Source organism: Sphaerodactylus townsendi, linkage group LG06 (assembly GCF_021028975.2).
Source record: "Sphaerodactylus townsendi isolate TG3544 linkage group LG06, MPM_Stown_v2.3, whole genome shotgun sequence".
Taxonomy (NCBI): Eukaryota; Metazoa; Chordata; class Lepidosauria; order Squamata; family Sphaerodactylidae; genus Sphaerodactylus; species Sphaerodactylus townsendi.
This window is the reverse complement of record NC_059430.1, coordinates 13,367,412-13,439,500: the sequence shown is the minus strand read 5'-3', so window position 1 is coordinate 13,439,500 and position 72,089 is coordinate 13,367,412. Positions and strand designations below refer to the sequence as shown.

At 43.7% G+C, this 72,089-nt stretch overlaps 1 protein-coding gene across 2 annotated transcripts; it reads left to right on the top strand.

Annotated features, from left to right (window-relative positions):
- Positions 1-21,984: 21,984 nt before the first annotated feature.
- On the top strand, positions 21,985-62,700 carry ETNK1 (ethanolamine kinase 1). 2 transcript variants are annotated; one of them, XR_007244765.1, is made up of 9 exons: positions 21,985-22,313; positions 41,709-41,968; positions 43,601-43,741; positions 44,135-44,277; positions 51,957-52,040; positions 53,324-53,484; positions 55,534-55,607; positions 56,867-60,813; positions 60,846-62,700. XR_007244765.1 is itself a non-coding variant. In XM_048499534.1 (8 exons), exons 1-8 carry the CDS (start codon positions 22,140-22,142, stop codon positions 56,937-56,939), a joined length of 1,110 nt encoding a protein of 369 aa, XP_048355491.1. In that variant the 5' UTR covers positions 21,985-22,139; the 3' UTR covers positions 56,940-62,700. The 2 variants fall into 2 exon arrangements, 1 of the variants encoding a protein (XP_048355491.1); XM_048499534.1 differs by having other exon boundaries at positions 56,867-62,700.
- The last annotated feature ends 9,389 nt before the right edge of the window (positions 62,701-72,089 follow it).

The following is a 72,089-nucleotide window of genomic DNA, read 5'->3' as shown; positions in this document are numbered from 1 at the left end:
GGAATCAAACCCGGTTGTCCAGATTACAGTGCACCTGCTCTACTTTTTTCTGTTATATTTTTATTTTGGTATCTGACTGGGGCATGTTCCTGGAGAGGTGGCATTAAATTGTTCTCAGTTAATAAACAATTAAAGGCGAGGGTAATCGGATACCTTCTTAGCTAGAGGCGCTTTGTACCTCTGTGTGGGAGAGAAATAACAAACCCAGGCAGTTTGAACCAAACAGAACTCCCCAGCCACCAAAGGCAGCCTGTCAGGCATTCGACACACTTTTGGCTTTTTGCAGCCTCAAGGGACTAGCAAAAATGGATGCTGATCAGTCAGCTGGTGAGCCACCTGACTTTTGGCAGCTTGTAGTTCAATGAGTGACAAGTTTTGCAGTCTATAAAAGAAAGCAGAAAGAAGCTGACAGGTTGATCCTGGTAATCTCCAGTTCGAAACTCCTTGGTAATGGAAGGTGCGATCAAGTGAATCACAGACAACTTATGGCACCCTAACAGGGTTTTCAAGGCAAGAGAGGGACAGAGGTAGTTTGCCATTGTCTGCCTCTTTATAGCAAGTCTGGACTTCCTTGAAGGTATCCCATCCAAGTACTAACCAGGGCAAAGGTGGGATCCAACCAGTTCTCACCACTTCTCTAGAAGTAGTTACTAATTTTTTCTGAGTGCCGAGAAGGGGTTACTAAAGCAACCGCCCTGCCCAATAGGGACTGGAGGTGCGTGTGTGCGGCTGCGCCACTGTTTGAATCCCACCACCATCGGAACCTGTTATTAAAATGTTTGGATCCCACCACTGAACCAGGGCCGGTCCTGGTTATCTTCAGAGATCTGAAGTCAGGCTAGCCTGGGCTGTCCAGGTCAGGGTAGTGGAATTCCTTGGTTCTGTCTTAAAACTTTCTGATTCTTTTGCTTGCCCTACCCTCACTTACCCACCCAGTCTTTTCTATGCCTTACCCACCTAATTCATATCTATATGCCCTGCCTGCATTTACCCACTGAGTCTTTTCTATGCCTGCCCTCACTTACCCACCTAGTCCTATGTATATTCCCTGCTCTCACTTACACACCCAGTCCTTTCTAAGCCCTGCCCACACTTACCCACCTAGTCCTATCTATATGCCCTGCTCTCACTTACACATCCAGTCGTTTCTATGCCCTGTCCTCACTTACCCACCTAGTCCTTTCTATTCCTTATTCTCACTCACTCACCCAGCCAGTCCTTTCTTTACCGTGACCTCACTAACCCACCCAGTTTCTTAGCCTTTGCCCTGCCTGTTTACCTTTGATTCTACCATGTTATTGCATTGCAGGGAGTTGGACTTGATGGCCCTTGAGGTCTCTTCCAGCTCTATGATTTTATGATTATCTTTTGGCTCTGACACTCCTTTTACATCAAAGACAGTATCTTCTACTTGTCTTTATTGTATGCAAAAAAAAAATGCATCCTCAACACAGAAAGCAAAGCACAGACAAGCAGCAGCTTAAACACCCACAAGGCAATGAAAAACCCTAGAGAAATTAAGTTATTACATGGTTAGAAATTCAAGAAACAAGGTAATAGTGATTGCATAACAATGCATGTCCCGTTCTGGCAGGTCAGACACCATTAGTGTTGGGTGGAGGCCTCTGAGAACTGGTTAGAAACGAGAGTCCAGGAAACAAGAAGTGATGGCTAATGATATACCCTTTTCAAGGAAAAGAACTATGTAGAATTGTAATTTCATCCACCATGTTCTGGACTGTCCTTGTTTTAGAACGCTCCGCATGCAAAGAGGAAGGGAGAGGAGTTTGTAAACCACCTTGAGTCTTCTCGCAGGAGAGAAAGGCGGGGTATAAATCCAAACTCCTCCTCCTCTTCCCCGTTTTCCTTCATTCCCGCAGCAGACTGTTTGATATCCCTTAACACCCAGAACGACTTCTGTGCATTATTCCCATTAAAGCAATCAGCCAATGCAACCCAAAGAATAACCCTGCAACTCCCACAACCCATAATTAACATATCCAGAGCAGTTGCGATCGAGTCCAGCAGCGCCTTAGAGACCTGCAAAATTTTGGAGGCATAACCTTTCAAGAGAAAAAGCTCCCTTGGTCAGAGTGCTGACTCCCATACCCTGATCTCCCCCCACCCCCCAAGCCTTGCTGTTTTCTAAGGTGCTACTGGATTCTAGCTGCGAACCTTTGGCACTCCAGATATTATGGACTACAATTCCCATCAGCCCCTTCCAGCATGGCCAATTGGCCATGCTGGCAGGGACTGATGGGAATTGTAGTCCATAACATCTGGAGTGCCAAAGGTTCGCCACCACATAGTTGTTCTATTGCAGACCAACACAGCTACCGTGTTTCTCCGAAAATAAGAGAGTGTCTTATATTAATTTTTGCTCCCAAAGATGCGCTATTATTTTCAGGGGATGTCTTATTTTTCTGCTCCTCAGCTGCATGCTCTGGTGTTCTGTTCGATGGGCATGCTTCCAAACAAAAACGTTGCTATGTCTTACTTTCGGGGATGTTTTCTGTTTAGCACTTCAGCAAAACCTCTACTACGTCTTATTCTCAGGGGATGTCTTATTTTTGGGGAACCTTCTGAACCTTTCGGAGGGTACCTTCTGAAAACACCTGAAGCAGAATAGGAACTAAGGCTACGGAAGCGTGATAAAAAGAAAGGATGCTAGACTAACAGCCCCAACAAAGGGTGGGGGTAGCAGGGCTGTGTGCTGGCATGGTTGCTCTCCTTGGAGCACCTACCCCAGTGGAGGGAGCAGACACACCTAGGGAGGAGACCACCTAGACACCAGCATGCAGGGAGGGAGGGATTCCTCGCATAGGTGGGATCCAGCAGGTGGGATCCATGCAGGAAGGGAGGGATTCCTCGCAGAGGTGGGATCCAGCAGGTTCTCACAGGTTCCCGAGAGTAGGTTACTAATTATTTGTGTGTGCCGAGAGGGGGTTACTAATTGGTGATTTTGCCACGTGATTTTTGCCTTAGTTCTGCCCCTCCTCTCAGCAATAGCGCACAGAACTTGAAGCAGTCTAGCAGGAGGTGCACCGGCGTGCGTGGCAGCCTGTGCCTGCGTGCGTTTGTTTCCCACCCAAGGACCGGTGCAGCAGCTGCGTCCTTGCCACAGCCCCGCCCAGGAATGCCCTGTCCCCGGAATGCCACGCCACCGTCGTGCCCCGCCCAGCCCCATTGGCGCTGCGCCACAGTTTGAATCCCACCACCATGGGAACCTGTTACTAAAATTTTTGGATCCCCCCCATTGATTCCTAGGCGCAGAGGCAACATTACTGGTCCTTCCCAGGATACAGGGCCGGGATTACAGCGCCATGTCCAATGGACACCCTTTTGGTGGTGTACGTCCTGTTAGCCCTATGGGGCTTTCTGGAGGGGGTCGGTGGGTGGGTTTCAGGCCTTTTCCCATCTCCACATGCCACTGGAAAACCATCTTGGAGGTGGCAGGATGGTGCCATCTGGGAGCCACGGCCCCCCACCTCTGGGTTTGGATGGGGCTGCATGGCTGCAAAATCCGAGGAAATAAGACATACCTCTGAGTACAGTGGATGCAGTCCTAGGCCAGAGTTAATGCAGTTAACTGTAATCAGTTAATTTACACAGGAGTCATTCTACAGAGGATTGCGTGGTCAAAGATGCAACATCAGCAGATAGACACAGAGCTTCAGAAAGCTTTGAAAAGGAGCCGGGAGGGGGGGGGGATGTTATAATATATATAGAAAAATATGTGAATGTAAAAATAAAGATAAACATAGATTTATTTGTAGGAATATTGGATTATACAATAATAGAACAAAGAAAGGCCCTTTCCGCACGGGCGGTATATGGCTCCCTGGGGACGGCAAAAATGCCGTCCCCAGGGAGCCATTCGCGCCACCCTCGCACCGCCCGACCAGCGCGAAGCCGCCATTTTCCAACCTCGCTCGGGAAGGCGCCCTCCCCCCTTCCACCCTTCACTTACCTTGTCTCCGGCCATCCGGCGCGTTGCTGAGGCCTGGGGACACGGCCCCCTGCCCTGCGACGCTGGAGTAGTCGCGCAGGGCCGGGGGTGTGTGTCTCCAGGCCTCGGCGACGTGCCGGATGGCCAGAGACACGCCAGGTCGGCTGGCCGACAGCGCTCTGCGGCGCCGTCTTCCCGGCTGTTTCTGGAACCGTTCATGCAAACGGTCCCGGGGGGGGTTGGGTCGGCGTGGAATGCGCCGACCCAACCCCCATCGACACCATGCGGAAACAGCCAAAGAGAAAGCTATTCAAACTCATGATCAGAGCGGCCCGTGCAGTAATAGCATTGGGGTGGAAGGACAAAAAAATCTGGACAATGCAGAAATGGTTGGAATATATATGGGAGCAAATACAATTAGAAATTTTTGACATGATGTCAAGAAACCAAATATGGCAAGAAAAACAAAAAGACATGAAGTGGATCTGGATGGAATTCAAAGACTGGTTGAACGAAATTGGAATTACAGAAGAAAATTGGATGAGAAGATTAAAAAGAATGGACCTGCTGCTGCACATCAAAAGAAGAAAAGAAGAGGGGGGAGGGACAAAAAAGGGGTAAAAGGATAGGGAGGATGAAATATAAGATGTACAATATAAATCTGTAACAATCCAAAATATCAATAAAAATTGAAAAGAAAAGAAAAGGAGCCAGGCAAACACAAGTAAAATTAGTACCAGGTATGAAGTCTGGCATTAAATGAAGGGCCATCAATGGTTGAAAATTACTCGGAAGCCGGTATTAACTGAACTATGAGTTGACATAAGTTATGCTGCAGGGTTAATCTTTTGCAGTTGAATGGCACATTTTTTTCCACCAGATAATGATCTGCTTTTATTAATCATTTCCTCGAGTCCCTCATTTTTTCCTTTCTCCTTTTTTTTTCTTGCTTGAGGTCAATGACCAGGAACATTCACTGGGACTGAACTGCTAGAAAGGGAGGAAGTTCATTGGAAGCAGGGAAGAAAAAATCAGCAACCATGCAGACTGGTCCTCAGTTTGCAAGACCTGAGCAACGCTGTTGTTTGTTGGTTGGTTGGTTGGTTGGTTGGTTAGGTTTATATACCGCCCTCCCCTGGAGGGCTCAGTTACTGATAGGATATTTTAGAAGAAGAGGAGGAGGAATTTGGATTTATATCCCACCTTTCTCTCCTGTAAGGAGACTCAAGGTGGTTTACATTCTCCTTTCCCTTCCCCTCCCCAAACAACAAACACAGTGGTGGGTTGGGCTGAGAGAGTTCCGAAGAACTGTGACTATCCCAAGGTCACCCAGCAGAATGTAGGAGTATGGAAACACATCTGGTTCACTAGCGAAGTCTCTGCCACTCAGGTGAAGGAGGGGGGAATCAAACCTGGTTCTCCAGATTAGAATCCACCTGCTCTTAACCACTACACCACACTGGGTCTCTCTGAGAACTGATTTGTAGGGTTGCCATTAGTCTGAAGCGATTTGACAGCACTGAATGCACACCCACAAAAGTCTCGTGGAATACAACGGGGCTGAGAGTTTATAAAGGTCTAATTGGAAGTCCAATTGCATTCGATGACGCTTACTTCCAGGAAAGTGTTCTTAGGGCTGCAGCCATCATTCTCAATTAGAATGCATAGGATAAGCACATTTATTAGGATGGCCAGTGTGATGCAGTGTTTGAGAGCATTGGATTGATAAATAGGAAATCCAGGTTCAGATCTCCACTTGTGCCATAGAAGCCTGGTGGGTGACCTTGGGCCAGTCACAGTCTCTCGTCCTAACCTACGCCATCAGGTTATTGTGAGGATAAAATGGAAGAGAGGAGAGAATCTCAGATTTGCAATCTGAGGTTGCAAATGCCTTAACAGTCCAGGTGCTCGGGAGCAGCAGCAGCAGCAGAAGGCCGTTGCTTTCACATCCTGCACGTGAGCTCCCAAAGGCACCTGGTGGGCCACTGCGAGTAGCAGAGTGCTGGACTAGATGGACTCTGGTCTGATCCAGCTGGCTTGTTCTTATGTTCTTATGAGACTAATATAATTGCTTTGGGTTCCCGTAAGGGGAGAAAGGGGGGTATAAATGAATTAAATACTACAAATTATTTATTCCTTGTGGTAGTTTTGATCCAAATCAGTGAGCTACCTTCCTAGGAAGATCATTTAACATTAGTTAAAGGCTCCTTGTGAAAGACAGGAGAGGGGATCTGGGTCATCAAGATAATGGGCCCAGCACATGTTCCCAAATGCCAGATCTCTCCTTCTATCTTGAATCTGTGTGTGGGGGGGATAGAATCTGGTATGTGAGGTGCATTATTCTGAATTTGGAAATACCAATGTTCGGCTTGCTGGATGCAGCAATGTCTAATGTGCCCCCGCCCCCCTATTCCATGGGTCCCTAATATCATCAGGACCCACTGTCTCCCCCCCCTCCTTCTTTCTAGGAGGGTTTAAGTTCAAGTAAGGTCCTTCGTGAGATACCTATCTTGAGAAACAACTGCTGTTTTAATTGTATTTATGGGAACTGTATTTATGATGATTTTATGTATGCTGTTTTATGTTGTACACCTCCCAGAGCCCTCCGGGGATGGGGCGGTTCACTCAATCAATCAATCAATCAATCAATCAATCAATCAATCAATCAATCAATCAATCAATCAAACAAACAAACAACAACAACAACAACAACAATAATAATAATAATAGGAATTGAGAAGAAGACCCAGTGGGGGGCAAGCAAGTGGCCAACTGGAGAGGGCTTTAAAGTTTGTGACCCCGCCGTCCTTCTGTGTTGTGGTGCCCAATATTTCTTTACCAAATATCAAGCCAACAGAAGAGAGTTTTAAGTAGCTTTATTTGCAAAGAAAGGGGAGCCATCCCCACATGGGCAGACTCCGCCGAAACAGTATATCTACAGCATGTTTATTCCCTTCTCCCAAATTCGTCACATCCTCTCTGTTCCCCCATTGGCTAAGGGAACTTAGGGTCACAACTTTCCAGTCCGCCTATTTACACATTCCTCCTTAATATGTGGCCCCTCCTCCCATATTCTTCTTGTATGTTCATTATAATACAGTTTGTCGTACGCACAGGAGAAGTTAATATGTATTAGCCTATTAAGCATGCTCAATACGTGCAATCTGATACAAGCCTTGCCTTTCAGCCTAGTCATCCCACGGTCTTCTCTTGTCCTGCCACAAGCATCCTCTCTTGTGACTCATCTCTTCATTCCTAGTAGAAAACACATTTCTTGTTTCTCAGAGTGTCACCTCTTGTCTGTCCTTAGACTGAGACCCTCGGGTCTAATATCCTGCTTATTCTCGGAGGTTCGTTGCAGAGACTCTTCCTAGCTAGCAAGATAACAGCATGCTATCTCTCTCTTTCTTTCCTATCCTAAAAGTAGTTCCTAACTAACATTTACATTTTGCCTTTTAATCAGCGAGTTAGCTGCATCTCTTTGCGGTAAACTCAACTTCCGAGCCCTGGATGGCCCTGGTTAATATTTGGTTAACTCAGAAGTTAAGCAGGATAGGCCCTGGTTAATATTTGGATGGGAGACCACCAAGGAAGTCCAGGGTTGCTACAAGGCAAACCGCCTCTTTCATCTCTTGCCTCGAACACCCTGCTTCCCTGAGCAGCGTGATGCTTCAAATCTGGGTCTCCAGATCCCAGCTTGACACTAATCCCATGGTGGCGAACCTTTGGCACTCCAGATGTTATGGACTACAATCCCCATCAGCCCCTGCCAGTATGGCCAATTGGTCATGAAGGCTGGGGCTGATGGGAATTGTAGTCCATAACATCTGGAGTGCCAAAGGTTCGCCACCACTGCGACTAATCGCTACACTTTGCGGGCTGTCAAGCTTGCTTCATTGTGTGTTCTGAATTTTGAAACGAGAAGCTTTTGACTATACAGAGGGTGTTTCCCCACTTGCCACGACCCCCCTATGCCGCGCGTTGCTCTCAGTGCGCGTCATTTCTGGCACGCGCCTGGGCTTCCCCACGACCCCGCACTCTGCGCGGGGTCATCAAAAGGCGCAGTTTGGAAGAGCGCCAGGAATGACGCGCGCTGAGGGGGCGCGAGAGCGGCAGAGTCGGGGCGGCTGCGTTGTCGCCGTCCCTGCAGTGGGGAGTGCCGGGGGACCCCGCACTACTTGCCTACAATAGCACGCAGCTACTGGTAAGTGGGAAAACGTCCAGAGTCAACACCCTTCTAAATCCGTTGAAGTCAATGAGCTTACAAGGGTGTGATGCTGCTTAGGAAAGAACTGTTAGTACTTTTGGGTGGATGTTACAAACACAGAATTACAACATAACCTTCAGGCTCCTCTGCTTTGGAGGCCTGCTTTGGAAGCGGTATCTACATATTTTCTGAAAATAAGTCCAACCTGTGAGGTTTGCCGCTTCGACTACAACCTTGTGGGTGGCTGAGAGAGTACAGTGCTTGCTATGAATAATCTTTCAGCCAGGGGTCCCCAATTCTGTGCCAATAGGTACCATGGCGGCCACCAACATATTTCCTGGCGAGCGTGAAGTGTTTTTATAAAGTGGGTGTGGCCTTGTGGGAACTTTGTGCAATGTGGCCTCTGATTGGCTGCTCAAGATTTGATTGGCTGTCCAGACTTTTAAAAAATGTTGCTTTGGCAGCAGCTACCACCACAACGCAAAAAATCTTCACTGTGTGACCGAAGAGAAGCTGGGGCAACCATTTTGCAGCTGGCTCTACCTCCTGTGGCAAACATTTTGCAACTGTGGCCACCACGCTATGTCAGAATTCCAAAGTTGCTCACAGGTTCAAAAAGTTTGGGGGGCCCTGTCTTTACCAATGCATAGAACACACACACACACACACACACAACCTGGTGTGCAGCTTGTATATGAGTCTGGCTCATTAACATACTAGGATTTCAACACTATGCGCAACATACTAGGATTTCAACACTATGCACAACTACTTTGGAATACACAATGTATGTTCACATCTAATCTCTCTAAATGAAGTAAGATTGAAATGCAAGAATCATTCTCTCCCTACGTTATTTATTTCTTTGCATCCATTTTGGGGGGATCGTGGAAAAGTGCTCTTACTTCAGTTGACATGAGTGTTATGAATGGGGTGGACAAAGCGGATAGAGGAAACTTTTTCCTCTTCCATAGAATAGAACCCAGAGGCTAACTACCCGCTCTGGCACAAAAAGTTGCGCCAGAAGTGCTGACGTACACGTGGGGCAAAAAGAAGTGCGTCAGGGCAAGAAATCTCCTCTCTTGGTGCATCGCAAACAGGAAGTGTGCCTAGACAAGATTTCTTGCCTCAACATACTTCCTGTCCCACCATGCGTCAGAGTGCCGGTGGACCAGAGAGTCCAATTAAAGTCCTGGCAAATCGGTTCAGGAGAGAAGAAAATAAATACTGTTTCCTCAATGAGTAATTAAATGGTGGAATTCACCACCAGTACAGGTAGTCATAACCAGTGGTTATAAACATGGACAGCTTTAAAATACCCAATTTAGATATCACATGGTTGACTTGTACATTTTTGAAGATATATCCAGTGTTTAATAGTCTACACAATTATTCTATGTTAAAATAAGAACTTTGCAACTTTCTCAGGGAACATGGAGCACAATCCTATACAGATTTACCCCAGTCGAAGCCCATTGGAAGGAATGGGCTTAGACTGGAGTCATTATCCTTGGGCTTGCATAGCTAATATATTAACACACAATAAAAGGTAACCAGTGTTGCATAAAAAGAGCTTGCATGTTGATCTTTCTACTCTTTTAAATACAGAAGCATGACATAACACATCTTGCATAACCACCGCTCTGCTTCTATCAACAATTGTCCTTTGTAATATTGGGCTAAAGATTATTTGGCTGCAGCAATTAGCTGTCTCAAAAGGTGGCAACACACTTTAGACATCCTTTCTGTGTTATAACCTAGCAGGTATAAATAATAGGTCCATACCCCTCTTAAAATGGGCACCCACCTTTCATGCATTTCCTGGTGGAAAAGCCATCTTGTTCGAAGTCGAGTGACAAAACATGATCCTGTCTAGCTGAATCCTGACAGTGATGCCATCTTAGCTCTTTTGAAAGTCAAAACTCCCTTCGCCAAAGAAACAGAGCTGGAGGGGGACTCAAGGATCATCTAGTCAAACCCCCTGCACAGTACAGGAAATGCACAATTACCTCCACCCCCTGCTCCCACAGTGACCCCTGCCCCATGCCCAGAAGATGGCAAAAAAAACCCTCCAGGATCTCTGGCCAATCTGGCTTGGAGGACAATTCCTTCCTGACCCTAAAGTGATGATCAGAAAGGGCTATGGCTGGCTGTTTCATACCCGACGGCCATCGCTGGGGCTCGGTCGGGCGACATGACGCTTATTCTGACTCCAACCCCCCCGGGACAAGTGCTCCAGTACTTAACGTTCCCAGAAACTACCGGGAAGACGGCGCTGCGCTGCGCCGTTGCCCGATCGACCTATCTTCCCTGCGATCGTCCTTTGTCCCTCCATTCCTGTGGCAGTTTTTTAAATAACGTGTGTGGGGATAGACGGAACATGGCCGTAGAACAGTAACCAATCGGAACGGAGTGGCGAAGAGACACAGGATGATTCCGCCCTCCAATTTGCAAAGTTTTTCGCCTCAGGTGTGACCGTAGCTCAGCGGCAGAGCATCTGAAACACCTGACAAAGGTCCCAGTTTTAATTAATGAGAGTCAGCGTGGTGTAGTGGTTAAGAAGAAGAAGAAGAGTTTGGATTTATATCCCCCCTTTCTCTCCTGCAGGAGACTCAAAGGGGCTGACAATCTCCTCACCCTTCCCCCCTCACAACAAACACCCTGTGAGGTGGGTGGGGCTGAGAGAGCTCCGAGAAGCTGTGACTAGCCCAAGGTCACCCAGCTGGCGTGTGTGGGAGTGCACAGGCTAATCTGAATTCCCCAGATAAGCCTCCACAGCTCAGGCGGCAGAGCTGGGAATCAAACCCGGTTCCTCCAGATTAGATACACGAGCTCTTAACCTCCTACGCCACTGGACTCCTACGCAGTGGACTCTAATCTGGAGAACCAGGTTGGATTCTCCACTCCTCCACATGAGTGGGGGACTCTGATTTGGTGAACTGGGTTTATTTCCGCACTTACATGATGCCTGCTGGGTGATCTTGGGCCAGTCGCACTTCCCTCAAAACTATCTCAGCCCCAGCTACCTCACAAGGTATCCGTTGCGGAAAAAGAAATAGAAGAAGTTTGTAAGCCACTTTGAGATTCCTTATGATTGAGAAAAGCAGGGTATAAATCCAAACTCCTCCTCCTCCTCCTCCTCCTCCTCCTCCTCCTCCTGCTGCTGCTGCTTCTTCTTCTTCTTCTTCTTCTTCTTCTTCTTCTTCTTCTTCTTCTTCTTCTTCTTCTTCTTCTTCTTCTTCTTCTTCTTCTTCTTCTTCTTCTTCTTCTTCTTCTTCTTCTTCTTCTTCTTCTTCTTCTTCTTCTTCTTCTTCTTCTTCTTCTTCCCAGCACCTCTAATTAGTCCTGACTAATCTCATAGGATCTTGAAAGCTAAACAGGATCAGCCCTGGTTAGTATTTGGATGAGAAACCATCACGGCATACCAGCCAGACAATGGCATACCATCAGTGAATGTCTTTTGCGTTGAAAATTCCTGCAGGGTTGCCATAAATCGGATTCCACTTGACAGCAAAAACAAAAGCTAAACAAAAAAAAATGCCACCTCCGATATATCAGGTTGCACATGTCAGGAAGGCCTTTTTCGACTTAAGACTCTGGGAGAGCCACTGCCAGTCACAATACATTTTGGCAGACCAGACTGTCTGACTCAGGCGAAAGCAGGGTCATGTGTTCCAAAACTTAGCCCGAAAGCAATGCAAATATGTTCTGTCACCTTTTCCTCCTCTTGCAGGTGGAAACCGAATGGGGAAAGTCTAGGACCGCCCTGACCTGGATGGCCCAATCTTGTCTGCTCTCAGGAGCTACAGTGAGTCAGCCCCAGTTAGTACTTGGTTGGGAAGAAGAAGAAGAAGAAGAGGAAGAAGAAGAGGAAGAAGAGGAAGAAGAGTTTGGATTTATATCCCCCCTTTCTCTCCTGCAGGAGACTCAAAGGGGCTTACAATCTCCTTGCCCTTCCGCCCTCACAACAAACACCCTGTGAGGTGGGTGGGGCTGAGAGAGCTCCGAGAAGCTGTGACTAGTCCAAGGTCACCCAGCTGGCGTGTGTGGGAGTGTACAGGCTAATCTGAATTCCCCAGATAAGCCTCCACAGCTCAGGCGGCAGAGCTGGGAATCAAACCGGTTCCTCCAGATTAGATACACGAGCTCTTAACCTCCTACGCCACTGCTGCTGGGTCTAGTGATAGGCCTGGGTCTAGCCTGATTGTATCAGCCATCAGAAACTAACCAGGGTGGCCCCTGGTTAGTACTTGGACAGGAAGCCATCTGGCCAGTCCAGGTTTGCAAGCAATTGCAAACGACTTGCATTTCAGAGAGTAGCTCCATAGCTCTGCAGTAGAAGATAAAGATTCTAGTTAAAGTTGTTAGATTCCCTTTTGGCCACTGGCAGGGGATGGAAGGTTAGGGGTGGGAAATTCCTAGAGGTTTTGGGGGGGGAGTGGAGGTGGGAAAGGACAGGGAGCGAAGTAGGGTACCATGTTGTAGAATTCACCCTCCCTAAGCAGTGGTGGGATCCAAACATTTTAGTAACAGGTTCCCTCGCCAGCCCCCGCCCCCCCTCAGCAAAGGGGGCAGAGGTGTACCTAGGCAAACCTGAGCCCTGGGCAAAACCTGAGTTGGATGCCCCCCCCATGGGCAGCCACCCCACCACAACCCCCCCCCCATTTTTTTTGCACCAGGTCATTTCTAAATCATCATCACATTATAGAAAATGCCCCAACTCACAAATCTGAACACAGCCATGGTGAAACACACAGGTTCTTTGATAGAGAGTGGTGAGATAAAAGGTACGAAAGGCTGAGAATCCATGAATTGTGGTACCTGGAAGGTATTAACCCAGTTCAGGGAGTGACACTATTAGTCGCAATTGCTATATGGAACCTTCACGTTCAAAGGCAGGATGCCTCTCGGGGAGGTGAGGGCGTGGAGGCGGAAAAGCGGACCCAATTAGCAACCCCCTCTCGGCACACACAAATAATTAGTAACCCACTCTCGGGAACTGGTGAGAACCTGCTGGATCCCACCTCTGTCCGTAAGTATCCATTTTCTACAGGGGAACTCATCATTATGAACAAGTTATCGGTCATTGAGGTGCCGTGGTATGTGTTGTAATCGTTTTGCTTTAAATGTAAATCTACTGAGCCTGTTTGCGGGAAATGGCAGTGTCAGGGTCCAGCCCAGTGACATGAGGATTCCTTTGAGGAGAAGGAGGACCCCTGTGCGGCTGGACCAAAGCTGGCAGCAGACAACCAATGGGGGATGGGGCTTACCTGGTGTAAGGATCTCAGTCGTTCTTGTTTCCCTTACAGCCTAACCTGGCCTTGACGGAGATTCTTTTGGCTGGGCGTCCGGCCAAAACCTGCACCAACCTTGTGAGAATGCTTATCTCGCTTTTGCATAGTAGAATTCCGTTCTCATGAGAACGGGGCAGGGGGGATGGGTTAGTCAGCGTTATAACCTGTTGTTTAAGCGGGGTTGCTCATTCCTGCCATGTCGTGTGTGTGTGCTTTCCAGGATGTCTGAATAAACGGACTTATAATCAAAAGCCTTTTTATTTCTGCTCTTTGGAATTCCTTACATTATGGCAGGAATCTAACTCATTTTTTCTCTTGACTGTGTTTGGATCTCTGGTGTTCTAACATGCAGAGATTGAGTACTCTTGACCATGTGGAAGGCACGATAGCCCCCATAGAGGGTTTCGAGCCTTCCCTTCCAGACTCCGAGGATCCGGGGGATGATCCGGTTTCGCTGGTGACTCTCTCCCGACCTCGGTCCAGTTCGAGTCTGCCTCTCTTCCCTTAGGACGATCGACATGGTTCAGATCGTGTGGAGATGCATGAGAATTTTGGGGCGCTATCTATGGATCGAGCGCCTGTTGACCGGTTCATTTCCACCCGGCAACGTGTGGATTACAAACCCCAGATGCAGCCAGTCCCTGAGGAGTTTGGATTATCTACCATTCATGCTGACACCCAAGAATCCATTGAAAGGTTCCTGGACAAATACTTCGAGGATATTCCCAAAGATCAGCAGTGGCATAGCACCGGAGCTCGTCCCAAAGTTACAGCGGAAGCAGGGACGATGACGAGGGTTGGATCGATGATCAGAAGAGGGTTCCACACCACCTCGGCAGTACCAAACCCGGGAGCGAACGAGCGAATGGGTGAAATCCGTGGAGCAGTTGGAGGCGTGGAGGAAAAACCATCAGAGGAGGAACTGGATCCCGATCCCGAATCGTTACCCATGCCCTCGAAAGAAAATTGGGACGATGCGGTGGCCATGCTTCGGGACGTAAACTTGCCTGGGAGCGCGAAAGCGAACTGTGGGAAGAGGAGCGAAAATCTGCAACGGGACCGTGAAAGTCTGCAACGGGACCGTGAAAAGCAACGCAAGGAAATCCAAATGGAGTTGGACCGTGAAAGAGAAGCGTTGCGTCAACAGTATCAACAGAATCTAACGATTCATGACAAAGTGCTGGATCAGTCCAAACTGGATTTACAGCCAGCGCGAAAACATCAAAACCATCCAAACCCAGAATGAACTGACTTTAGCCGTTCAGCGAGGCGAAGAGCCAAATTGGATCGAGAGGGCAGCTTTGCACGCCGCTAATTCAAGATGCCTTAACACGCAAGGAAAGGGAATTAGCTGAACGGGAGCAAACTCTACGATGGCAACGTGAGACGTTGGTTAGAGCCCCAGTTGGTGCCTACACCTTCACCCCCGCACCGGCGGCCCTCCCTCCTGCCGGAGGCGCGGCGCCTCGCGGTCCGATTCCAGCTTTTCAACTTGGGGCACCTCCTCAACCCCCTGCTCCTCCAGCGCCTCTACCCTATCCAGTACAACAACCAGGTTACATGCAGCAGCAACCCCAACACGCACCTAGAGCGATTGAAAGAGGGTTCTACAGACCCCCATCCCAGCTTCGCTTTTGATGGTACCGCGTCAAACTTCCTTACTTTATCCTGCAACTGCGATGCTCATATGCAAGAATTTCATGATCTATATCGTTCTGAACGCGAAAAAATACGAGACATTGGGTCGGTAAGTTGGATGGGAGTAGCCGCTGAGTGGTTTGTTACTCTTTATGAATTGCAGGGGGACGATACCCGCATGGTAGCGGGCTTCACTCCAAGCGTTGCGCATTCGGTTCCAAGATCCCAATGCTGAAAACGATGCTATCCGTACAGTAAAAACCATCCAACAGGGCAACCGCTCCTTTGCTGATTTTGCCCGTGAATTCCGAACAGCTGCCAGTAAACTTCCACCGACTGGCCCGAGCGCATGAAATGCAGTATTTTTTGAAGCAATGGATATTAAACTTCGTGAGACAGTGATCCTTATTCGGATCCCGCATAAGCGCTATGCCAGTTGGATCGAGCTTCGGCTCGCAGGTTGCTGCCTGTCTTGCCTATGCCCGGCGCTGGAGGCGCCCACGCCCGAAACCAGCCAACACGCCGGCGCCGGCCGCTAGAAAACCAAGCCCGGCCGTAGCGGCCGAGACCACGTCGGAACGCCATCGCCGTTTGGGATTGTGCCTCTACTGCGGAGGGCCTGGCCACCTGGCTGCCAACTGCCCGAAGAAGCAGAAGCCTCCCCTCCCGGGGGCCCGCACTCCGTCTGCCAAGCCTCCACGCAAATCCAGCCTGCCAACTCAAGGATCGTCCAAAGCTACTTTTGATGAGGATGTCGAAGAGGAAGAAACTGCGCTTAGTCTTTCAGCAGCACCCGTGGATCTTAATCCTTCTCCTGATCCGGTGAGTTAAGGCAGCGCGCCCATTACTATTTTGACTTCCTTAGCCAACCCCAGTAAACATACGCGCATTTTGGCCTCTGCACTTGTGGACTCAGGTTGCTCCCACTGCCTTATGAGACCGCAAGTGGCCGAGGAACTCGGTTTAGACCGAGTTCCCTTGGTGAAGCCCATTCCCTTCACCCAAATGGACGGTAGCCCGCTGGGTGGTGAGGGTCCAGCCCGGTTCAAAACCCAACCGGTACTCCTCCGTTGCAACGATCATTGGGAGAAGATTAGTTTCATTCTTGCTCCAGTTGCAAAGCACTCCATTGTATTAGGTATGCCATGGCTACTTTTACACGAACCAACCTTCGTTTGGAAGGAACGAATCCTTCAATTCTCGGATCCCCCCTGCGGAGATCACATGGATGGGGGGGGGAGATCAATCGGTAGGGGAGGGGGAAGCAACCATCGCTACAGCTTTCAATGTACTGTCGGCTCCCCTTGCTGTAGAAATCCCAAAGGCGTATCAAGACCTATCCAGAGTTTTCCAGGAACAGGAGTGCGATCAGCTTCCCCCCCATAGAGATACCGATTGCAAGATCCTGCTACAACCCGGAGCCCAATTACCTAAGGGTAGGATCTATCGCATGAGTCCCACCGAGGAAAAGGAGCTCCGCGCCTTCTTAGATAAAAATTTAGCCCGCGGATTCATACGGCGAGCCACAAAACACACCCATGCCGCCCCTGTTTTATTTGTTAAGAAAAAAAGACGGTTCGTTAAGACTTTGTACTGATTATCGTGGACTAAATGCTGTTTCCATCTCCAACAAATATCCTTTGCCCTTAATAAAGGACCTCTTGGATGCCCTAGGCAAAGGCCGGATTTTTACCAAATTGGATTTGCGGGGAAGCTTATTATCGTGTCCGCATCGCGAAGGGGTACTGAACATTTAACAGCATTTAATACCAAATTCGGGCAATATGAATATTTAATAATGCCCTTCGGATTAACTGGGGCCCCAGGGGCTTTCATGGCCCTCATAAACGAAGTATTACATGATTTGTTGTACAAGGGAGTAGTTGTATATTTGGATGATGTTTTGATTTACTCACAGACCCTGGAAGAGCATGAGGCTTTAGTCCGGGAAGTTTTACAACGTTTACTTGATAACTCCCTCTTTGCCAAGTTGTCAAAGTGCTGTTTTCACCAATCCTCCATAGACTACCTGGGCTATCGAATATCCTCTGATGGTCTAGAAATGGACCCGGCTAAAGTGGCCGCGAGTGGTTGACTGGCCTGCCCCCACCAATAGAAGGGAATTGCAATCTTTCTTAGGCTTTGCTAACTTCTATCGTGACTTCATTCCCCATTTTGCCAAACTTGCCTTTACCACTCACTGATCTTTTACGCACTAAAGGAAAGGACGCTTGCGGCCAAGCCCGGGGTCCCCCTCCCCTGGTCACAGGAATGCCAATTAAGCGTTCCAGCAGCTGAAAACAGCTTTCACAACGGAGCCAATTCTGCCACATCCCGTCTTTGAGGTTCCTTTCATCGCTCACGTGGATGCTTCGGACAAGGCGCTGGGCGCTGCCATCTTGCAGAAAAATAAAGACAATAAATTGGTACCGTGTGCTTATTTATCCAAAAAATTTTCTGGTTCCGAACTAAACTGGACTGTTGGAGATAAGGAAACCGCTGCCATCAAACTTCGCGTTGAGCACTTGGCGCCATTGGTTAGAAGGAGCCAAGCACCCTTTCAGAGTCTGGTCGGATCATAAAAACTTGGCTGCGCTTTCCACACCCCTCAAAATGTCCGCTAAACAATTACGTTGGGCTGATTTTTTCTCTCGCTTTTCCTTTACGGTCCACTTTTTCCCTGGTAAAAACAATAAGCTGGCTGATGCATTGTCCCGCCTCCCCGGGGAGGGGAGACGCATCCCTACGGGATATTCCACGCACCGTTCTCTCTCCTCCCAGCTAGGATTGGCTGTCACCCGCTCACAATCCTCTACGTCACCCCTACGCCCATCCCAGCCATCGTCCCCCCCTTCCTCCAGGAACTCAAGGAGGCGGGATTACGCGAGCTGCCAACAGAGGAAAAAGATGCACAGCTACGCTTGGAGGATGGTGTCTGGAAAAGGGGGGGGTGTTGGTATGTTCCTCCTCCCCTCCGAAAGCAGGTTCTTCAAGCATGCCATGATGCTTTCGTCAGGCTGGGCACTTCGGGTTTTTGAAAACCCTTCATCGAGCCCGCCAGTTTTGGTGGCGCTCTATGCGCAAGGGCGTTGGAGTCTTACATTAAAGGGTGTTCCATATGTGTGGAGGCCAAAGTCAATACGGGAAAGCCTCATGGATTACTGAAACCTATCCCCGTTGCCTCCCGACCCTGGCAGGTTATTTCAATGGATTTTATCACTGACTTGCCGGACAGTCACGGGAACACTGTTTTGTGGGTGGTGGTGGATCTCTTCCAAACAGGCGCATTTCATTCCTTGCACCACCATACCTTCAGCCCCCAAACTAGCCCGGTTGTTCATTCAACACATCTACCGCCTACATTCCTCTCCTGAGAAGGTGGTATCGGATCGTGGCCCTCAATTCATTTCTCGATTTTGGAAGGCATTCCTGGAGTTGTTGGGAACCACACCAGCAGTCGCCGCCCCCTACCACGTTCAAAGTGACGGCCAAAGTGAACGAACGAACAGAACACTGGAACAATATTTACGTTGTTATACAAACTACCATCAAGACAACTGGTGTGAATTGCTTCCCTTTGCAGAGTATGCTTACAATAATGCAATTCATAGCAGTACGCAGAAAACCCCATTCGAAATAGTCTCTGGCCAATCCTTCCCGCCGTTGCCCCAGCTGCCGGCGGAGGTATTGCAGCCACCAGAATTCAATCAATGGATTTTGTCACTAGCTGAAGGCTGGAAATCAGTTCAGTCTACCTTAAAACAGGCTCAAGAAGCCCAAAAGTTTCAGGCAGATAAACACCGCTCAGAATTCCCCTTACGTGTTGGAGCTTGGGTTTATTTGTCCACTAAAAACCTTCCAGACGTGCATAAATACTCAAAACTTGGCAAGAAATTTGTGGGTCCCTTTCAGATTACAAAAGTGATCAATGATGTTACTGCTCGCTTAGATCTGCCTAAGTAACATTCATCCCGTCTTTCATTCTAGCTTGCTCAAGGAGGCTCCCGCTTCAGATGCCTGGCACGACCCTCCGGAGACACCCCCGCCAGTTATAATTGATGGACATAAGCATTATGAAATAGATGCTATTCTGGACTCTCGCTTCTTTATAACGTTTACAATATCTGGTGTCATGGGTTGGCTATTCTTCTGGCCATAATCAATGGGTGAATAAGGAGAATATCGATGCCCCCTCTTTAATTGCTGCATTTCACCAAGCTTTTCCGGACAAACCGGGGGAGGGGGGAAAAAGAGGAGATTTCTTTTAGGAGAGGCAGAGTGTAAGGATCTCAGTCGTTCTTGTTTCCCTTACAGCCTAACCTGGCCTTGACGGAGATTCTTTTGGCTGGGCGTCCGGCCAAAACCTGCACCAACCTTGTGAGAATGCTTATCTTGCTTTTGCATAGTAGAATTCCGTTCTCATGAGAACGGGGCAGGGGGGATGGGTTAGTCAGCGTTATAACCTGTTGTTTAAGCAGGGTTGCTCATTCCTGCCATGTCGTGTGTGTGTGCTTTCCAGGATGTCTGAATAAACGGACTTATAATCAAAAGCCTTTTTATTTCTGCTCTTTGGAATTCCTTACACCTGGAGGAGCAGCAGCCAGCACCTGAGTAAGGCAGCCTGGGTAGACCAGCCCCACGGCCAGTGGTGGGATTCAGCCAGTTCGCATAAATACCAGAGATGGGATCCAGCAGGTTCTCACAGGTTCCCGAGAGTAGGTTACTAATTATTTGTGTGTGCTGAGAGGGGGTTACTAATTGGTGATTTTGCCATGTGATTTTTGCCTTAGTTACGCCCCTCCTCTCGGCAGTAGCGCGCAGAGCTTGAAGCAGTCTAGCAGGAGGTGCACCGGTGTGCGTGGCAGCCTGCGCCTGTGTGCATTTGTTTCCCGCCCGAGGACCGGCGCAGCAGCTGCGTCCTTGCCACAGCCCCGCCCAGGAATGCCCCGCCCTTGGAATGCCCGGCCATGCCCCCGTCGTGCTCCGCCCAGCCCCATTGGCGCTATGCCACAGTTTGAATCCCACCACCATGGGAACCTGTTACTAAAATTTTTGGATCCCACCACTGATAAATACATACAACTGTACCTAATTTTTTGTTGAATTCAATGAAACGGTTGTTAGGGCCACCTGGCTGCTCTGAGGAGCCAAAAGCCCCATCGCCCCCTCTCTTTCAGGGGAGGGGGAACGAGGGGGCTTTCAGAGCTTCCTCTCCCAGGGGAGCAAAGGGGCTTTCAACCTCCCCACAAGAAGTTCCTAAGCAGCAGGTAAACGGGTGGCGGGGGGCCCCGACATGGCGGAGGGGTGCGGCAAGGGGGGGCGAACTGGTTTTTAAATTATTAGAATCCCACCACTGCCCACGGTCCCCCTGGAGGTCCGTAGAGAGGCTGAGTGCAGAACTGCAGGCGCAAAGACGCAGTGCGCGCTTGACTACTGATGCAAGCCACAGGCTATTTGTGGAGATGAGTCTTCGCAGGATGACTCCTGAAAGGAAGTCTGTATGCTGAGTTTCTCCTGGGTGGCTATGAAGTCTTTTAGAAGGAAGTGCCAGGCATGGACACAATTAGTTCATTAGTTCAACTAACCTTGAAACTGCTGACCCCCTCCTGATTGATTCCTTGAACTTTGACCCTTGGACTGTATTGCTTCTGTAACAAGATCTACCAGACCACGGCCACACAGCCCAGAACGCCCACAACAACCAATAGTGGGTACAGTTTAATAAACACTTAATACTATACAAAGTCTCTACATGTAAGCAACTTTGCTACAAAGTCTCTACATGTAAGCAAAACAGTGGCAACTATAGGCATACATTTATTATAACAAACTATTAATCATATTGCGAAAAACATTCTTTACACTGAGTAGACTCAAACGTAATTGTGAAGTTGTGAAAGGGAAGTCCTTAAATATTTGATAGATGAACTGCCTGGTTTTCCTGCTCGTTTCGTGGATTGCGTCTTAGTTTTGCGTTAGGTTGACACCTTCACAGCAGATTTAAGAATCGCTACTCTTAATATTAGAAGCATGGGATTTTCTAGTATACCAGTACGGAAGGTGGTCCCAAGAAGCGTGCAAGCAAGACACCACAAAGCGATTAAGTGCAAAATGAATTAATCCACAAAATCTGCATGAAAACCAGGCGGCTCATCTATCAAATATTTACAGACTTTGCATTTATGACTTCATAATGATGTTTGTGTCTACTCATGTGTAAAGAATATTTTTCATGATATAATAGTCTGTATATGCATATAGCTGGCACTCTTCAGCTTACATATAGAGACTTTGTAGCCTAGGTATAGTATTATGTGTTATATCATATGTTATTATGTTATACTTGCATTAAAGCCTGGTGTGTGACAACATACAACAGGCTGTAGAAACGTGTGAGTTGTCACCAATATGCCTTGTGCATGCTCACATCAGTGCACCTGCACAGCTCTTCAAAAACCTTGCCTTTTATATACATGGAGCGATGTTTATATGGATACATTGGTTGGAAGCCAATCTGAGTCCAGTAGTGCCTTAGAGCCCCACAAGATCGTTTGAATCAGGTGAGTTTAGTTCTCTATGTGGTTAATTTTGATGTTTTTAGGTAAACTCTCCTGTCTTGCAAACCAGTGACCTGCCAACTGGGATTCACCCAGTCTGGCCAGGAAGGTAGGAATGGGGAGAAAAGGAAGAAAATCCCCGGCTGCTGCGTCACCACTGGAAAAGCCCCGCCTTCCCCTGCCTCCTGTCACTCTCAGAAGCCCCGCCCCTCCAGATCTTCCTCCCGAAGCCGGCTCTGCCGAAGGAGTCCTGTAGAGTGAGGGGGCGGAGCCTCCCGGCGCGGGGGGCGGAGCGGCAGCCGAGGAGCCGCGTCCCCTCCCTCCGGCTGTTCCGGGCACCTCCCTCCTCGGACGCAGAGCGGAGGCCGCGTCTCGCGCGCGCCTCAGTCGCCGGCTACGCCGCTCGCGTGACGACGCCCTCCCGCCCGCCTCGCGCCGCCCGACCGTTAAAGACCGTTAAAGAGACCCCCCCCCCCCACATACCCCGCGTCGCCATGGCCAACTACATCCACGTGCCGCCCGGCTCGCCTGAGGTGCCCAAACTGGACATCGTGGTCAGCGAGAGGGACCCTTCGGGCGGCGGCGGAGGGGCGGGGTACCGCCGGGGGGCCTTGGAGCTGCTCAGCCGGCTGAGGCCTGACTGGAAGCCCGACGACGTCACACTGAAGGTATGGGGGGGGGGGGGGCTGTGTGTGGAAGAACTGAGGGGGGCCCTTCCGCGGCCTACTGGGGGGGCTGAGAGAGCAGTCGTGGGGAGGGGGCGACGCCGACCAGGAGCGGGAGCAGCCATTGTGGCGAAGCGAGGGAGGAGGAGCGCCTGGCTTGTCTCTCCCTCTCAAACCCCCGTTTCCCCCCCCCCTCCCGGCTCTTTCATTATATCCATTTTTGCAACATCTATTTCATTTTGGACGCAAGTCCTGAGTGCAAAAAAGACGATGGGGAGGATTGCTGTGTGTCTGAGAAAAATAAAACTGGGATTGCCGCCTCCCCCCAGCCCTTCCCCATCTCCATTCTCATGTTATATTCATATTTACAAAATATATGTCATTTTGCACGCGCTCCTGAGTACAGAAAAACGATGGGGAGGAGGGGGGTCTGAGATAAAACTGGGATTCCCCCCCCCCGCCTTTCCCCATCTCCATTCTCGTATTCATATTTATAAAATATATTTCTTTTGCACGCATTCAGGGCACCAAAACCATGGGGAGGATGGGTGTGTGTGTGTCTTTCTCTCTGTGTGAAAATAAAACTGGGATTTCCCCTGCCGCCCTTCCCTGCCTCCATTCTCTCTGCTTTTCTCAGAAAAAAGGATGCAAATTGAGCTCCTATCCAGGCACATAGAGGGAGGGGAGGACGGGAAGGGTCCTTTCCCTTCTTTACCAGCCCCTCCCACTTTCTCTTCCTCCCTTCCCCGTATTTTAATTTTAAACTTGGGATTCTCTCCTCCACCACCACCATTTTCAAATGATAAACGTGGAAGGGAGGGGAAAATAATATCAGTGACTAATATTACGCTGTCTTTTTAAAAAAATGAAGTGGAAGCTTTGTGGCTGGAGTTGGGCTGAAGCAAACAGTACAGCCCATGTATGTACACACACACAAGCACCTTCGGGTTTTCACTGTGAGGAATGGAGCGTTTGTTTCTCCATCCCTTTTGCTTCAAGGGGCTATCGCCCCAGCAAGCCCTGTGCGTTGTTGAAGGCTTTCACAGCCAGGAATCGGCTGCTGCAGGTTTTCCTGGAGCAAGAACCACCAAACCATGGCCACGCAAAACCCACAACAACCAACTCCTGCGTAGTTTTAGCCCCAAGTGGTGTGGGAGGAGTCTGGCTATAGTGAAAAATTTTGGACAGTGATTTATATGTCTTATAGTGTTATGGAAGTGAAGCCAGAGGGTAGTAAACTGCCTTTTCTGCCTCATGGTTTGAGAGGACAGTTGTGTTGGTTTCCAGCAGAATGACTACATTGGAGTCCAGTAGCACCCAATAGAGCAAGAGGATTTTCAAGGCATAAGCTTTTGAGACTCAAAGCACTCTTTGTCAGAGACCAAGCTTTGACTTTGGGAAACTTATACTCTACATATATTGTTGGTCTCTAAAATTCGATCAAACTTGAACCTAGCCTTTCCGGCTTGTTCATTGCAACTGACTCCCCTCTTCCCATAGGAAGAATACATCTGAGCAGATGTTTGCTGCCTTCATCCCCAGGGGGCTGTGTATATGAGCTCCTGTACAGATGTGACCTATGGGGCATGAGGCTACATCCTAGTCTGACTGTCAGAAAGAGGGTGGATGTACTATCCTGTTCTTTTTACCTTTATTTCTCCATTCAGGTCGTTCCTCACTATTTGTCTACCACAAAATGGGTGTTGCCAGTTTTACATTCAAAAATACTACTGTTGTTGTTCTGATAAATGTTGTCATTCAGATAACCAAGGAACTGCAAAGTTTGGATGCTAATTAAGTAGCTATATCTTGAGTCAGATTACTAATTTGTTTGATATTTTTGTAGGTGGTTAGGGAAGAGAGGATTTATACAGAATGTAACTCATGAGTTAAATATGTTTTATAAAATGACATAGTCCATGTGTTTCTCAAAATGTTGCTCTGTTGTTAGTCAAGAGGCTGTGGTAAGTACTAAACTTTAAGCCATGGATTAGAGGTTAGTGGTAACCATAATTTCTTAATTGTAGTATTATGGTAAACCAATTAAAGGAAGTATGAAAATTAAGTAGAACATCATGGTTTAAAAGTAGAACATGCATTTCAGATCTAGGTTCAACCATGGTGAAATAATCTATATATCCACTGTGCATGTTGCAGTTTATTAAGTTTATTTGTTGGTCAGTTAAAGTAGCCTTAAGGAACTTCTAGAACTGTAGTTTTTTCACTGTAGAAGTGAAAACAAAAGTTAAAATTTATTTATTTTTTAAAAACTCCTTATTTTGGTAAAAGTTTGTTAATAAAATTAATTTTAGATTGATTTATATAAAGTGCTTTTTGAAGGGGAAATTTTAAAATTAAGGTAATTTATAGCTCAGTATGTGGAAGTGAGACGTAAATGACAGACCCTCAATCCTGTTGTCCTTCTGCAAACTAGTATACAAAGTCAATCCCTTACCCTTCTTTCAAAGGGCAAAGTTTCAAGAAGTTCAGTTTATTTATTTAAAACATTTTTATACTCCCTTTCTCCCTGATCAGATTTTTAGGGGCGGGTTAGATCTGGAAACGAAAAGATCTCTGGAAATAACTATGAGAAGGGAGGGACATGCAGTGGAAACAAAAGTGAAAGCCTTCGACAATACAAAAGTGAAAACTGTTCAGCACATATTCAGAAGTTTTGAGATCTTTCTGAGGGGATAGATTTTGCTCAGAGCTGACTGCAAGGGGGTATACCAACGTCAAGGAAGGACTCAGCAGCAACTTCAACAAGCACAGTAAATATCTCCACTATTTATGTTCTTTCTCTTTGAGACGAAAGCCTTTAGAATATCTTAATTTAGCAGCCTAAGTGATTAAAGACTCTGCCATTTTGAGTTTTTGTTTCTTTGCTAACAGACTGCAAAATCTACTAATTGGCTGCGACTTAACTGCTTAGATTGACTGCTCCCTCCACCTGCTTTCTAGTGGGATGTGGGAAGCGGCAGAGAGAAAATTAGTTCATTTTACCTTCTCCTAAACAGTCAAAAATGACAGACTTCTTTCAGTTCCAACTGCCTGTAGCCAGCCATTTTGAAGTATTAGCAAATTGCTCAGAAGAGAGTGACGGGTTACTAAAAGTTACAAACAGGATGCCTGTGGCTGCTAAGCATAGTGATGAACATCTGTTAGAGCAGCACTCCCACAACAATACCCCAACTAAAGCCACGGGAGAGCAATTGAAAGGACCCTACCATGGGTCCAATGAAATCCTTAACATCCTTCAACTAACTGCTATAACAGTAGAGTATGTTTGTAAGGAACTACGTTCAGCCAACAGTGGAATCAGACAAATTAAAGAACAAATAGCCTTCTTAGTTAAACTGCAGCTGCAGACAAAAGAGATGGATAAAGGGCGTGCCATCTCAGGTAGAGCTTCTAATAATGTTGCTGTTGAATCCACAGACTTAAAGTTTTCTCTCAATCTCTACCTCCAACATGAAACTAGCTCCCTCTCCACGCAGCTTGCTTTCACTTACACGAAATTGGTTTTTATCAGCTGAAAAAGTGTGTCTAACAATCTGCAACTACAGGGTGTGCATTCCAAGTTGGAATACAAAGCAATCAGTGTTGCGGCATCTAAGAACTCTTTTAAAAAGGAATATTAATTCCAGGGAGTTAAGACAGGTAGAAATACTGAATTCTCCTCCTCAGGCTCAGAGAGTTATCCTCTCTTTTTAACTCAGAGCATTTGCCATCAGTCTTGTTATGCTCAAGGGCCCGCCTTGCTTCTGTTTGTTTGTTTTTAACTAGGGTATTCAAGAATGACTTCTTGTTACCATTCATAACAACTAAGAAAGCAACATGTTTGGCCTTCATAGAAAAAGGCAGAGACTTCTTTAATAAGGACGTTAATGAACATAATCCTTCGTGGAAAGACTTTCCTTCAACAAACCCCCATTTAAACAGTGTAGAAACAGATAATCAAAGGATAGAAGATAATCTTAGGAACTCCTTGAAACTCCTGGTGTGTGAACAAATGGAAAGACTGGACCTTTTAAAGAAAAGTCTATTTGATAGTAAGAGCCAATATTCAACCTTCATGGAGCGGAATAATGCTGCTGAAAGTGAAAGTAACTTCAAGGAGCCTTTTATTAAGTAGTTCCTCTAACAGGAACATAAAATCTTCATCAATGAAACTCGGGGGTGTAAACCAGTTTTCTCTTAAACCTAGTGTTACTGAAAACATACTTTTATCTTGTAAAAGTTATCAAAAATGGATCACCTTTCCTCAGTCATTCAAATGGCAAAGATCGTACCCATGCAACAGCTGCCCGGAATATTTCAGAGCCTCTGCTAGAAGATGTTGATACTGACACTCATCTGACCAAAGCCCTTCAAAGTAAAATTAGTCAAGACTAATGAAAATAATCCTGGGCACAAGAATTAACTGAATTGGGAGAATGGCCTGCTGCAACTCTAGGTAGAATCTGCCATGGAGACTTACTCACAAGGTCCCAGCATCTTCAGACCAACCCACAACCAATAACTGAGCCAATCCCCATAGGGGTAATGGCTGTTTCTGAACAGGATAGGGTCTCTTGATCTGATAACCAGAGACTGACTAGACAGGACTACTTCTGAAATCAATTCCTTCAACCTTCCGGTTTCACTTATTTCTTGGAACGTTATGGGCTGGAGAAGCAGATACCTCAACAAGGATACACATGAATTTTTATCAACTTTTAATGTGCTGCTCCTCCAAGAAATGTGGTGCTTAGAGAAACCCTTCTTGGAAGGATATATAACTTATGATATTCCAGCAGTAAGTTCCAAAAGAGGAAGGGTGAAAGGGTGTGAGTGTATTATGATGGCCACAAATATTAAGTTGCAGGCAGTTGAACTAGAAGCCTTCAGACAGTATGCTATGACACTCTTGATACAACAAGCTCAGCAGACATGCCTCGTTGTAAACGTATACCTCCCCCTGCTAAAATTAAAAAATCATTGAGAAGATTTGTGAAGCGGTTTTGAGACTTATATTCATCACTTGATTAAATCTTGCCCCAACACCTATGTTATTATTGGAGGTGATTTCAACGTCAGAACTGGCAATTTCGAGAACCCACCACAAGATCACTCAACGGATAGTGAAATGAAGTTCTTTCTGTCCAAAAGGTGTTCTAAAGATTTAAAACAAAATATCACTGGCTTCAAACCCATAAAAACATGTTTCTGGCTGGTGATGGGGAAAGTCTAATTGATTATATAATAGTCTCAGACAATGGAATCAACCTGATCAGGGAATTTGAAGTCTGTTCCTTTTACGACAGTGATCGCCTCCCCGTTAAACTGATCAGTTTTTAAACAAGCTTATAACTGATAGACACATGAGTGATGTTAAATAAAAAAATAAAAGGTGTTGGACAAGCTGGAACTCTAGGCTAGAAATATTAAGAATTTTTTAAAATTCTGACTCTGAAGCCTTAAGCTGGAAAATTACAAAACAAGATGGTATTAATATTTGCCTTGAGGGCTACGAACAATTAACAAAAGATCTGATGGATTAGGAATAGGCCCCAAATAAACTTTCAAACAGCACTCTAAAAAGCGGTTTGGCTGAGAATGCCTGGAGGCCAAAAAAGCGTATCATGAAGCCTATCTAAGCTTCAGACTCCATAATAACGAGAATGACTTGCAAAAATGGACGATTCTCAAAAACAGATATGAAATAATTATAAAAAAGAAAAGTCTCTGTGAAAGCGTAGTGCCAATTAAAGGAAGCAATAGATAATAAGATCTTATTTTGGAAGTTAACGTCCATAACATGCCCTAGTCTAGCTGACAAACTAATAGGTACATTCACCCTGTAATCTGGGAAAACTATTTTACCCAAATCTACACCTCTGAAAACCTCCTTGAAATCCAAACGGTGACATCAAAAACCTGCCTAAGTATCCCTCGCTGACCCCGGATGAAATAGGAAAACTTATTGGTTCTCTAAAAAGTGGAAAGGCCCCTGATATTGACATGATACATGCTGACCTTCTTAAAAAAGAATACGGAATAGTGGTCACCTGTTCTGGTGGCCCTTTTTACAGCAATCAATAGATCAGGTAGAATACCAAATGACTGGGGCACATCTATAATAGTGTCGATTTACAAAAAAGGAAATAATTATCCATCGAACTATCGGCCAATCAGGCTTTAGCAAGACTGGAAGTTAGAAGACTGGCTGGAAAGCCAGGAAGGTCTTGCAAAGGAACAAACAGGTTTCAGAAAGGAATGCACCTGTGCCGACCATTGCTTCATTTTGGATCACCCCATTGCCAAATATTCTGCTGTGTCAAGTACTTTGCTGGATATAGCTTTTATTGATTTTAAATGTCCTCTGATTCAGTTTCAGGACAAAGGTTGTGGGCCAAATTAGCTGAACATTGATAGAAAATTATTTTTTCTAATGAGAACACTATATAATAATACAGTTGCAAAAGTTAGGTGCAGCCCTCAGGGTTCTATGACCGAGCCAATTAAACATAACAAAGGGGTAAAACAAGGTTGCATTCTGGCCCCCTTACTATTCAACTATTACATCAGTGATTTAGTAGAAGCCATGAATAAGTTGACACACCATCCACCTAAGTTGGCTGACCAACATCTATCACTTCTGCTATATGCAGATGATACAGCAATCTTATCTAGAACCCCAGTTGGACTGAGAAGAGCTAGCTCCCCACTTTTTTACAAGACTTTGGCTTCGCCTGGCGAATCATCTATCCAGCGTTAATTTTGAAAGCGAAAAAGACTACAAAATAGCGGCATTTCGCCTCTAAAAGCAACAATATCCACACTTGGTTTATGAATTCTAAGCAGGTAGAACTAGTTAAAATGTAAAAATAAAGGCCATAAGAAAGATCATGTGATGCATGTCGCAGCTAACAAAGCAGCTTACAGCATTCTCGTCTCTTCCATTTTATTCCCAGAATAATCTTGTATGGTATGCTAGGCTGAAAATGTGACTGGCCCAAAGTCACCCAGCAAGCTTCCACAGCAGAGTTGAAATTGGAGCTTGAGTCTGCAAGAACCTAGACGAACACTCTAACCACTATACCATGGTGCATTATCAATTTTCAGCCCTATGAATTTTAGAATGTCTTTGCTGAAGATTCACATTGGCTCCAGTGTGAGAATAATCTTTCTGCCTCTGATAACCCCTTTCTCCCCTCTATCTGTATATATATATATACTCATACATCTATATATACATACATACAATATTAATATCCTTTCCTATCCACTGAAATGTCCAAGGGAGCTCCCAGCATGGTTAGTAAAGCCATTAACATTTATTAAGAGAATAAAAAGCTACCATACGAAACATAGCATCATTCATAGCCTAAAAACAAACCAGGAGATTAAACAAAACCAAGCACTGAAAAGTAGTCTGGATGTCCCCCTTCTACTACCCTGCAAATATAGTTAAAAATGCCTAAAATTTTGATCACCTGATGGCTGAAGATTGGCATATGAGAATTCTGAATTTGAGGCACCAACAATGAAGGGCCTTCAGAAGGTGGGTCACCTCAGGCAGTTTAAACTGTCCCTTGGCCATTCTACCTATCTTCCTAATCTTGTTCATATTTGCATGAAGTTTTGACAGGAATGTTAAGTTCCGGTCACTGTGTTCTCATTAATTATAACCTTTGGTATTTATTCCCCTCTTGAGCTAATCTCATCTCTCTCTAATGTTGATTTTTTTTCTTGAGATCCATGAAGGAGTTCTCCTAAAATTTATTGTTTTGCTCCTTATGCCATTATGTGGTTTGGCATGTGGAAACTTGTAAAGGGGTCTTGACAAGAGTTGTAAGAAGATTCAGAATTCTACTTGTTGGTTATAATCCATTGCAGTCCTCCATGACAAATAATTGAGCAGGGTCTGTTCCTATAAAGAGTTCAATGTTTTCAATGTTATGAAGTTTAACTTAATAACCAAATATGCTGGTAGTCCTACCTGTTGGTACTGTATGCCTGTTGTGTCTGAATTAAATATTTTCTTTTGTTTACTATATGATTTCTTTTCTGCCTTAATTTTTATTCTTTCCTATCTCCCAGATGGCAAAAATTAACAAGCATTTTGAACTGTGCAGAGGTACTGAGGGCTACAGAAGATGTTTTAAAATCAAAATGATACATTCCTATAACACTGCAGCTGTGTCAGCTGAAGTTTCCAAACATTGTTCAAAGGCAACTTGCTGGAGTAATTTAATCTGGCTGGGATCACAGCCTGGGGTCATAATCGTCAAACTGTCTCTTGGGCAGTTGATGTTATCAGCAACGTGGAAATTTGAAGAGCTGATCTCGTGGCAGGAAGCACAGTTCACTGTATGGTAAAAGTTACATTGCTGGATTTTAGCTTGACACATACTCTACATGGAGTTATAATTTCCTAAAATACATCAATCAACAATATTTGAAACAAGTTTACATACCAGGTTCTCTCATTTCTATTCTGCTCTACCCTTACACAAAATAGTTTAATGAACAATGCTAACATTTCTTCTCAAGGTCTTGTTCAATGCCAGGCAGCTCAATCGAGGGTGTGTGTGTGTGTGGTTCCTCAAATCTCCCTCTGGATCTGGCACAACCCTGTGCTGGCATGGGTGTTCCCCTTGCCAGTGCAAGGGGAATTTTTTTTGGGGGGGGGGTACTTACTCGAGCAGGCGCTGTGTAACTGTGGTGCATGACTTGAAAGCCACCATTCCTACCTAGACTGCGCCAGTGGACCAGGATGTGGAAGCAACCTTAGTTGACTTCCACTACCTGCCCAGCCCCTGTGCGCCAGTGGGGCTGATTTGGAGATACACCATGTTTTCTGTGGCATGTTTCTGCTGTCCTCTATGGCTGATTCTTGAAGGCTTTTTACTTGGGGGGGGGGGGGGGTTGGCTTCCTGTGTCATGAGAAAGCTCTTTGAAGAGGGAGGAGCGGCACCGTCCTCACCCACCAGCCCACTCTGAATTGGGTCATAAAGATCTCTTTTGCCTCACCCTCATCAAGGGGAGATTGGAGAAGCAGACTCTTTCCTAATATGTTCCTTTTCTTTTACTGTCAAGTCACAGCTGATTTATGGCAACCCTGTAGGGTTTTCAAGGCAAGAGACATTCAGAGGGGGTTTGCAATTGGTCTGCCATACAAATACTAGCCAGGGCCTACCCTGTTTGGCTTCTGAGATCTGATGAGATCAAACTAGCCTGAAGCTTTCCAGGTCAGGACATGTGATCCAATAGTGATGGCATAATCCAGGTCTGAGTGTTTATGACTCGTAAACCAAACAGGTCTGGTTGAGCAATGCAACCTTTGGCTTTACAAAAGATGTCAAAGAAAATACTTCGCATGTGTCATCTGGTTTATTACATAAGTTGCTCCATGCTTCCCACCGCTCATGTACAGTTAAGCTTAGGTAAACATACGTGACCAGAAGAGTATAATCTAGACTTCAAAATCGTTGTTACGTAATGTATATCATGTTACGAATATAAATAACTATTCTTTTAACAACTCTGACAAATATGATGTATTCTTTATCTCTTCTCACATCTTGCAAGAATCATGTCTTGCCTAAAAATTTCAGTCATAAAACCAGCTTGTACTAACAAGGAGATTGCAGGCGAGAAGACTAAATGAAAACAAATCAGCCCTCATGCAAACTCATTCACACATGCAAGTCCATCTGTCTGCTGAGATAAGCATTTAGCTTAAGGAAAGACCTTAAATCTGAAGGTATACCATATTACACTAATTTTAAACCTGAGGCAAGTTTTACAGCAGTTGATCTTGGGAAATCAGTAATTCAATAACTTTACTGGAAAATGGAATGTTGAGCTTGCTGTGAAGGATTTTTTCTATTGAAGGAGCAGAAGACACTCTAACTATTGGGCATTCTTCGACCTATATTCCCTAGAGGCAGGAAGCAGATCATCCTGTCACCTTTGAGATGGGAGTGCCCACTGTCTTGTCAGAGACTTCTGTAGCTAATGTCACACATCATGCATTGTGCCCTAATCCAGAATAAACTAGCTCTGTGGACACATTTCTAACAAATAGAGCAGATTGCACATGTAACATCACAGAAAGTAGAGAATCACAATTTGAAACTAAGATAGTTATAAATTGGAACAATACATGAGAAACCTGGACTGACGATGATCTCCTCCTGCAATAGGCCCTTATTCTTTGAAGAAGTGACCCCTGCCCTTCCAAAAACCCCAAAGGGTGTGTCTAAAGTGTCCTTCTCTTTAAGTGAAAGGAACCTTCATGGTAAGACCAGTATTCCATTTCATTTTAACAGAGGAGAACACTCTGATTGCAATATTATGAAGCTGTACTCACAAGATTAAGGAGGGAAGATGAGCACCAGACAGTCAGAAAGGTAGAGGAAGCAGACCTCTTGCTGTAGAAGCCATCAGCTGAGGCAACTGAATCAATTTTACAGTGTCTTGATGAACATGGAAGTTGATGCCCACATAGCAGCATTACAGGTCTCTAGCTGACATTTTCAGTAAATAAAGAACCAGAAAAGAAGAAACAGCCTAAATGCTCAGTGAGCAAATGTGAATTGCTGTCACTGGGAGAGATAGAGAAACCCCCTCTACATGATGAGTTTGCCACATTTGGAAATCAAAATACAATTGTAAGAAATATTTAGCAGGGCAATGTTTTGACAATTTCAGCATTTTGTGGTAGACCGAACCTCAAACCTAGAATAGTCAAAGAAGCATTACAGTCAGTAAGGTTTTCTCAGTCTTCTATTGGTACTTCTTTAAAAGCACTGGTATGGATGAACTTGTCGAATAACCAAGATATTTCTAGTGATGACTGCTTAATACGGGGTTCATAAAACCATGAGAAATTTCGAAACTACATTGAAAGTATTGAACATTCATTCCCATTAAAGAGCACCAGTAATTCATGTAACTGAAACATTGAAGACCTTGTAAGAAAGCTTTTTGCAGGGAAAACTTTCTCAGGAAGATTTCAGGTTTGCAAAGTTTGCAGCAAGGCTGTGCTGTACATTTCTGGTAGACTTTGCTGCTAGAATGGCCAAGGCTATGCTTTACTTTTAAAAAAGCTAATTACACTGGAAGCACTATGCAGTACTTTGTAGCACAATATGGACCTGGTCAACATGGTATGACCATTAAAAGCACAACTCTACAGGCTCTGGCATATTCTAAGTATTACTGCTTCCCTCTATAGAATGTTATTTATGGGAAACATTTTTATGTCGCCTTTCCACCTGACCAGGCTTTCCTGAGGTGGTGAATATGCAAACATCAAAACAGGTAAATCATTAAAAATTATAAAAAACAAAACAAAAATACATGAATATACACCGCCAGAGCTAGGGAAAAGGCCAAAAACCATTACTGGGGGTGTCTTCTTCACCTGCTGGTGTAAGACTCCAATAGAGGGAGTCCCAAATTTACCTGTTTGAGAACCATGCAGTTCTTGAACAGGTGCATGGATGCAGCAATCTGTTTTGCTGTTTCTTTATTGAGAGGGAAACCTCATTGGGGAAACACGTACATTCAAAGAGGGAAACACGTACATGCAAAGGACTGCAGGTCTGTGAGCAAACTGAACGACCTTTTCTGGTGTGAGCTCATGTAGCAGCCTTAATCCGCACAGGAAAGCCTGTTACTGTTCTTACCACCGCAAGGTTTAGGTATGTTCTGTCAGTAAGGTTTTTGGTGATGCCTCTCAGGTGATGTAGAATAACCTTCCAGAGGAAATTAGAAGACAGACATCTCTTTTGTTGGGGTTTCAGAGTGGCTGTAAGACAGCTCTTTTGAAAGGTCTGACTCTTCAAGGTAATTGCCTTTTGAGTACACTGGGCTTGAAAGGATTTTTCCCCCCTTAGGGCTGTTTTGACAGTGTTAAGAATTATGTTTTATACCATTTTTATAAGTGCCACCTGTCTTGAGTTCCAGTTATTGGGAGAAAGGTAGGTTGATAAAGGTTTTGAACAGATGAATGTGCACACAGAAACATGAGAATCTGATAACCTGAGAAGTGAATCTTTTGTCTGATGAAGAGAGAGTAATAGGAAAGTTTTATATACTCTGATAATTTTTAAATGAACTGTATCATTTGTTCAAATATACATAAACAGCAAGACTGCTGGAAAAAGCATTACCCTAGACCTAATATTTTGAACAGATTTATTTGCTTCAAGTTGTCTTAAGGTATTTCATTTACTCTTTAAGACCAAGATGGCAAACCTTGAAGAGGGTTCAGGATAATGTTATTTCTAGAACTGAAAGCTAGTTTGTTGCCATCTGCACATGCTATTTAAAGTTATCTTGATTTGATGTGGGAAGTTTAAGTGCAAACAAATGTATCTAGTAAATATTGTTGGAAAATGTATTGTCAAAGGCTTTCATGGCCAGAATCAGCTGACTGTTGTGTGTTTCCTGTGCTGTGTGGCCATGGTCAACTAGTTTTAGCTCCTAATTTATGGCTGGGATCTTCAGAGACATGTCATGGTAGGATTTGCCATGGAGAGAAACCCATCTTACTGTGACATGCCTCTGTAGATGTCAGCTGCAGATCCAGGTGAAACACTAGGAGCTAAAACTACCAGACGGTGGCTACACAGCCTGGAAACCACACAACTGCCATTACTGAAAAACTGAGGTCTCCAGTAAAGCTGTTGAGAAAATGACAAATGAGATTGTTCCATGAATTGACTTCAGTCTGAAATTGACCTCTGGTTTTTTGGACACTGATACTGCATATAGAATGTGCCTGATACTACAAGCAGAAGTTTGGTGATTTTGTTCAGGGTATATTACCACCTTCTCCCTTCCCCCAACATCTGCGTCCAAGACCTTTTCTCTTATGACAGCTTTCAGCTTTCTCCTGTATATGAAGTGGCAAGAGAAGGCTCTGGGACTTGTTATACATAAAAGCACCATAGCAACCTCTGCTGTCCAAAACATGTAATTACAGAGACATTGGTTCTGTCTGTTTAAGATTGCTAAAAGTTGTTTGCCCTTATTCCAGAAAACACGCCTATGTCTACAACGCATTAGAAGTGGTTTCCTTTATTCTATTCTGAGCCTTCTAAATTCACAGCCCGCTTGGTTTTGTGTTCCCCCCCCCCCCTCCTCTGGTACCAGAGAATGAAAGAGCTGTTGTGTTATAGTGGGCTTGAAGCAAAGGTTTGGTCAGACACCAGGCCATCTGGATGTTCTTGGGCTTGTTAGCCTTGCCTTGCCAAAATACTACCGCATTGGGTGGTGGCTGTGTTAATAGAATGTACATTTGTGTTGTAGAGCCATTATTGTACATAATACTTCACAAAGGACAAATCTAAGTCCTGGGGAACTTATAATCTAAATAAGAGATGAAGTAATAAACCGACAGAGACGAGGAATTGCAGAGGTGATTTTAATGAGAAGTTGTACATTTATCTTATGCATTTGTCTTTGCACAGGCACAGCAGCAACCGGGGATATTTAAAAAGAATCGTGCATAGTGTGATTCTCGAATATCCCAGGTTCTGCCATTTAACCTGGGACAGGGCTGATTTAGGGGCGGGAGCAGTGCGAAGTTCTCTCCCCAAATGGTTTTGATCCTGGCCCTGACCTGGGTTAAATGGCCCGGGTGGAAAGGGCCTTAGTATCAAGCTGCCTGATAGATTTGAGTACAGACCATGAGGGAAAACCACTTCTAACTCTTTTTGTCAAATTTAGTAAAGAATGAATTCTGTAATTATGGACATCTTCCAATTATGGTTGTTCCGGAAGCAGTAAGACAAGTTGAGTAAACAGTGGGCTAAGGCAAAGATCAAACCAAAATCTTTTCTATCGCAGTGCAATGTTATCTGTGAATTAATTTAATATTTATTATGTCCAACAGAAATCCTGCTGCATGCTTGATAGAGCGAGGTGAGAACACAAAGCTGTGTCAGATTTCGTCCTGAAAGAAATTAACCAGTGCTACTTTTGCTGTCCTGTGGGCCTTTTAAAATATTTAATGGCTAGCATCCAGAGAGATCAGTAATATTTTTTTAGCAAGCTGAACTGGCAAACTGTTGACTGGCCCATTCACTTCCAAATTTTAACTGGCAATAAACTTAGTTAACTTTGATTTTTAGATTTTGTTTCTGTCTTTTATGCTTCAGTAAGTTCTTCAGATAGTATCTTGCTCTTCCACTGTTCTAAGCAAGATGGGTTTCCAGTGGAAGAAAGTCTACTGCAATATACTTTTTATTAAGCTTGGATACAGATGTTGATGGCATATAACAATCCTTTGATATAGAATAGGGAAGTCAGTACATTGTAATGGAGGTGGGGTTATACTGTTTGGATAAGAATCAGTAGTGATTTGAACTTAAGGTGCAACAAAGCATTATAGTATAAATGAGTAGTGCATCATCAAATGTATGCTCAAACCAGTATTTGCCAAATCTACTTAAGAACACTTTAATTTTCTTGGACAAACTCAAAATAGATTACAATTTTATATAAAATAGAATAAAAACAAAAGTATCATTACTCTTCCAACAAGAACAGTACAACAATATTGAATTAATAGAAACTACAGAACTAACAGTCACAGCTAGCTCCAGAGAAATGTATTTCTAAACCACTTGGCCATTTATAGTCTCAGAAAAATCAGCAATATGAGGACTGCCGTAGTCTCAGGAAGACTGATGTTGCAGGTTGGGGTCACAACAAAAAATATTAATTGTGTTGACTAGACACAGTTTGAATCAGGCAGCATAACATGATCTTTACCAGACTGTTTGGCTGAGCTGTATGTGGCCAGCCCATAACAACAGCTGGGTTGCCATGTTTTCTGTATCCATTTAAGTTTCTGAATTGTCTTCAAGGACAGCCTCATGTAATTATGTGTTAATTTAGTCTAGCCTCAGGGATGGATTGATATGGCCATGTCAGCTGAATGCAAACAAGGAACTAGGTTACATGCTAAATGCAAATAACCATCTTTGGTGGTTACATCCACTTTTCCAGCAACTATGTTAGATCCAAGCTTGCTTGCATTATAAAAACAAATACAGGTGGAATAACCCATCAAGTGTGGTACAACAGCCTCAAACCTCCACTCAGTGTCCTCTTGTATGATTATACCCAGCCCGATAACTGCAGACAGTCCTTTCCTAAGGATTTCAAATATTTAAAGTGAAAACAATTCTGTATTAAACAAATTCTATATTCTGTACATCCATAGAAATTATCAGAATCTATTTCTTTATATTGTTTTACATAAAAAGAGTCATTCCACAAATTTTGAGAAAAAGCCTGTCTATTTCCCAGATAGAATTTTTTTTTCAGTGTTTCCCCAAACTTCCAAATTTTTCCATTGAACATTTTAAGTATGAACAACCTTGTCTTGGAGCATTTCACTCACTCTAAAAACATTATTTTCTAGGTGGATTTATCAGTTTTTCTCCCAAATTTCCAGAGTTTTTAGTTGGATTTTTTAAAGTACATGAGAGGGAAAGGCCTGTTTCTTTCTAGACCGTCATAACTCTATCCTTGCCTCCTCCTTTCCTGACATTCTTGCTTTCCTTTAAAAGGAGAGAGTATGCCAGAATCGTCTGGAAAATGCATGCTTTTTGGCCCCTTCAAAAAAGTTTCACAAAGATCCTTTTGCTAAGATCAGTATAATTCCCCTCTGCAAGGACCCTTTTTAAAATGTTCAATGTTTTCCAGCAGCTTTACCTCAGACAGAAACCAGGTTGCTGGGTTTGTAACGTTTTGAGTTTTTTCTCCCAGATCATAGTTCAGTTGGTGTGAGTGAACTGTAAGATACCTAATGTAAGAAGGTTGATTTGGTGCGAAGTTGCAGATTTTGGTTAAACCATCAGTTTTGCCCTTAGTTTAAGAACAGTTGTTGAATGGTAGCCCACATTGCTTAACTTGCCAGTTCTAAAAAATCATCCTTTCAGTTGTGACAAGTTTTGAAATTGTATGCACCAAAAGATGTGTGAGTGAAAATAATAATTACTTACAGCAGCATGATACAAATGAATGACAGTGTTGGGGGTGGATGTAGAAAGTCTAATTTATTGGATCTCTGGGATCTAATTTCCTTGTGCGCACAATTTTATATTAGTACTAATGAGGTCAAAGTGGCTGTAGGAACAATTGAAGTAATAAAGTCTAAACACCAACGGCACTCTTGTTATTAGTAATATACAGCCAAATAAGCCTCAAAATCGGATAACATAGCAGGGTCAATTCTCTTCAACAGCCTCCTCTGCTCTGATCTAGTCCTCAAAGAAAGCACCCACAGAGCAGAGAAGCCTGTTGTAGAGAATTGGTTCTGCTACATTAAATGATTTTGAGGCTTATTTGGCTGTATATTACTAATAACAAGAGTTCCGTTAGTGTTTAGATTATGTTTATTTCATTTTGAAGGAAAGTGGGAACATTACCTGTAGGTATGTTCCAGAAGTGTAATTGTAACCTGAGTGGGGAATTGTAAGTAACCTATTATTTTGAGCCACTGCAAGATTCTCTATAGTTTACTGTTTTTACAATAATTCATTCTTGATGTTTATTGTCTCACACAGATATTCAGGCCAGTGTGAAGGTATTCAGGAAATCATTCTACACTGGGGAACGATAGCCCATTTAAAATGCTAACTGTTCATAACCTTGTGAGCCATGACTCTGAGCATGGCTCCTTTAAGCATCCTTCAGGCATCCTTTAAGCATTAAATTAAGCCTTCACTGGCATTCCTGTTGTGACTTTGTCTTTGATATTGTACATTTCGTTTCAGTTCTTGTTGGAGAGTTCATATCCAGTTTGCTTGTCAACTATTGGAGACATACTTTGGTGAAAACGTTGTGCTTATATAAGACTGCTTGTATGATTGTGTGAATAACAGTACTAGTGTACTTAAAGCAATATTGATGCAGCTTCCTTTCTGTATGGCTGAACCACAGGCCTGGCAGAACATCTCAGTCTTGCAGGCCGTGCACTACAGAGAGAAACACATCTTACTGTGACGTGCCTCTGAAGATGCCAGCCCCAGATACAGGTGACATGTTAGGAGTTAAAACCTCCAGAACATAGTCACACTGCCCAGAAAACCTACAACAGCCATGTAGACTAAAGTCTAGAATTTCTTGTGAAATAGTTTTTACTTGTTGTGGAAAAGGAACAACAAGCCATGATGAAACTATACATCTTTTGTTGAATGCAGTGAGTGGCAAATCATGGGCTTTTGTAACAGTAACTTTACCTCTTGCAGTCAGTCAGTAGAATACCATTCAGCACTATACTCTGTCTCACCAGAAGTAAAAACCGAAATAGTAGCTTCATTCGCCACATGCTGGACTGTCTTTGTTTTGGAATGCTCCTATTGGGTCCTAGTGCCTTCCTAATATAAACTAGGTAGACACTAGGACCCAAATGGACCATTCCAAAACAGAGAAGGTCCATCATGTGGTGAATGAAGTTACAATTTTGTTTTTTTTTTCTTTTTGTGAGACAGTATAGTTTTCTCATAAGCTTACAGAGGTTGCAGGCATGGATCTGGGAGACCCGGGTTTTGAACCCTATCTGTCATGGAAGCTTCTTTGGTGATCTTGGGCCACTATCACTCTAGCGCTATCTTACCTCGCAGGATTGGTGTGAGAATAAGTTGAGGGAGAGAATGACATAAGCCGTTTTTGGTCCCCAGTGGGGAGCAAGTTGAGGTATAAATCAAATAAATGTATTATAAGCAGTTTTTTGGAAAGGGTCTTAGTAAAAATTAGTGACTGTGACTTAATCTGGTATATTCTTCTAAAACAGTGACTGCTGTGACTGATATTTTCAATCTCTGCTTGCATTGCAAAGGGCGATTAGTTAAGTGTCTATTGTCTAGCCCAGGGGTCACCAAACTTTTCAATACGATGGCCACAGCATATATTTTAGAAATATTCATGGGCTGAAAAAAAATCAGTTTTATAAAATAAATGAATAAATAAAATTTAAATGAATGAATAAGTTTTACTTGGTTTTTTTTTTTAATCAGCGTGATACGATTCAGAACAACGGGAATGTGACAGTTACAAAGAAACAATGCTGTGCTTAGATTCAGAAGTGATGTATAATGTTATATAGTGAGTAAATTTTGGCACCCGGTTTCCACTTTCCCATTTTCCTTCCATAACTAAAGGAGATATCTGAGCAGTGAAAAGATGAGAATTAAAATTGTAACAAAAATTGACATAATAAATTGTTACAGGCAATAAACCCTTAACTTTAAAACATGAGAAAAAATTATGTACAATAACTAAAGCTAAGTGGACAATAATTTATGTAACAAAAGAAAATGGTTAAGATTTGTGCAAAGATGATAGTTGTTCACAGAGATGATCCAGGAAGCAGGGCTTGAGATGAGCCACTTATATAGCGTGGAGGCAAGCAACACACGGCACAGCGTCTCTGCCCCATTTGTTGTGGAAATCAGGTCATGATTTTTGTATACATGTGCTAAAATGGTGCTACTTCCTCACTGATCATTTTACAATGTTGCTGAAAAGTCAGCATACGGAAACCTGATTTGTTTTATCACGGGGGTGAGGTTACCACTGACTAATCACGGTTTGAGGTTCTTGAAGCATATGGCTCATGTGACTGAAAATGAGGGTTTGCCAGGGTGACACCACTCTGGTCATATGGAAAGGAGTGTGATGGACAGAACTGCATTTGTTAGTTGTCCAACCATGTGGTTGGGGAAAAAATATTTCAAGATGCTGTGTGCTGGATAAAATCTTGTAGTAACCCAGGGGCCGTAGTTTGGAAACCCCCTGTTCTAGCCTAACAAGTTGTGGTTTAGAGTGGGAATCATTTCAGCAATTCAATATGTTTTGCTGGTTTCCTGCCGCCTCTGCATTCACGTCTAAGTAGCTCTGTTTTGATCTTTGCCTGTAATTGTCTGTATTTATAGCTTGTGTGTTTCCTTTGTCAGATAAAGGCAGGCTGTTGGGTTTGCTCTCGTCTCCCCCCCATTCCGGACTGTTTGTTCTGTTCTGTTTACTACATAATGTGCTCTGGTGGAAATAGTTATTTCTGATGGTATTAGCTGTTTTGATGTTGTGGGCTTCCTACAAGCAGCTGGTTGACCACTGTGTGAACAGACTGCTGGACTTGTGTCCTTGGTAATTGATAGTGCTGATAGGATGTCCAAATGTTGATGCTGCTAATAATATGCAATCACTGTGTCTTGGAGCACATTCTCACACAATTAAGTTACAAAAAAGCCCTGCTTACTTCACAGGGCTTTGAAGATTTCTGATATCTCCAGTAGATGAGGAATTGTTTGTGAAACTGCTGCTAAATATTCCAGACTGTCTGAAATGTGTAAAAACCCTAACATCTGAATTCCTCTTGCTTTACAGTTGTTCACAGATGGAATTACCAATAAGCTTATTGGCTGTTATGTGGGCGAGGAAATGGATGATGTGGTCCTCGTTAGAATTTATGGAAATAAGACGGAGCTGTTAGTTGATCGAGAGGAGGAAGTAAAGAGCTTCCGGGTGCTGCAGGCCCATGGCTGTGCTCCGCAACTCTACTGTACTTTCACTAATGGTCTGTGCTATGAATTCATGCCAGGAGAAGCACTGGATCCAGAACATGTTTGCAACTCGGAGATATTCCGGTAAGCATCTTGGCATTTCAGAGTTTAATGTTCATGTTGTGTTTTCTTTTCCTCCAAGGAGTTTGGACTGGAGTCCAGTCCATATTACCTGACACCTTGCAAATTCTAAAGTGCATCTTGGGAAACAATACCCCACATTCTTGGACAGCATAATTTTACATGGACAAATAAACAGGTGGGGTTGGGAGAAGTATGAGCCCTTTGTGTCCTTCGACTAGAGCACTGGTCAGCCATTAATACTCTCCCATTTGGCCAGTGTCAGTTCTCCCTCTGATGCAGGAGGACATCTTGCTTGGGTAATTTCCACCCTTTCCCTCAGGAATAAAGGAACAGATTCTTTCTATTTTCTGTCTCATGTAGTGGGAGACACTTTTCCTTAGTTCGTTTCCTTCCTCAAACAGTGAGAGCAGGATTAGGCGTAGACTCTGAGTTCTAGACAAATTTTCCTTTATTTTCTCTAAAAATCTGTGCTTTGCTCCTTACTGTCTATTTCTCCTCCACCCTTTTCTTTTGCTTCTCCTATCTCCGGTACTCAGGCAGAGTTAAGGAGTTTAGGAGAGGTAGGAGGGAGAAACGGGCCTATGATCAGCCTTTACGATGGATTTTCAATTTTTTGCCAAAAAAATTACTATGCTGGGAAACAACTACAGAGACGGAGTTGGAGGCTCCTTTAACAGCCATACCAGATTACCTCCATTATTGACGAGGCTTCCTGGGAACCAATGCTGTGGTCTACCAAGAGGCAAAGAGTACCGTGCATGCAAAACGCTCAAAGAAAAGCCTTGCCTGGGAACCAGTTCTGTGGTCTACCCTGAGGCTTGAAGCAGCCTGAAATACCTCATAGGGTGGTTATGAGAATAAAAGAGAGGAATGCAGAAGAAAGCACAGCACTCTGAGCTCCTTGGAGGAAAGGTGGAATCAATGTACTGAATATGTAAAAGTCATGATTTCCTAAAATACAGCCCATGATCTCCTTCTCTCTTACTCCCATTCTCATCCCTCCCTCCCCCAGTTTCTGGAAATGTTTATGAATGCCTACTGAACATCACCTTCTTACTTCAACTCCCTTTCTCTGAAGCACCATATCCATTGTGTTCATTGTATATGCTGTGTTAATAATTTCTTCCAGTGTGGTGCTCATGGCACTCTACAAGCTGCATAGCCAAGAGCAGCACAGTCACATCACATTTATTCATGTGATGGATGGGAGTTCCAGGAAAAATTCAGGCCTGATTTTATTTTTGTAGGGAACCCCAATAATGAATAGTTTCACATGCAACTTGCATCAGCTCTTACAAAAATTGTGATTGGCTAATGGTGGTCATGTGTGTGCATTTCCTTGTAACTACTGGAAAAAGCCCCATGGGCCAGAACACATCTTGGTGGTTTTTTATAGTGCAGTCAATTGAGCTGTCTTATGTGATTGCTTATATTCATGTAATTTGCCTTCTGAGGCTTAAGTTTTTAATTCTTTTCAAGTGTGATTGCACTTAATAATAAATGCGTATTTGTAATACTGTTAATTATTGTGGCTCAACCTTCTAGTTTCCTAAGTGGAGATTAGTCAAAACCAAGCTACTTGTATACTTTGCTACAATCAATATGTTATATAAAACTTTTGATTTCTTGCAGCCTTATAGCCAGGCAGCTTGCTAAAATACATGCTATTCATGCTCACAATGGATGGATTCCTAAATCTAATTTATGGCTGAAGATGGGGAAATACTTCTCTCTCATACCAAAGGAATTTGCAGATGAGGAATTGCACAAAAGGTAAGTGTTGCAATTATTATTTTTTTGGATCTTATTGTACAGCTTGTTAATGAATGTGGAGAAAACTTGCCATCGACTAGTTTTCATTATCAGTGTTCGGCTGGGAAATGTAGGCCTGTAGTTAAACCAATTGGCCATGCTGACAGGGGCTGATGGGAATTGTAGTTCATGAACAACGGGAGAGCCGCAGGTTGCAGTCTCCTGAGTTAAACCCTAAGCAAATTGCATGTTCAGAAATTTAATGTTAACTTGCAAAGTTTTCTTACATTGTTTGAAAGCTTATTGAATATCACTTGTATGGTAAAGGAATAGAGTTTGTTTCAGTGTAACCTTTTGAGAATGGCTTCCATAGTAGTGTTAACAATCAGTACTTTCTCTTATCAACCCCCAAAGGTTTCTAAGGGATATCCCAAGTCCTCAGATTCTTCAGGAAGAAATGGCATGGATGAAGGAAAGACTGTCCAACCTGGGCTCACCTGTGGTGCTTTGTCACAATGATCTGTTGTGTAAAAATATAATCTACAATCAAAAACAAGGTAGGTATTGAATACAGCTGTAAGTAGCCTTTATTATGTATTGCCTGTATATAACAATAGCTTTAGATAATTACAACTGTACTTAAAAAATAAATAACTTCCCTGAACATACATTTATTGCTATTTAAGACACATTCAGTGCCATAATAATTACTGTGTAGAAATACTGTCTAGATAATATTGTCAGCTGTAGCTGTTAATATGTTTTAAAAATCTTAATAACAAATATTATTATTGTTATTCCATTGTACTTGTAGCAGTAATTGTCATTGGTACAAACTTGCTGTCTCCAACAGCCTTAGGAGCGAATGTCTCCTGGTTATTGTATATTACCTGTGTATTGTTCTGATTTGTCAGATATGTTGATGCCACGGAGGAATTCTTCATGGTGAAGTATCTGGAAAGATACTTTCTAAGGCTCTGTTTATATCCTGCTGATGAGGTACATAGGTATCTTTAAGGCTTTGTTTGTAAATATATTTGAGGTAGGAAGGATTCTGGAAACTAGCTAATTAGATTTTTAATTTTCATTGTGTCAGCTTCAACAGTATTTCAAAAAGAATGCCTGTGTTCTGAGAACTGAATGATTGTGAATTATTGAAAAATGTAGATATTTGTAATCTTTTGGGTTTTATGTTTGGTTACTAAACAATACCTCAGCCAGACATGAAGGTATATATTTTCTCCCCTCTCTGGGGCAATTTGTCTCTTTCTGACTTCTATCACTGTTCAGTATTAACCAGTGCAAATCATGGGTAACTCATAAATCAGTGTTTGCAGTTATAGTTGAAGAAGCATGCATTGTATTATGCTGGCTAGTCAGCTTTTAACACAAATAATACTGTAATGGGGGAGGAAATATCACTCTTGGGAGGGAGGGGAGAAAATGTGCATTCTGGGGTCTGGGATCCAGTTTGCAGATTGTGGTTTGGAGAGACGTCTCCTATACTTCATATATGCCAGGTTTGTGTTGGAGTGGAATCAAACCTGGATGTTCCCAGTGAAGCGAGGGGAGAATATATGATCTGTGTAAACCATTTTCAAAAAATCTGCCGCACCTTACACTTTATGCTTGCTTTAACAAATATATTGGTGTGATTGAAAGAAACTATTGTAAGGGAACAACACATGCAGCTGTAATATCTTTTCTTTCTCTGCAGCAGTTCCCTACTGCTGATGAAGCGCTTCCTAAATATCAGAATGAAATTTCTAGATGCCAACATTTTGCTAGCCCCAGTCATCTCACCTCCTCCCATGGGGTTTATTTGTTCCGATTTATTTGATATCAACAGGCTGTGCAAAAACAAGTTATCTTGTATGCACGTCAAAGAACTGTGTCTTTTGTTTAGTTCTCCATTCAGTTGCAAAGCACTCTGGCCAGAAACTGAGCCCTGTAGTTCCTTCTGCCATGTCTACTAATTGCAAGAGGACTTTGACCCAGTGTAGTCAAAGATCACTCTTCCAGAATCTATTTAGATGACACTTCTTAAATTTGATTGCAATTCAGACAGTATTGCTAGATGGAGATACATAAATGCACAGACTGATTTTTTTTTTCAATTCAGTTTTGCAATATCTGAGGAAAGGGACAAGACTCTTCTATTAACGGGTCCCATCCTGACTACGTGGCCAAGGCAGTAGTTCGGAATTGAACAGTGTCAGAATTGCTAGGCTTGACATTCCCACTTTTCCAACAAATATGCTGTCATTTTCTTTTGTAAACAGAGTGGAGAATAAATCAGTGAGAGCAGTACATCATTTAAGAGCATTTCTACAAAAGCCAGTGTGTGAGTGTTTAGCGTTTGGGAACAGGGAGGGGGAGAGGGCGAATATTGCTTGCAACTTTTACAGTGTGCGGGGAAATATGAAGTGTATGTAGTAGCTAGAATGTGTCAATTAAAGGTGAAGTATTTGAATGCTGCAGCACAACACATACGCAGTAAGGGCAGATTTCATGTGATCATGTTTGCCGTGCAGTTAACCAATGGTAGTCATGCTTCAGGCAATCTGAAGCCTGTAACGTAATAACTGCTTCTTCACATGATCATGTAAATTAGCCTTGATCGTGCTTAAGTCTTCAGTCATGCTGACATTTCAAGCACTGCTTTAATTGCAAACTACCTAAAGTATTTGTAAAATACCGAAGCTGTGTATTGTCTTGTGCTGGGCAGCAGTGTTTATGAAAGTGGTGCGTTTAGAGGAATCTTTTACTTTTGCAGTGGAAACTCAGCTTTAACTTTAAAAAAATACGTTGGCCAATCAATAGAATACAAGTTTTTTAACAAATACCGTTAAAATACAACTGGTATCTTAAATGTTTTGCAAGTGTTTGAATAAGAACAAAGAACAATTTAAAGATGCACTTTGCTCTCTAGATTTCTCCCCCTCAATTAGTAAATGAAAACATGTGCTTCAAATTGTCAGTATTCGAAATCCTGACATCAGCTAATATGCTGCTTTAGCCTATTTTATTTAAGTTGTGTCTTGTTTAGAAGCGAGTGTTTTGCAGTCGGAGGTTCCCTCCTATTGTTGCAAGTGCTAAAACGAGCAGGAGTCTGGCACCTGAAAGACTTAACATTTTATTTCACCGTAAGCTTTCATGAACTATAGGATATCTCTGAAGAAGCTGGCTGTAGTCCATGTAAGCATATTCTATGGTTCTACAAGACTCTTGTTTACTCCTTTTAGCAGACGACAGTTCTCAGCTAATAGCTTTGCTGAAGAAGAGCTGTCTTTACCTGGGTTTTTTTTTAAAAAAAACAGGGATTCAGGTGTTTTGCTTTGTTAGGGATGCCAGTGGTTTGATCTGCATCTCATTCCTTTAAAAAATTTTTTAAAGCATTTATCTTTCTTAAGAAATATGCTATTTAATATTGTCATACAGAGGATTAGATTTTTAAAAAGTTAGTTTCTTAGTTGTGGAGTCCACATAGCATCTCCCACCTGCTTTTCAAACGACTGGCCGCATTCCTTAGGTTTGCTTAATCTGCTTGCTCTTACTAGTTTCTCTATTAGTATCTTTACTTTGAAGCTTTAGTTCCAGACATCCCACACTTTCCCCCCATGAACTTCAATAGAAGTGCAGTATAACAGGACAACCATTCCCTCCTTAACAAACCATGTACAACTTTGAAAAAAAATCATTTTAGGGATTTTGCTTCCACTTGAGATAAACAGTTTCTATATGCCTTGAAAGAACCAAAGGAAATGTAATTATAGCTTTCCATTGGTTGTGGTGGGTTTTCCAGGCTGTCCATTGTGGGCTTTCCGGGCTGGCCATTATAGCTTTCAATTGTATGTTACAGTGAAATTGTATGAAGGGCCTCTCTTGTCCCTCTGGCCAAATTCCAACTATCTGAAAAAAAATCTATATTGATTATTGCGGCAACCTTTCCCACCCACAGCCACCAAATGTGATGTTCTTTTTTTCTTTATAAATTAATATATAATAAGTGCCAACTAATATTTGTTCCTCTTCCCCATGTGGTAGCTGCCACCAGGAATATAAATTAAAAAAACCCCTTTTTAATCTCCTTTAAGCTCCTTTTGGTAGTGTGCACGAGCTTAGAAGGCAAAGTGGGCAGCCTACATGATCTTAAGGAAAATATGATGTGGAATGCCAATGTTTCTTGAAACAAAATAATATTTTATTTATAACTGATAGATAACTCAGGGTTTCAAGCAAAATATTAAGAAAAATAAAGTCAAACTGAGGCAACATACTTTGAGGACTTCACTCAACATGAATTCACTCTGGTTCATTCCGCACATGCAGAATAATGCACTTTCAAACTGCTTTCAGTGCTCTTTGAAGCTGTGCGGAATGGCAAAATCCACTTGCAAACAGTTGTGAAAGTGGTTTGAAAACCACTTTGAAATTATTTTGCGTGTTCGGAAGGGGCCTCTGACAATCTCACTCGCTCACTCACACACACACACACACTTTCTCTCTCTCTCTCTCTCTCTCTCTCTCTCTCTCTCTCTCTCTCTCTCATTTTCTCTCACATATAGTTCTCTTAGATTCTCTGTCTTTATTTTGCCTATCGGTTTATTGAGGCTCAGACTTTCTCTGCATATCTTCTTGACTTTCTGACTAACTCTCACAGAGCTGTGACACTGTATCTCTTCTTGTTAGCATTTGCTTACACAGAGCTTTTACTCATTAGGTCTTTTCACTCAGAAGCCCTAACACATTCTGCCAGGCTCACACAGAGCTTTGGCTCTTTGACTAGAGTTTTGACACTCCCAGTCTTTCCACTCTGAAACCTTGTCACCTTCTGCCATTTGAGCACAGCCTGCCCACAGAATCAACCCATCATATCAGTGTCTCGTCCCCGTCCCACCTCCCTTTCTGTCTCCAACTCAGCACTCAGTTTAAAGTCACACACACACTACAATCATTACAATTATCTTTCAATACTTTTTTAGCACCATATTATCTGAAAATGTTTAAATTTTTCATTCAATTTAGGCACAAACAATGAATTTAAAGACTACATGTCACTGTAACAGGTCTGGGAGAAGTCACTTGTCTATCATGAACCCTTTAGTCTTCATTTCTTTAACTTGTTATTGGCTAAGAAAGTTTGGAAGTTTGCTCCATCAGTCATGGAGTATTTATGTAGTTTGTAAAGAGAGTGGTAATACTGAATGCAAAGAGAACAAAACTACTGATTTCAACCTTTGTGTATTTCTCTTGTCCAAACACTGTTACTTGTGCCACTGTTTAAGTAACATACTGTGCTAATTGACAATTCACAAGGATTCGAGCCATTGCCTAGTATTTCTGAATGGGACACACATTAAAACTGTTAATTATAGATCATAATGGATAACTTAAGAATGCCTTCAAGAATAATGCAATAAAAGTTGCTTTACTGTAGGACTAGTTTTTTTCCTTGTGAATTATAATGTGGCATAAATTCTAAAATGTTTATTAAACATCCCAAATGTTGTCAAATTGAGCATTCCTTTTTCCTGGCTATATTGTCTAAAAACAATGCATGATTCTGTTATATCACTACCTGTAAAATTAATGTATATTTTCAAATTTCCTTTCCTTTCATTTTGACTTGACTTTATTTTATACACACATTACAGTGGTTTTTAAAAAAAATAATTTTTATAATGCATTCGTCTAACTTTTTGACCAGAAATTTGACACTTATTAATGGAATATAGAAACTGGAGGTGAGCCAGACATACACACTGTGCCAGTAGAAAGTGCCCCTTTGTGCTTTTACTAATGCATACTACCTCCATTTAGGATATTAAATTAAGCAGCAGTACCTTATGTAACACAGCTATAATTGTGATATATAATTTCTAAAAAAAACAGCATGCAGAATAGCACTGACATGTTTTCTGTTTAAGTTGTCAATTTTAGACATGTAAGAAGTAACAGTAAACTCAGTAACCGTAAATACTTGCCTCTTGTGTTCAGATTGCCTTCCTCCAGAGTAATGTAGCATGTTTCGATAGCATTCTTGGGTGCAAACCTGCATATATTTCTATTCTCTATATTTTCTGGTATTCCCCTGTTGTCCCACCTGTTGTCTTTCTTCCTTAATTAGTTTTTCGTCACTTAAAGCAATTTATGATTGGGCAGCTAAGCAGTAAAGTCACTGTTCGATAGAAATTATAGGCATTGTGTTATTTTCAAGCATATTTTCCACTGAGCTAAAACTGGAGTTGGAAGAAGACAGCATGGAAAAGACTAAAAATGTAGCTTTGTGTGTAAAAAGTGGCTCCCCTTTCTAAACTAATCTTTGTCAGTGAATTTCATAAGGGATTTCTCCTTGGTATAAATAGAAATAAGTGAAGAATGTTATGACAAACAAAAATTTACATTTGTGTACATGTTTCATTGAGGTACAAAATCAAAGGGACCTGTGCATCTTGAACCCTTGCATTTCTTGCAAAACTTAAATTTAAGGCTGAGTTCCACTGTAACGTTAGTCTGGAAGAGGAAGACCGGTGAAATGCAGAACTTTTCTCGTTAAAGTTTTGTGTCTTATGAAATATGAGTTTGCCAAATTTTCTTCATCTGCTACAGATTAGGTATGCCATTGTTGCTGCCAACTGGCGGCGTGCACCGTGCTACTTAAAGGCACTGACTGGAGGTTTATCGCATCACTTGTTCGCATGCACCTCCCCCTAGGAGAGCACGGAGCCTGGTAACAGCCTCATCTGTATCTTAGCTTCATTTTTTTTTAAATTTTGTAATGCTGTTAATTGTAACTGGAAATTAGCATTTGAATAAAAGCAAGGGTTACTCAGTGGTGATTAATGGCACTGCAGACTTGTATCCCGAGGTAAAACTTGGGTGCAGAAGTATGTTTATGTTAAATATCTGTCTTATGCTCGGTACCAGCAAACCTTTTATCTGCCATCGCTTACCTGTTTTAAAGGACTATATGAATGGGCTTCTCTTAAAGTTAGCTCTATTAATCCAAGTTAGGCTGTGATTTTTTTTCAATTGATAACGCCTTTTATAAAATTACTTTAGAAGATAATTGGGTTAGGAAGTGGTGAACCGGCATCATTTAATAGCTGCAGGAACTGATTTCATTATTTGCATGTAGGGTGTAAATTAATCTCTAGCTTGTTGTAAGATCCTTGCTGAGGAAGCTTTGTGAAATTTAAATTTTCCATCCTTTCAAATTCATTCTAAAAGTTTCCAAGATACATCATTGCTACCTTTCCAAACTATTGCATAAATCGAAACAACCATCATTGTTGTCCCTGCCCAGAATATCCTGGAAAGTTGTAGCTTGGGGCCAATGCTGAAAATTCTCTAATCCCCCCCCCCCCGAATTATAATAGCCTGGGTTCCAAATGCCTTTTAAATTCCGTGGTATGGACACTCCTTGTGGGTCCTGACAATACATACTTGCTGTGGGACACTTAATTCTGAAACTCACACTGAAACAATCACATTGATGATGTTTCACTAACCAGTCATCAAAGTCATGCTTCCATTCAAGTCCACAAATGCAGAAACTTGAGGGTCAGACTTTCGATAAACTTAGCAATCCCAGTGTTGCTTTTAAACTGTAGCAATTGTGCTGTGTTTCAGATTTTTAGTCCAAATCTGAAGAACACGAATACTTGAGGAAAGACTAATAGGAGTATTGCATGGTCTCTGAAGAGTACACATCATGGGCTACTCAGTGCTTTTAGTACGAGAGCACTTTTTTGTCTGGGGGAATGAGTGTGCTGCAACATAAGCAAGATAATCTTTTCACTAAGTCCATTCCTTGGGAAGGAGGAAATCGCTACAGAAAAATACGTAGTGCACCCATTCTCTCATGCAAAACCACTGCTACTGTGTTGATAAAAACACACCTTCCCCTCTAAGAATGCTAGGCTGATCATATTTAAAAATGTGTCAGCGCCAGCCTTAATGAGAGTAAAAACAACTGCCACCCCCCACGGTACAAAATACAGTTGGATGCTTATGATCTTAAGCTCTATAAATTGAACATGTATAAGAGCTTATACCTTTATTAAAGAAGCTCATTTATTTTATATGTGTATATTTAAATGATCTTGGAATGTCTTCAGTGCATGCAAATAAGCACAGAAAGCTGGAACACTGGCAAGACACTCTGAAGATGTGGGGTATTTGTTTCTCCTACACTTATTCTGACACTATTTATTTTTTGTGTCTCATGTAGGTGATGTTCAGTTCATTGACTATGAGTATTCTGGATACAATTACTTGGCTTACGACATTGGAAATCACTTCAATGAATTTGCAGGTAGTTTGCTTCACATTGTTTCCTTACGTAAGTCTCGTCTAAAGCTCTTCATTAAGAAGATGGAGGTCAGTATTGGGCTGGCCTAGGGTTGCCAGTTCCTGGTTGGGATATTCCTGGAGATCTGGAGGTAGGGTCTGTGGAAGGAAGAAGAAGAATTGGATTTATATCCCCCCATTCTCTCCTGTAAGGAGACTCAAAGCGGTTTACAAACTCCTTTCCCTTCCCCCCTCACAACAAACACCTTGTGAGGTAGGTGGGGCCAAGAGAGCTCAGAAGAACTGTGACTAGCCCAAGGTCACCCAACTAGTGTCTGTGGGAGCGCACAGGCTAATCTGAATTCTCCGGATAAGCCTCCACAGCTCAGGTGGCAGAGCAGGGTATGAAACCTGGTATGTGGAGCCATACTGTATACCCTCTGAAGCTACCCTTTTCTCAGGAGAGCAGATCTCTGTAGTCTGGAGAACAGTAGTAATTTCAGAAGAGCTCTGCCCCCCACCCCAGAGACTGGCAGCCCTACCTGACCAAAGTTCATTCTGACTTTTTCTGATCAGGAATGGTGTTTGTGCACTGCTTGTTTGCCTCTCCCTTTCCCCTTCTTTGGTATATGTGGAGGTAACTGTCCCATTTGGGTCCATGGTGGTGTTTAAACTGCTGAGTCTTCATTGTCCTGGATGTTGAATCCTCTAGATTCCAGAGAAGAATTCTAGATGGTGAGAAGAGGCCAAGGTGGGGGTCTGGTTGTTTACCCCAGCCTTTGAAGTTCCTGGATATATGGAGAACAGTGCCCTTTGGAGGGGGGTGGGGGGTGGGGATGGATTTAAGTCACTGTAGATTTTGAAGTTGCCCTTTTGTCCAGAAAAAATTTATTCCTGAAGTCTGGAGGCCAGTTGTAATTTTGTGAAAACGCCATGATTCACCTGGAAGTTGACAACCCGAGGTGGAAGGGTTAGAGTGCAAATTGAGGGACCTGTTGTGATCTCTTGGGGAGGAGTTGTCCTTGGTTATGACGTTTTTGTATTTTGTCCTTGTTTATATATCCTATATTCTTCCAAAATGTATTGATAAATGTCATAAGTGGAAAAAGGCAGAACTTCATATGAACAGTGGTGTGTGGCAAAGAAATTGCATGTGTACACATTATTTGGAAGTGGCAGGTCTCTGTGGGCATTAGGATATTAAAACATTTGTGCATTTTTCTGTATGTTACCCACCTTGGTTTGCCATCTGAGGTCTCACCTGCTGGAACATTGAGCTTTCTTGTCATTAATTCTTTCTTTTTTAAGGTGTGAGTGAGGTAGACTATAGCCTCTATCCAAGCAGAAAACTTCAGGAGCAGTGGCTGAGAGCTTACCTGGAAGCCTACAAGGAGTATAAAGGGTTTGGAACCAATGTCACCGAGAAAGAGGTGGAGGTGCTGTATGTTCAAGTCAACCAGTTTGCACTGGTAGGTTTAGAAAGTTCTTGGCATGCCCACTACAAGTTTGTTCTTGAAGCACACATCTTTAAAAGTTCTCAAGTGCAGGTCCTGGAACTGGATCCTGACCACACAAAGTAGAGCCATGCTTAAAGCAACATTGATTTAACTAAGTTGGTGCAATGTCTGAATGTGGGCAGCCCAACAGATGAGTGATGGTGGATGTTAAGTGAAGATTCTGAACCTGGTTTGTTAACTGGTTTGTTATGACATCTGAATGCAGAAATCACAGAATTCAGGACCAGTGGCCATCTTAGTCTTCTGTGTGTGAACAGAAACAGAAGAAATCTAGCTCCTCCAGCTGCATTAATGGTTGGTGGTACTCTTCCCTGGACAACCCTTTTGCTTGTGATGACTTCTGTAGGGAACAGCTCCAGCCAATGTGTCCAGTAGAAATCGCTGTGCATACAACACTTTTACCTTCAAAGGCAATTCACACGCCACCTTTTACCATACCTTCCCTCCTGATTTCTCAGAGGAGGAGAGTTAAGTGAATGGAAAGGTTTATGTTTTCCTTCCCAAACTTATAGAAAACAAAGTTAGAGAATCTAGCAAAATGGTACACAGACAGAAGTAACGGGGCATGTGGTGAGAGACATTGACACCGACACAACCTGGCGCATTCTCTAGCTGAAGTGGGGTTTGTGTCTCGTGATATCTCAACACAGCCGAGCCACATCTTCCTAGGCAAGAGAATTGCCTTTCTTTGGGCTGCTCGGCCTAAAGTTTCATGTGAGCAAAAGCAGCTGTTCTTGATTAAATTCCAGAGGTTTTGCTGTGTGGGATGGGACTGTACATCTTTGGGGGGGGGGGGAGCCTTGACCGTAGAACCAGAGTATTTTGTTTGAGAAAGCCTTCAAGTTATATATAGCCACTTCATTTTAGTTGGCATTTTTGAGGCAACTGGTTTGCCATTTGGCTGTGGCATTGTCTGAACCATGCCAGCGTTTGTGCTTCAGGGAATGGAATGGTGTGAATGGTTTCAGGCTGGCCCATCCAAATTGCAGGCCACACACGAGCAAACGGCCAGAAATAGATCTTCAGTGTTTACTAAACATCATTATGTAGGAGATTACATCAGAAGAAACAGGAACAAATGTGAAGCATAGCACTAAACACAAGCCCATCCTTTGTAGAAGAGGAAGACATTAGTATGGTTTTGCTTTGAAAGGATTCCAGACCCATTTTAAGACTCCACAGAATAAAAGCTAAGGTTACGTAAGCCGTTCAGGAAGCAATTTACCTTTCTAGTCTGACATTTTACCTAGGAAATGTTAAATAATCGGGGTCACTTGCAGCATGGGTGGCCACAAACAGATACTTTGCAAGTTTCAAACTTGTGTTAAGTGATAACATCCTAAACTTCCACTTGACAAGGAGCATATGTTCGCAGGCAGCCTTGTGAAGTGGATGAGAGGTAAAATGGGCTCAGGATTTTGAAATATTTTAAATACTAACACATCTGCTCAGTAGTACCATTTGAGGTACTTCTCCATTGGTTCCATAAACATTTGTTCCGTTACAGTACCCTACCCTATAAAAAAGTATTATTCAAAATAGCACTAAAGAAGGTAATAACAGTAAAAGATTTGGGAGTTTATCTTGCCGTGCATACTAGTTTCAGAATGGCCAGTACATTTATACATTCAAACTAAATTCCCCAACAGCAGAATGGAACATTCCTGCCTCTCCTTATGCCACTGTAGCTCACTGATCAAAAATCAAATTGCTCCTGAGGGACAGGGGTCAATGAAAGATGGCAAGGGGGTTAGCCGTTGGAAGAGAGAATTGGTAGTATCTGCCAGTTTGGTCTGGATGCAGCTCTTATTCTAGACCAGGGGTCTGCAAACTGCGGCTCCAGATGTTCATGGAATTGGCCATGCTGGCAGGGGGCTGTTGGGAATTGTAGTCCATGAACATCTGGAGAGCCACAGGTTGCAGACTCCTGTTCTAGACTTTCTTGGTACTGTGACCTTCGTTCTTAAATGACTTTTTGTCAATTCTCCTTTTTAACTGCAGGCCTCTCACTTCTTCTGGGGATTATGGGCCCTGATTCAAGCAAAATACTCCACCATTGAATTTGATTTTTTAGGGTAAGTGTACCATCCATGACTCTCTTTCTGCCCATAAACTTCTGGTTCCAATACTGATTCTGTATTGGACACGTGCGCTGTCAGAAAGTTGTTGCCCGAAGTACTTGTTTTCTCTCAGTTTCTGAAATACTGCTTAAATCTGTCTGTGTTGATTAGCCACTTACCATTTACCTGACTCATTGATTGGAATACAGAAAAATGGGAAAAGGACCTCAGATTTTTTTGTGCTGCCCAATTTGAGTGACTAAAACCTTGTCTTCAGAAGCACTTCAGTAATTCTAAAAGGGAGCGTTTCATAAGAGTTTTTTCAGTGCTTCCTAATTTTTCCATTGAAAGAATGGAGGGGAGCCCCAGGAAAATTGTTTCTTGGTTTTTTCCCCCCAGGGGCTCCTCATCTTTTTCCTCCTCTTTCTCTTCTCTTTCTCTTCTCTTTCCCTCCCCTGGCCATGCTGCCCTTATTTGGAAGGGTCTCCGAGATCTTAGCCTGAAGCTAACTACTACAGTGTGCTGGTTTTCATAGGATGTTGGACTGCAGCAAGCAGCTTGTCCTGTGTGAGTCGTGCAAGTTACATGGTAGCAAGGTCATTGCTGGTGGGACTGAACCTAATAAGTCCTTCCTCCAAGGCTAGAACAGCCCTGGAAAAGCCCCTGCCCTTTCCTGACAGAAACCAAAGCTCCAAAGTTTGTAATATTGTTAAGGAATCTGTTTCTTAAAGCTACTGGTGCTCAGTTTATCATTTTGGTGGGTTTTAACTCCCATAGTTTTTGAAAAGATTTCTGTATTTTTTTTTCCTGTGGAGGCTTTTCTCAAGGTTGCAGAAAGAGCCATCTCATCTGTCTATGACCTCACTCTCTGGATTCAAATATTCACAGATGGGTCCACATTATGAGATATATTGAGTTACATGATATACTGTGAACATCAGAAATATGCTATACTTTCTCATTAGTATTAATGGTAATGTTATTACTACTAATTTAAAGAGTTTTGCCTTTGACTAGGTGAAGTATCTTGGGAAGTACACTACACTGTATCAGCCTAGTTTCTCTCCACTGATCTGTCTTTAAAATTTTTGCCTATTTACAATACCCGTTCCTTGCAAATGAATCTGTTTTTAATATGTGCAACAAATTAATGTACCACTAGATGGCAGGAAAAGCTTAAAAATGCAGTTAATTGCAAAAAAGCTGTTACAGGGGAAAAGACTGAATTTGCTATAAAAATGTTAAAGACATGATTTCTTTATTTCTTCGAATAGGTACGCAATTGTACGCTTCAATCAGTACTTCAAAATGAAGAATGAAGTCATAACGTTAAAACTCCCTGAGTAACAACTAAGAACTTCAGTTATCTATATCGGAACAAGATTCCTTATGTCTTTTGTCTGAGTACAGATAATGGATAAAGCTAAACATTTGTTAGTTTTGTAATGTTCCTATGGTGGTTTTTGCTTTTAATTGATGCCTCTAAACAATCTTTTAATGTTAAACCTAAAATGAAGATCTTACCGCTGTTGTAGAAGGAATAGAAACATTAGGTTTATAAAACATAGGGAGAGCAAATTTAATACTTTCTCGTAATTTTTAATGTGATATGTGCATTATTTATTATGAATTTAACATTCCATTGCTGCTTTCCACCAGTTCTTTTCAAGGGTTGGGGTGTAGGCTATGAAACTGTGACGGAGGACTTTCTCATCTTGCGTTGTAGTGACATTAACTTATGAAAAACATGGTCAGTATAAATGTTTTTAAACTGAAAACAGAGATTTATACCTGAATAAGTCAGTTTGGCTTGACGTGCAAGTCACTAATGCCGACTGATCAGAGCTGCACAGTTGGGACAGAGCTATTTTCAAAATGTTACCTCCAAGCTCTACCTAAGTACTGTGAAATATAATTCAGAATCTCTCTTGCTTAACATACAAATCAAAACTGTTGCAAAGACCTGCTTGTTTCGGGAAAACATCCTCTCCCACACTCAGTTCTTGTACGTGCTTTTACAGCTGTAGGAAACTTTTAACTTCAAATGTAAGTTTTACGTGACCGCTATCCCAGAGTGTCATTGTGTTCCATACCTTAAAAGATGGTTGAAAATTCATTGAGAGCTTTGGCATATAGTCCAGGGAATAGGCATGTTCCTAAGGTACAGTGGAAAAATCCAACAGGATGGTCAGTTGAGCAATCTTGTAATATTCAGAGCAATCGGTGTCAGATACTTAACGATCAGTTCTTCTTGGGTTTCTACTCTTTCATACTTCTGCTTTTTTAGTCTGCAGAAAAGTTACAAGCTCATATTTCTATTGTTAGCTCAAAGCTTAAATATTAAAAGTTCATTCCTGAGATAGATGGCATTTGAAGAATGAGAATTTGAACATAGACACGGTTTTCTTTTCTTGTTTTTCAAGAGCTGTCCTACCAAGAACTGTATGAATTTTTTTTAAAATGTGAAACAGGTGTTTACTTAGTGTGTGTGCGAGGGCGGGGCGGGGGGGAAGGCTTTAAATTGGAGAAGGAGGAGTCAACTGCATGGAGTTGAGTAGTCACACAGTCAACTCCTGATCTGAAACTTTTCACTTTGGTCACTCAAGTGCCCACATGTACAGAGTCTGTGTTCATGCGCAGTATGTGTAAACCCAGATATACCTTAAACAGAGATATTATGGGGAGCCTGTTGCACAGACTCAGCAAGAATATTTATTCAGAATTATTTTATAGCACTCTGTAAAATAAACTTTGCCTAAAAAAATGACCTCTGGCTTGTTTAACAATGCATAAAGCAATTAGCATGGATGAAAAAGCTCATCCCAAAGATCACTGGATAGTCTTTGGCTTATTTACAAAAGCAGTCTCAGATTTAATGCTAGTTCTGAGGTGTGTTTTATAGTGTTCATTTCTACAGTCACAATCTTCAAACACCCTGCTCTGGGTTCGTCCCGTTAGCAGTGGGACTGATTTCTATAAAGCAGGCTGCAGTCTTCAAATATGATTTTAATAGTAACAGCCTAGTATTAACACCTTAGTAAGTCAGCATAGGTAGGTACTAACAGATGTGTAAATTTTTAAGTGCTTACTTTTTCTTAAGATTGGCAGCTTCTTGAACCAGCTAAGTTACAGGATCAAAAGCAACCTTGGGTCCCTCAAAGATGTTGCTAGAGCTCTAGAAGATATCAAAACTGGAAAGGTTTGCTTCTGGGAAAATTGAATTCTTTTGTCATAGTCTGACTTGGCCACCATGCATTCTAGCACCATTGTTTTAACACCATCTTTTAGTTTGTTGAGACACTTAGTTGTTATGGAGTTGCACTATAAAAGACTTTAATTTTCAAACCCCCGGCAAATACCTTGGTTACACAGTACTTGAATTGAGGTCTGGAATATTGTTTGAAAACTCCATCTTGCTTGCACACTGGAAGATTGAATCTTGTTCTTCCAGATGCCTCTAGGTTTTAAGCCATGTTGGCTTAATGGCTGCTGTCTTAAGTGGATATTTTTTTTCCTGAGATTGGAACACCATCCTCATTTCCCTAATCAGAGCACATCTCTCAGGAGGCTTAGTTGCTGGTGCTGAAAGACAATTCATCCATTTCATTTCACTGGAGGGAGAGAGAAGGCCTCTACTTCTGTGGCCAGACTGAGTTTAACCTGAACCTTGGAACAGCAACAAAAAATTTGATGCGGGCGACTGAGGATGACTTTTCTGCATAGTCTCCTAATGGCTGCATCTCAGCTTTGTACTTCTTTGCTCACATTCTATATGTAACTGCTACCGTTCCAAGTCATTTGCAGAATGAACACCGTCTTTGCTCTTGTTGAAGACTGATGCCTGCAGCCAGCTCAATTTTTAGATCAGGAACGAATTTAACCTTATTTTCTAAACAGTGGTCATTTTTTCTCCCCTTCTGTGCTCTTGAAGTGGCCTTGTCAGAAAACCAGACCTTTAGAAAACCCGTGCTTTAGAGACAAACCTCACAAAATCCTAGCTTTTACATGCCAACAAGTGACTCTTGCCTTTACTTTGAAGCCGCAGGTTCTGAATGCCGTCACCAATGACACTGTAACAAAATGTACCGAAAGTGCAAAGAGGTTATTAACAATGGCATTCATCCCTGTGTACCATCAGCCTACACACCGTAGTGGCCTAGTTGCTTTCGTAAAGCAGAAATGTGTAAAATGTTTCCCATCATGCTTTGGCAATCAGACCAGGTTAATCCATGCCTGATTGATCGAGAAGACATTCAAGCATCGTAGGTAACGGTAATGGATTTTTATTTTTATTTTGGTATTTCTTTGAACTCTGGCCTGGGTTTCTCCACCTAAATTTTGCAGAAGGCTGAACTAACTGACTCATGGTAACCAGGTCTGACTGTGTATATACAATAGTGTAAATAACCATTTGTAAATTAGTGTGAATTGTACGGTATCTTGCATTTATGAACTTATGTATTTCATTGTTACTCTCCTTTTGTAGAAACTTTGATGTAAAAAAAAAAAGTAGCTCTTTATGTGTTGATCTCTTTTGTTGAATTGAACACGTTCAAGGGGGAACTGCTTTTGGGGGAACAATAAGCTACAGTACCTGGGAATCCACATGTTTGCTTTCATAACATACTTTTCATTGTGCCTGTAGTGTCTGCGTTCCTGTTAGCACATCTACTTCAGAGGAAGTAATCATTTCGAAAATGAGTGAGTTAATATAATAATCAGCTTTCAAGCGACAGGTTGGCTAATTGGAGGGAGAAGTATTTTCCCATTTGAGAGGCCAGCTGTATTTCTAAAAATGTTGTGGTTTGTCAGTGCATGGATAGGTAGCTTTTACTGAAGAAAAGCTTGTGCGTGTTCCTTTCATGATAGCATAGGCCCTTGTGAAGTGAGACACAGGAACGACCTTAAATTGTTTTGGTGTTTTTAAAATGGGCATAACTAATATCACATGAACCGATCGGTGGTTCTGGCCTGCATTTGGAGTGAAATTACGGTCAAGCAAACGAGAGGAAGTGTTGCCAAGATAACTTTCTTTAAGTCTGCTGAATATTAGGCATTAGCAGTTTTTAAAAAAATCTAGTTTTACAGCCACCACATCGCATTAACTTTCTGAAAAAATGTTGCTGGTTTCCATAGGGATCTTTCACCGTTAGGATTGGGGCTGCATTCAGGGTTGGCTTCCGCCTTTCCCCTTTTGACAGCGGAAATTTTAGAATGATCCGTCTCTGAATTTTCCCCAGTTTTTTTGGAAAGTATCTTAGTTAAAACCCTATCTATTCCTAATTTACCCAGTATATGTTTTTTGCAGGGAGCTTGTAGTGTACTCTTCTGCGTTTGTCCTGATTCGGATTGAAAATGCATTCAACTGCAGAACTTGCATAAGAAAACTCAGAGGTGGTACAATCACACGTAGCAGCCAGATGTAGCATGACCAAGTAAATCTTTGTGGGATTCAGATTTCTGAAATGGGAAAAAAAGAGGTTAAAAATGAGATTCGGTTGTGCATGCTGTTGACAGGGCAAGTTGATACTGCACTTTTAGAAAGGTTTTAGTAAATCACAGCATACAGGCTAGCATAGTGACAAATTACCAAAGTATTCTCTTTGCCTACACTAACCAAGAATATATGTTCACACTTATTTTGTAACTACCAAGAAGTGATGCTACTGTCATTCAGTGACACCCCGTTCGTAATTTCACAAAAACAGCATCAGGAAATTGTATTTTAAAATCCTTAGAATTCAGTCCAAGACATGGCCACTCCAGTCTGAGCCAGTCAATCTACAGACATGAATGAATATGTGCCCAGAGTAAGGACCGAAGAACTGAAGGTTAGAGGATTTGCGTGTGAATCTGCAATTTTGACAACTTGTCATTCAGTTGTCTTAGAGTTGGCGCCAGACTTAAAGTCCTTGGATGATCTTGGGCAGCTTAGTCCTGCTCTCCACCTAAAAAAGTGGAAATTAATGAACGAAAATGAAACTCATTAAAAACAAAGTTTGTGACCTAGTTTGCAAGCTGCACGTGAAGTTAAATGAGCACTTAAAACGAGTTGTAGAACACAAAAGTGTAAACTGCTGTAGAACATGATAGTAAAGGCGAATACTTACCAGCCTTTAGAGAATTGTGGGGGGAATGCTGAAGAGAAGAAAAAGCACAATCCACACTAGCTAAACTGTGAGAATTGTATATAAGGGACAAATCCCTGTTGGGGTATTGTCCACAAATCTTTGCTACTGTCCAGACCTCACTTTTTATAGGGTGTGTAAAGTGGTTTGGATCTAGTGGGATCACCAGAAGAAGCATGGATGTTTGCCACCTGCCCCTGCTTCCATGAGGTAATTTGGCCCGGAGAGAGCTGATTCCCAGTGCATACCAGGCCGGTGACACCCTCTCCCGCAGCCATAAAGGTCAGGGAGAAAGAGTACCCCCTTCTTTCAGGAGGGCAGCTCTGCGTTCACATTCTTGTCCCCAGACCCCTGGCCCACTTGGCTGTTAACCCAGATGTGTCCCAGGGTCACAAAATATAACTATCCTGGGATTAATACTGACAGCCGGAAGGGGCACAAAATCGGCATCCAGTCTTCTGCTGACAGATCATTGGATACAACCCATTATCTTAACCCTTCTGGAATATTCTTTAATGGGCAGCTAGACCATAACTGCATCACTTGTGAATCGTCTCAGCATTGTCACCTCAGGTGATTAAAACTCAGCACTGAAGGGTTTTCTTGAGGCCCGAGGCCCACCTTTGTCTGGCAGCACCTCACTTAGCAGTACCTCCCGTGATGTTCGTCCCATGAAACATTCTAGCCTGTGTCTGTCAAGTCCAATCTTGTCCTGTGAATAAAATGGGTTTGCCTGTCTAAGGAAAGAGCGAGGGGAGGTGACCCCTCCTGTCTGTTACGAATGGAATTAAACCGTTGCATTCTGTTCATTGGCTTGTATTGGAGTGAAATGTATTTCTTTTGAAGCTAAGCATTGTTGAAGCTATGTAACGAGGCCCTTTTACCATTGATTTCAATGAAGGAATGTATCTTGCAAAGAGATTTATATTATGTAAATAATTCAAAATTGGTTGTAACAATAAAGACAGTTTCTAACTGCACCACGACTGTGTCCCATGTTTTGGTTTTTGAATTCATGGACCCATGAAACAATCCTGAAAAATCTACAGTAGCAGAACATGTCCTATACAAAACTGGACATAACATTATATTTCAAAACACTGAAATTCTGGACAATTTGGAAGGTTACTATGTCAGACTGCACAGGGCGGCCATTGACATTCACAAGCACCAAGACAACTTCAACAAGAACAGACTCGGAGAGTTAGCAAAGCTTGGCTACCAGTACTTTGAAATACCAGAATCAAAGGCCAAGGGCATGCTAAGTTCATGGACAATGGACTCCACCCAGACACAGGATTTGCATTCATCAATACTGCCGCTGCTGCAGGGAATGTAAATGCGACTACAAATGTAAATTCACAGATAACCCCACCCGCAATACAATGCACTCAACCACACCTTTGCATAGCAAGTTCCACCCAAACATTTACCGATTGGTTCCCCACCCTGGGACATGGACAATATATACCCCACTAAACATTCCCTTCTCACTAGACACAGTGTGCAACAGACTTCACTCTGTGATATACCTCTGAAGATGCCAGTCGCAGATGCAGGCGAAACGTTAGGAACAAGATCTACCAGACCACGGCCACACAGCCTGGAAAACCCACCAGAACCAGTTGAATCCGGCCATGAAAGCCTTTAACAATACAAAGTCCTTTTTTGTTCACAGTTTTGACCCAAAGAGGGACAAGGTAGACTTCTCACAAACCATCTCCAGGTGGATGGTGAAGGCAATTAAGGAATCTTACTGAACAGCAGGAAAATAGTGCCCCTTACCGATTGAACCTCATTCAGCCAGGGCCCAAGGAGTTCCAGCTGTTTTCCACAGGAGTGTGCCACTTGTGGACATCAACTACATGGTCCGCTGGGGATACCTTCATCAGACACTATGCCATCACCCTACTGGTGAGAGAAGATGCTGGTGTGGGGAAAGATGTTCTCCATTCTCTATTCCAGTAAGAGAGATCCCCACTTCCTACTGTAAGTGGCTAACTAAAATCTCCAGAGTGGGACGGCACTGAGAAAACCTGGAGGCACTTACTGTAACTGAGCTCATCTGGGTTTTTAGTGCAGAAACGCATCACTTCCTGCCATTTTGGTTTATAGCTTTTTCAGAGCATTCAGTGACAAGTAGGAACTAGAGGAAAGGGGAGTGTGCCTCCCTGAATCATGTGATGGTTTGGGGGTGGCAGAGCGGGGAATCAAATTGGCTTCTCCAGATTAGAGTGCACCTGCTCTTAACCACTACACCACGGTGGCTCATCACAGATGATGCAGGGAGAGCCCCCTGCTGGTGCTAAGGGCGAAAAGAATTCTGCACTGAAGACTTAGACCAGGGGTGTCAAACTTGTGGCCCTCCAGATGTTCGTGAACTACAATTCCCATCAGTCCCTCCCAACATGAGCATTGGCTATACTGGCAAGGGCTGATGGGAATTGTAGTTCATGAACATCTGGAGGGCCGCGAGTTTGACACCTGCGACCTAGACGAACACCAGTTACATAAGTGCAACCAGATTTTGCCGAGCTGTGCCCTATATCTGATTGAGAATACACACATGTGGAACACAGCCGAGCTCACTGCACTGTTCGAATAGGTGAAAAGTAACCCTGCAGATAGGTCCAAACTGGTCACCAACAGCCAAACCAGTCAATGAAAAACTGGCACCCTGTTTGGACACCAAAGAACAGAGTGAGGCAGGTGTTCGGGCATTCCATTTTAAAAGTTTAGAAGCGTTTGATTCGCTTTCCTGAGGCAAACTCTAGCAGCTGCTCCCAGGTGGCAGCAGAATTGCGACTTTTCTAACACCACCTGCTCCTTCCAGTTGCTTTCAAGAAAGCCAGCATGCCGTATACTAAGAAACCCAGCAAAAAGGGATTCTTCTCTCCCCCCCCCCGCCTTATCTCTCGACGAGTTGCAGCCAAGATCTGTAATTGCCTCGCTCTTAATGTTGCGTAACTGTTAGCAAGACTCAAGCCAAGCATTAATGAATTTTACCAGAACTTCATTTTTTAATGAGGATCATTAATCGTTAGTCAGGCAGGTTCCAGCCTACACTTTGCTGAAGTGAGGTTTTGCCAACTGTGTTGTGCTATAAAAACAGCATCTCCCTCCCCCCCCCCCCCCCCGATTTTATGATAAAACAAAAAGATTTAAAAGAAATGTCTGTGTTAGGAGGGCAACTCTGCAAGTGAGTATTTTGTTACCTTGAGTAGACATTTTTTCACTTCGGTTGGGGGAATTAACTGAAGGAAGAGAGCAAGAGGGGGTAACTGGGATCGATCTCCTTCGTCAGTGGTGGCGAACCTATGGCATGGGTGCCAGAGGTGGCACTCAGAGCCCTCTCTGTGGGCACGCGCAAACAGAGTCGTCTCCCCCCCCGATCTAGACTGGCCTGAGCTACTGTGCTCGATTATTAGCATTAAACCTAAGACCTAGTTTTGGGGAAGCAGTGTAGGTAACCCTGTTAAACCCCACTGATTTTCATGTGAAGAACTAAAGCACGATCCTTTACCTGGGAGTAAGCTCGGTTGCTGGCAATGGGGCTTGCTTCTGAGTAAACCCTCCTAGGGTCGTGATTCACCCGTTGGAAGAGTTGCACGGTTGCTTCGAAGCAAAACCACCGACTACCACCAAGCTTACTCCCGAGTAACGCACACCTTGGAGCCAACCGTTTTTTTGAAACTAAAACCTCAGTATTCAGGTCAAATTGCCGGGTTGGCACTTTGCGATAAATAAGTGGGTTTTGGCAGAGGTGGGATCCAGCAGGTTCTCACAGGTTTCCGAGAGTAGGTTAATAATTATTTGTGTGTGCCGAGAGGGGGTTACTAATGGGTGATTTTGCCACGTGATTTTTGCCTTAGTTACGCCCCTCCTCTCAGCCGTAGCGCGCAGAACTTGAAGCAGTCTAGCAGGAGGTGCACCGGCGTACGTGGCAGCCTGCGCCTGTGTGCATTCGTTTCCCACCCAAGGACCGGCACAGAGGCTGCGTCCTTGCCACAGCACTGCCCAGGAATGCTCCGCCCCCGAAATGCCCGGCCACACCCCCGTCGTGCCCCGTCCAGCCCCATTGGCGCTACGCCATAGTTTGAATCCCACCACCATGGGAACCTGTTACTAAAATTGTTGGATCCCACCATTGGGTTTTGGGTTGCAATTTGGGCACTCGGTCTCAAAAAGGTTCGCCATCACTGACCTACGTATACCGGGATAGTCCGGGATGAAAATTCTTAAAATGGGCAGGTGGTTGTACAACCGACAGTAGAACAAGAGATAAATTTTAAGTCATGAACATACATACAAAGCATACAAGAGCTAAGAGAAAAGAAGAGTTTGGATTTGTACCCCACTTTTCTCCTGTAAGGAGATTCATGGCAGCTTACAGCTTACAAACTCCTTTCTTCCCCCCCCTCCCCCCCCCACAGCAGACACCTTGTGAGGTAGGTGGGGCTGAAAGAGTTCAGAGAGAACTGTGACTAGCCCAAGGTCACCCAGCAGGCTTCATGTGGAAGAGTGGGGAAACAAATCTGATTCACCAGATAAGAATCTGCCTCTTGTGGAGGATCGGGGACTCAAACCTGGTTCTTTGTTGCTCTTAACCACGCTGGGAGGAAATTGGACAGGGTTTCAGGGATGGGTGATAGGAACCAGTCTGGAAGGGATGTCCAGGGAAAAGAGGAAAACAACCAGCATTCAGGACTAAAAAGAAGAGCCCATAAACTCATGAGAGTATACACATGGATTCAGAATACACACACGGTGTCAATCCAGAATGAGATTAAATAAAGGAAACCATAGCTGTCAGTTTGCAAGATCTGGACAAGGTTGTCAAGACATTGTAAAGGTGGCCCCTTGTGCAGGCATTACTGACCTATGGGACGATGTCACAAAACAATGTTTTACTAGGCAGACTATGGTCGTTTCCCCCTTACCTTGACCACCGTTTGCTGCGCGCTACTCCCAGCGCACGTCATTTCTGGCGCGCTCCCGAGCTTCCCCACAACCTCGCGCTCTGCACGGGGCACTGGCGTAATGCCCATTGGGCAAGGTGGGCAGCTGCCCAGGGCATCACCTTGTGGGGGGCATCAAAATGCTGGGTTCGTTTTTGGGTATTTTTAGTGGTTTTCCATTTTTGGCCTGCAGGGGGCGCAGTTTTTAGGCTAGCGGCACCAAAATTTCAGCGTATCATCAGAAGACTGTCCTTATGCTACCCCCCAAGTTTGGTGAGGTTTGGTTCAGGGAGTCCATAACTTTGGGGTGCCCCTATCCCCCATTGTTTCCAATGGGAGCTAATAGGAGATGGGGGCTACAGTTTTGAGGGTCCATAACTTTGGCCCCCCTGAACCAAACTGCACCAAACTTGGGGGGAATCATTAGGGCAGTCTCCTGATGAGACCCTGAAAGTTTTGAGACTGTGCCTTCAGAAATGTGCCCCCCCAGCCTGCAACCCCCATTGACAGCAATGCAGAAAACTCAATGCAGAACAAAGATTCTTGGGCAAATTTTGGGATGTTCTTGCAGGGAGGGCATTCTTGGACGTATCAGCACCAAAATTTCAGGGTATCATCTGGAGACTGTCATGATGGCACCCCCCAGGTTTGGTGCAGTTTGGTTCAGGGGGTCCAAAGTTATGGACCCTCAAAAGGTAGCCCCCATCTCCTTAGCAATGAATGTGGGATGGGGTACCCCCTTTGAGGGTCCATAACTGGTGCTGATATGTCTAAAAACTTCACCCCCTGTAGGCACCAATGTCCTGGTGCAAAAAAAAATTGGTCGTGGTGGAGTGGCCGCCCATGGTGGGGGCATCCAACTCAGGTTTTGCCCAGGGCTACAGTTTGCCCAGGGCTGCCTCGTTACACCCCTGGCACGGGGTCATCAAAAGGCGCCGTTTTGAGGAGTGCCGGTAATGACAGCAGGCCAGCGTGAGGGGGAGCCGCGACAGCCCGGCACTGCGTCCAGGCGGCTGCATTGTCGGCGCCCCTGTAGTGGGGAGTGCCGGGGGACCCCGTGCTACTTGGGGAGAGTAGTGCGCAGCAGCAGGTAAGTGGGAAAACGACCTATGTTTACGGGATGGTTTGCTATTGACTTCCCCATTACCCCCAGCAAACTGCGTCCTCATTTTTCCAACTTCACAAGGATGGAAGGCCGAGTTGACCTCGAGGCAGCTACTTGAAACCGACTTCCCTTGGGATCGAACTCAGGTCGTGAGCAGAGCTTTTGACTGTAGTACTGCAGCTGACCGCTCTACAATATGGGGCTCGAATAAGACATTTGAGAGGTTGTTAATTCAGAGGGTTACCATAAATTGGAAGTGACTTGACGGCACATAACACACACACATACACACACGCTCAAACAATATTTAAACCTGTCTAATCCTGTTTCAAAATTCAGTGAAATTCACAGGGTCTTTGTCCTGCGTGCCAGCAACAACCAGCTAGGAATGTTTGCAAGGAAGGCCGCAGCGTTCTATTCTGGAAGCTTTAGTGTTCTTCAAACAGAAGAGTCCAAACAATTTTTTTTAGTCGAAGGAACAAGAAGTCTGAGACTGTGTTACTGAAAAGCCTTCCTGGTTTTCAGGGATGGGATTTTATTTGGACAGTTTATGTCAAATGATCTGGCACATGAGTTTCTTTTGCCAAGAGCAACATAGCATGGTTTGCAAAATTGCGAAGAAGAGAAGAAGAGTTGGATTTATATCCTCCCTTTCTCTCCTGTAAGGAGACTCAAAGGAGCTTAGTAACTCCTTTCCCTTCCCCCCCCCCACAACAAACACCCTGTGAGGTAGGTGGGGCTGAGAGAGCTCCAAAGAGCTGTGACTAGCCCAAGGTCACCCACCTGGCATGTGTTGGAGTGCACAAGCTAATCTAATTCACCAGATAAGCCTCCACAGCTCAAGAGTCAGAGCAGGGAATCAAACCCGGTTCTCCAGATTAGAGCGGTTGTCCAGATTAAAGGAGGGGGAAAAATCTTTTCTCATCCCCATGGCAATGTTTACACTTCCTTGCTTGGGTCTATCGGCAGTATTTCCCGGAGTGCCTGATTTTGCTGCTATCTGTCTGCTCCTAACTGCTCACCCGTTCAAAATGATAACTTGGAAGCCTTCGCAGCCTATTTCTTAATGCGTCCTTATTGTGCCGCAACCCTTGGTCTTTGGGTGGAAAAATCCATTACTCTGCAGTTGGCAGGGGCCATAATTAGCGATGCCTTGAAATGTTCCGTAGCCATGAAGAGAGAGAACACTGCGGTTCACACGGTCTTGACCACACGTAGGTGGAGGGAGGGGAGGGGCCGCTTGCCAGAGCCAGATGTGCAGGGATGAATTCAGAAGGCAGCTGGGTCTTGGGTTGAATGAACAATGGGATTCTTAGGTTGTCCATGTGCAGAGATAATGAGGCAAGCTGCTCATGAAGGCAGGAAAGCGGGGGGGGGGGGAGAGAGAGAGAGAGAGAGAGGAAAGACCAGTTCAATTGAGAGAGTTGTGTCAAAAGTGCCCAAGAAAACAGTTGCAAAGAGTACCGAGATTGTCCTGAGGAAGGCAACCAAAATGGCAAAAGGTCTGGAATCCATGCCCTACGAAGAGAGCCTTAGGGAGCTGGGGATGTTTAGTCTGGAGAAACGAAGGTTGAGGGTGGGCATGATAGCTATGTTTAAATATTTGAAGGGATGCCATGTCGAAGAGGGATCAATCTTGTTTTCTGCTGCCTCAGAGATTAGGACACGGAGTAACGGGTTCAAGGTGCAGGAAAAGAGATTCCACCTAAACATTAGGAAGAACTTCCTGACTGTCAGAGCTGTTTGACTGTGGAATTCACTGCCTCAGAGAGTGGTGGAGTCTCATAAGAACATAAGAACTAGCCTGCTGGATCAGACCAGAGTCCATCTAGTCCAGCACTCTGCTACTCGCAGTGGCCCATCAGGTGCCTTTGGGAGCTCACATGCAGGAGGTGAAAGCAATGGCCTGCTGCTGCTGCTGCTCCTGAGCACCTGGTCTGCTAAGGCATTTGCAATCTGAGATCAAGGAGGATCAAGATTGGTAGCCATAGATCGACTTCTCCTCCATAAATCTGTCCAAGCCCTTTATAAAGCTATCTAGGTTAGTGGCCATCACCACCTCCTGTGGCAGCATATTCCAAACACCAATCACACGTTGCGTGAAGAAGTGTTTCCTTTTATTAGTCCTAATTCTTCCCCCCAAAGTCTCCTTCTTTGGAGGTTTTTAAACTGAGGCTGGAAGAACATATGTCGGGAGTGCTTTGATTGTGTGTTCCTGTATGGCAGGGGGTTGCACTTGATGACCCTTGGGGTCTCTTCCAACTCTATGATTCTATGATGGAAGTTAGGATCAAATGAAACTGCCTTTTATAGAATCAGAGCACTGGTGTGCTGCAGGCAGGTAGGTAGGAGCTAGAGCCATGGTGGCGAACCTTTGGCACTCCAGATGTTATGGACTACAATTCCCATGGTATGCCGAATGAGAATTATCTGGGTATAAAATTTCTAATAAATGGCCAGACAAGCCAGAATCAAGAAGATCAGCATGTAAGGCATGGTCAACCAGTCTGGAGTCAGGGCAGACGGCAGGCAAATTTGTAGTCAAAACCAGTCCCGAGTCAGGGCAGGCTGCAGGTGCAGGCAGGAGATCAGGCAGGCAGGCTGAGAGCTGGAGGTCAGAAGGAGACGAGACACATGGAACTTACCAGGAAGTACATTCATTGCACCCAGGCAGATCCAAACCCAAGGCAGCATTTATATGGGGAGGCTGGGCTCCTGCAAGGACCCACTCAGATGCAGATGTCTCCATTTCGCAGAGCCTTCTGCCGCACCTAGCAGCAATGCGAGCTCTTATCCTTTTACCCTGTAACCGAAGGCTCGGCCTCTGCCTGCTTCGTGCAGCTGGCTTGTTACTCAGCTCTGCTGAGATTCCTGATGGCTCTCCCAGCTGAACAGCATCAGGCTTTGCCTTGGCTTGCAGGGAAGGGCTTGGAGCCGGCTCTGCTGCCTGCACCTCCTCATGAGGAGCCAGCTCTGGCTCCACTGTGTCTTCAGGCTTTGTGGCAATGTCCTCAGTGTCCAGGGATTGGCTCATGACAATTGTTCTGTGCCCTTTTCCAACAAAAGATCTAAGTAGAATTGGGAATTCATCCACCGTCACTTCCTGGACCTTCTTTGTTTTCTCTCTTTGTTGTCTGGACTAGATGGACCACTGATCCTATCCACCAGGACTCTTCTTGTGTTCTCAGGATGGTGGACTAGATGGACCACTGGTCTGATCCAGCAGGGCTCTTCTTATGTTCTCAGGATGGTGGACTAGATGGACCACTGGTCCGATCCAGCAGGGCTCTTCTTGTGTTCTTAGGATGCTAAACTAGATGGGCTACTGGTCTGATTTCCAGAGCTTTTCTTATGCTTTCAGGACGCTAGACTAGGTGGACCACTGGTCTGATCCAGCAGGTTCTTCTTATGTTCATTGGATGCTAGACAAGATGGGTCAATGGTCTAATCCATCTTCTTATGTTCTCAAATTTCTGGACTGAATGGGCCACTGGTATGATCTAGAAGGGCTCTTATGTTTTTAGGATGCTGAACTAGATGGACCACTGGTCTGATCCACCAGGGCTATTCTTAAGTTCTCATCTCCTCTGTATGCAAATTTTGATTGTAAACTCCTGAACAGAAACCTGTTTTATCATTCCCCCCTCCCTTTGTTTCAGTTACTCTCCAAAGTCCCACGTACCCTCTTGGTGTCATCTTAATGATGTCAGCACGAACCCTGTAGGCTTGGGATGCTAGATCGCCCTTGGCAACTTAATTTGAAACACTGAAAGGTTGCCGTGACCGGCTGCTTTTATCAGCCAGATCTTCTTATTAGGGATAATTACTTCACTCCCCGAGTGAATAGAAACACACAGCAGTTTTAATTCTTTGCTGATTTAATTAGGTTGCCTGCAGTAGCAATTGTATACCACCGAAATACTTCAGTGAAAGGGACCAAGATTCACATTGCATTGTGGTGGGCTTCCATTGTCTTTTGTTTGGGGAACTAAAATGTCAATGGGGAGCAGAAAAGTTGGGAGTGGGCGGGCTAATGACAGGCCTCTTACGGCGTAAGTGGGTTTTTGGCCTGAGTATCTGAAGCTTCACAAACTTCTCATCATTATCAATGGACTTGCGCTTATTCCTCAAAACAACGAAGAGGTTGGACTTTGTTCCTGATAAAAGACAAAAGGCAAAAAAATTGGGGATTTTTAGTGATAACGAAAGGCATCGAAGGAACAAAGTGACGACGTTTATAAAAAAATACATGCGAAAATGAGACAAGAATTTTTTCTCCTACTTCAATGCTAGAGCAATTACGATA

Bases quoted from the DNA above. Each gene is read 5' to 3' on its own strand.
- ETNK1 (XM_048499534.1), top strand. From the start codon at position 22,140: ATGGCCAACTACATCCACGTGCCGCCCGGCTCGCCTGAGGTGCCCAAA. The intron at 43,742-44,134 runs GTAAGTGTTGCA...CAACCCCCAAAG, and splicing joins GATGAGGAATTGCACAAAAG to GTTTCTAAGGGATATCCCAA. The intron at 55,608-56,866 runs GTAAGTGTACCA...TTCTTCGAATAG, and splicing joins ATTGAATTTGATTTTTTAGG to GTACGCAATTGTACGCTTCA.